Source organism: Aristolochia californica, unplaced genomic scaffold (genome assembly GCF_029961685.1).
Source record: "Aristolochia californica isolate CCGP_79_NKW_82.1479 unplaced genomic scaffold, dmAriCali1.0.hap1 SCAF_2, whole genome shotgun sequence".
Classification (NCBI taxonomy): domain Eukaryota; kingdom Viridiplantae; phylum Streptophyta; class Magnoliopsida; order Piperales; family Aristolochiaceae; genus Aristolochia; species Aristolochia californica.
In genome coordinates, this window is record NW_027181881.1 from 40,308,094 (window position 1) to 40,380,182 (window position 72,089).

The window sequence follows — 72,089 nt, forward strand, 5'->3', positions numbered from 1 at the left end:
TTTTTTTTACCAAAATTGACTTATTAATCGATGGTATGATCGATTAATATCTTTTCATTGGGTCTGACAACTTAAGTTGATCGATCAATTTATAGAGAATGATCGATTAGTCAAAATTCCTACTAGTAGTGCAAAACAAGTATTAACGATTAATGGTTTTGCTATGATCGATCATGCTTTGTCCCTGGTTAGAAATCTTCTGTATGATCAATTAATCTCTCGAGGTTGATCGATCAATCAGCATGATTTTGTTTTGCCCTATCATTGATCGATTAGTCCATTTGGAAAGATTGATTATGCTTTTATAGCACAGTTGCCAGATTTTGGTTGATCGATCATGCTTTACATTTTTTTCATGTGCACTTTTGGTTAATCGATCATTGGCATATGTTGATCGGTTAATCCAATGTCAGTTCGCTAATTGGAATTTTAAAACATGAACAAAAGTGACCCTAAATAACTCTAACATGTTTGAAATATGTATATGCTTCTATAAAACATATAAAAATACAAATATATCTTAAAACTCCAAAGGTTTCCATTGTACCTTAAGTTTGGAAGGTTTGGGGTTGCTTTCTTACATATACTAAGTTTTGTGATAGTTCATGACTTCCTAAACTCTAGTCTTCAATTCTTCGCTTCTTCTTTTTTATGGTACTTCTTCAAGAACACTTTGTCATTGTTGTGTAGCTCAAGATCTTTGAGAAGTTTTTGCTAGTTCATTGCTTAGACCTTTAACTTTTGTGTCTCTTGAAGGAAAAACATCTGAAATGGTAGAATTATCATTGTTAGACCAATTAAGTTTTATTATCATAATAAAAAAGGGAGTCAATGCTCAGTACTTTTGCAAAGTTTCTCATTGAAAGCTAAAGTATTATCAACATTGATTTTAATATCTAGTTAAAATACTTGATTTCCAATTTGTGAAAGTTTTGTCTTACATTTTCCTATAATTATAAGCTCTGAGTTTCACATCAATTATCCATTTTGAAAAACTTTCCTTATAACAAGTATTAGCAAGTCTGCAATTGCATTTGTTTTCAAATCTAAAATTAGTAGAGCTATTAAAATTGTTGGTAGATTCACCTTGGAATTGGGTGTAGCTATTTGTTATATGCTTCATTGTAATATTTGCCTAACAAGATACTTATTTGTGCTTTGAATATAAAAATAAATCACTCTTGTAAATAAACCATCCTTCTCAAGGGAAAAGGTTAAGAGAATAAGTGCAATCATGGAAGATAGTACCAAGGATTCTCCTTCTCAAAGGAACGTTTGAACTGGTGAGACTTCATTCACTGGGTGTATACCCTATTAATCAGGGGTAAGTTGCCTCATGCCCTTACTATTGTTGGTCCAACACCTTTAGTTAGCCGAAGGTAGGGTTTTGTATTTGATTAATTGAATAAAAGGTAGAAATGCCTTACAATTTATAGATTAACTAACTAAGCATCTTCTACTTTCTTTTCTATGCCAGATTAAGAAGTAGTCTCCCACTCACGTATGCTCTACTCTTGCCTCTAAGATCCATTGAATCAGACACTACTTAATTAAGCCCATACGTGGCTTTCTCTGGGGAGAGTGAATCCTCGAGCCTTACACTTGCTTGATTCTCCTACTACTTTAAGACTCAATCTTACTAGGCCATGCATGGATATTACTACCTTTATTCACCCAACCATCCACCATAACCCATGTGAACACTTTGGGGCTATGAAGTGGTCTCCCACTCACGTATGCTCTACTCTTGCCTCTAAGATCCATTGAATCAGACACTACTTAATTAAGCCCATACGTGGCTTTCTCTGGGGAGAGTGAATCCTCGAGCCTTACACTTGCTTGATTCTCCTACTACTTTAAGACTCAATCTTACTAGGCCATGCATGGATATTACTACCTTTATTCACCCAACCATCCACCATAACCCATGTGAACACTTTGGGGCTATGAAGTGGAGTTATATAACAAGCGCTCATCTTCCTCTCCTATTGTTTTACACTTGCCCATTCAAGTATGTCATGCGTTATTGACTACAAAAAGCGATTGCTCATGTGTAAGGTAATTCATCTTCTTCTCATAGCTTGTCTTATTTTCAGGGTCTTGGGTCTATAACCTTGGCTGATGGGACATTCTCCTCAATTACAAGTACTAACTGTCAATGTCTGTTCATCTCAATTTGCCCGACGTGTTACTTGTTTCTAGATCCCCAGTTAATCTTCTTTCACTAAGTGAGATTACTTAACAACTTCACTATTTTGTAACACTTTACCTAACATGTATTTTCTTAGACCTTCAGACAAAGAACCTTGAAGAATGATGGCCTCTATTACCTTGAAGAAAATCCACACATCAATGGCACCTTTGCCTTAGTCATCCTATTGTTTATAAGTTAAAAGTAGACGATGCCTTCTTTGAGATCCTTCATACAATTTGACTGTGAAGCTTGTCAATTGGGCAAGTCTCATTGATTCTCTCCTGCAAAGAATACTCTTAGTAAGTCTCAGTTATTTCAAGTAGTTCATTTAGATGTATTGGGACCCTGTCTTGTCCCCGAAATTTATGAAGTTTATTTTCTAGCTTGAGAGTGAAAAAATAGTTGTGCATTTTTTAAGATGTTTAAGGTTTCTTTATTTTCATATCATAAGCCCACAGAGGGAGTCATGATACGACTTTACTAATTTTTTAGTATAAGAAGGATGTTGTTTGCCTTCACATTCTGAAATGCATGCGCCCTTTTTCTCACATAATAAAAAAAAAAAAAAACAACAGAGGGTGTGCTCATTCCTTACAAGACCCTAAATGGTTCTTTTCAAAACTCTTCTCTTCCTCCATTCTCTCTTCTTTTTCTTCTCTGATTCTTTCTTCTAAAAACCCAATTGAACAGAGTACTCTCCATGCAAAACTCCCGGTTTAACCTACACAGCCAACTCTAAGCCAATGCTTAAGACATACAATCCCAAAATTAACTTAAAGCAGCACTCAAGTCATCTTCACACAGATGTACTTCTATAACATAATCTCCTTAACTACTGCAACAAAAATGCCGATGAGCACTTCAGCACTAAATACCAATGAACTAATAATAGAACAGCATATGTCTAGGAATATAAAGATGAAATACAAAATGTCTATCAAATATTTTTTTAAGGAAGAAAAGGATTTCAAAGTAGCAGATTACAAGATTTTGTGACTCATTCAAATGTTCAATTATTTACAAATTACAGTGTGAAGATTAATGAAAACAGATATTCTAAAAGAAAAAAACAGATGTTGGTAGAAAAATATTAAAACAAGAGAAGCATGTGCAAACCACAAAACACTGATCAAAGAAGCAAAGAGGTGATACGTTGAACAAGATCATCCTTTCTGCCGCCTACCTTAGCTTTCTTCCCAACAAGGAAGCTCTTCAGCTCTAAAACTGAAAGCAGTCCAAGCTGACCTTTTGAATAGTAATCAAAAACCTAATAAAAAGTAAAAAAATCATAAAATTAAATAATGTTGACTGTAGTTTCTGCACCCAGAAATGTGAAATAGTGTGACAAGTAGTTGAAGTCACCTTTGCTGTAATCTCCGAATGCTCAAATGGTTGCTTGGCCCGTTTCTTGGGCAGTTTCTCCATTGTATCTTCTCTACAACCAAGGGCTACTGGCCCACCGTTTCTCTTTTCTTTCTGCTTAGCACTTTTCCTAGAGCTGTGCCATTTTAACAATAAGTAAGCTATAGACTTTATAAACTGGCAACTGCTGTCTGGGTGTCCGCCAGTCCTACACCAGCATTTCAACAATCTTTCCATTGTTATCATCCCAATTTTGGATCAGCCCCAAACCGATTCCTCACCAATTACACAGAATTTTATCTCCCATGAATTATGTCGTATGCATGTAATTATTTAGAGGCAAAATCTCAAAATTGTATAATATTCCATGTAAAAGAAGTACACCTTGTCGTCTCTTGTTCACTTGAATGAATCGCCCCTGATATTACAACAAGAAGTATATATCATAATAATGACAAAAAGTTGAGGGTTAATCAAGCTAGGCAGCCGAAAAAGGGTTTCTCAATTATATAGACTAACCAAAACGTTATCACTTTTATAAAAATTAAAAATTAAAAAAAACTATATAGACTAACCTTTTCCTGGTACATTTAAACAAGACTCAAATCCCTCAGCCCCACTGACTTGCAATATTTCCTTGTTTGCATTTTCAGCATACTGGAAGTAAAGATTCCGAGGTAAGAGATTTTGAAAAATAGTTTCAAATTAAGCAGCATAGGAGACTTCAAACAGTTTGCAGAACCAAACTATTTTTGGTGGCAAGAGACAACTTGTCATAAAAAGCAAGTGAACATGATCTTTGTCACAACTTAAAATTCGTTTCATCAACATATGTCTTTCAAAAAACAAACTTTTAGACATGTTTGTAGTCCAAAAAAGACTTCTAGACATCTTGTCTCACACTTTGTCATGCATAATGCGTAACTCATATCTATTCATTTCATGCTAGGTCTTTATGATTTAATTGACCCGCTTGAGGGAGGTCATTCTATAAAGTAGCTTAAAACATAAAAGCTATTTCTATTCTTCATTATGTTTACTTCTGTATCTAGATACTTGTATTCTGGAGGAGAACTTTGGATGTTTCTATACCAATACAAAAAATGTCAAGAGATATGTAAGCCAAGAGTATACTTTTTACTTCAATACTTTTTACTTCAATTCTGCTGCTATTTAGACAATAGTGTTTTAAGTTGAGGTTTGATTAGTCAAACTGACTGTCAGTTAAGGATATTCTGGTCTTCTTTCTTTTTTTCTTTCTTTTTTTTTTTTAATGAAAAGGGATATTCTAGGCATGCTATGTAAATAGCTCGTGTAATAAGTACTAAGGAGGATCAGGGGTTGGCCTCTTAACCTAATCAATCCCTTAGATGTGAGATATAGATTCTGAGTTTGCTGCTCCTCTCTCTAAACTTCATCTCTCTTATTTCCCTTCACTTTGTCATTGTATCAGAGCATAAAATAGTCACTTGGTAAGATCCAAACTAGTATTTTCACTTTCTTCTCTTTTCTCATCCTGAATCAAGCCAGCTTTTTTGGTTTGCATTAAAGAATAATCCCATATGAATTAGTAAGTAAGAAGATCTTGGACTTATTAGTTGGAACATGTTAGAAAGCATAACTGGTAAAAAGAAGGAATTCCTCACCCACGTCTAGAGGAGGCAAAAGAGGTACATATAATGACTTTCATAAGGAAGGCATATGGGTGTGATTATGTAAGATGATGTATCTCCACTTATATCTTTTCTTTCATAAAGCTTATAGCCCTGAGGGCATTGTAGTCACTGTAAACATTTTCCCACAACTATAAATAAGAACCTCAAGGCATGGGGTAGAGCATCAAACCTCTCCTTGGACTTGGGCTCATCTTCCACACACTTGGACATGTGGGCCTTCCTTGGTCTTGTGGGTTTGGGCCCATCTTCCACACACTTGGATGTGTGAGCCTTCCTTGGTCATGTGGGCTTGGGCCCAAGTTCCAACACTCCCACTCAAACTAGGGGTGAGAAAACAACATGAACACCCAGCTTGCTACAAATGGTGTATAAAAACTTCCCCCATAAAATGACAGTCCCCCGTTTCTTCCAACACTCCCCCTCAAACTAGTGGTCCCTTTTTTTTAAGAGACCCAACTGGCATAATATAAGAGAGTAAAATCACTCTTAGCCATAAGACATCGCTTCATACTCTAGTCAAATGGTCATAATCAAAAATATTTTCCGTTCAATTTCACAAGCAAAAAAATAGCCCTACTGTGGGACACAAAGTCTACCTACTTTCTCAAAGTAGCTCAAAAAAACACCTCTTGGGTGAATAATAGACTTGACTCACGTTGGATGTTGGGCACACTCGTATCCTATATAGGTAGTGGAACTATAGGCATTGCTCAGAAGTGTACTAATAAGTTCCTCCATCACGACGTCCCAACACAAGGCACCGACTCTCAAATGGTAGGAGTAAAACTGCCAAATAAGGGGGGGTCAAGGGTAATCACCAGAACTTCTTCATCAGAATAACTAATGCTAACAACAATTAGCAACCAAGAAGTCCTCCTTCAATAATAATGTCTCAATCAAAGAGACACAATAGCAACAGCTAAAATAAGCTTGGGCCTTGAAAAATATGTGATTTTGAGAGAAAATAGAAGAGGTGCAACTTTGTTGCCTTGAAATCCCTTTTTTGTTAACGAGAATATCCCAGAAAAACACATTTGACAGACCAAGGTGACAACTTATCGACCGAAGTTCCAAACATATGAACAAAACATGACCACTCAAAACAAATGACGGCATACAATTAACCAAGTAGCACAAAGCTAAAACTGCATCTCCCCAAAAAGATTTACGAACATTCATATGCAGTAATAGTGTCATTGTAACCTCAAGGAAATGTCTACTTTTTACTTTCAACCACCTCATTTTGTTGTGGTGCATAAGGGCAGAATGTTTGATGGATAATACCATCAGAAACACAAAATAATGCAAATTTATGGTTAAGATATTCCAAACCATTGTTAGTACGAAGTACATGAACACAGACACCAAATTGAATTTTTATTTCATTGAAAAAATTGAGGAATACATCAAATACTTGGGACTTCTCCTGTAGGAGATACACCCAAGTGACTCTACTGAAATCATCAATGAACGACAAAAAATACTTAAAACCAAATGGGCTAGGAACCCGACATGGACGCATACATCAGAGTGGACTAATTCAAACAACTTGGAGCGACAATGCTTTCCCAACTGAAAGGATTCGCAATCAAATGAAACATCGACTGGCAGAAAAGGAAAAGACTAACGCAACTTAACTGGTGAGGGATGTCCCAAGCACAGATGACACAAGTAAGAAGAATTTATAGTAGTGAGAGCTACAACTCGAGAAACAGATACATCATCCAATATGTAGAGCCCTCCCTTCTCATGTCCTGAACCATTCGTCTGCAAGTCTTGGACAACACAAGAAGTAAGATAAAAGGTTACTGAACAGTTTAAGGATTTAGTTATATGCCTCACAAACAGGAGATTAATTGGAAATTTTGGTACAAATAAAACAAAACCTAAGGATATTTGTGGAGTAGTGTGAACTATACCCTCCCCCTGAATGGGAGAGGTGGATCCATCAACTAAAGTAACTCGACGATACGAATGAGATGGACTAATGGACTGAAATAAGGAGGGCATACCTAACAAGTGTGTAGAGGCTCCTAAATCAATGATCTAAGAGAGAGAATGAGACACATTCAGTGCCTTCATACTTATACTAGCCTTTTCTAGGTGCACCCTTCAAGTACTTCAAAATCCTTTGAGCAGCTTCTAAATGGACTTTTTGAGGATTTTCCATGAACTGGCTCACAACTCCCACAACAAAAGAGATATCCAGCCTGGTAATTGTAACATAGATCAGTTTACCTACTAACCGTCGGTATTGAGTTTTATCCTTGAATGTATAACCCTGGGTGTTATATAGATTATGATTAACTTCCATGGGGGTGTCTATGGGTTTAGCACCTAATAAACCATACTCCCGTAACATATCCAATATCTATTTTCTCTGACAAAAACAATACTTCGCTTGCTACAAGCGACTTCAATGCCAAGTACTTGAGAGAGCCCAAATCCTTTGTTTGAAAATGTGTGGCCAGATAATTTTTAACTTTTGTAATACCATCAAGATCATCACCAGATAACACAATGTCATCTACATAGACAACCAAAACCACCATACTAGTCTTTCTTTTAAGTAAGAACATAGAATGATCACAATGGCTCCTATAAAACCCAAACTGTAGTACCACACTACTAAACTTTTCAAACCAAGTTGTGGACTCTATTAAGTCCATAAATAGCCTTCTACAGCTTACACACCTTTCTGTCTCCCCCAGAACAATATACCCAAGAGGTTGCTCCGTATACACTTCCTCGTACAGATCATCATATAGAAAGGCATAGATTAGTACAAGCCCAAATAACACATACCAAATAGGCAATTATATAGCAACGGATAACCAGTACGTAGTTAAAGTCCTTAACAACAATAAGAACACATAAGATAATCTGAAGCAAGTCTATCCTTGAATAAGGAAGCTATGCACCAAGTTATAAGTTGAGGATAATCAAAGGTAATAATCAAGCCGGTAGCATATAGCAGATAGTAGGTTTGACAGTTAGTGAGTCAAGTCAAATAATAGACTGCTAATAATAAGTTAAACCAAGTGTTGTTTGATAATCAATAAATCAAACAATCACCAATGTACTCATCCTTCATACTTCTCCTTCTATTTTCCCCCTCAGTTGGGAGATAATGTCAATGATCCACACTTGTGTCAGAGTGGTTCCGTCCACTCTTGTTAGAGTTTGTGGTCTGAGTTAGGTACTTGGCTTTCCGCACCTTAAACGACTAGTCTTTTCGGGTTGTATTGGCTAGGTATCTGACTCAGAACTCCGAAGTTAAGTGAGCTTGGGCAAGAGTAATTATAGGATGGGTGACCTCCTGGGAAGGACTCTTGCCTAGGACTTTGACATGGTATCAGAGCTAGGCACGCCACGGCCCGCGTTCGTATCCCGTGAGAAGCGGCTCCAGAATGGGCGGGGTGGGTGTCAGAGTGGTTCCGTCCACTCTTGTTAGAGTTTGTGGTCTGAGTTAGGTACCTAGCCAATACAACCCGAAAAGACTAGTCGTTTAAGGTGCGGAAAGCCAAGTACCTAACTCAGACCACAAACTCTAACAAGAGTGGACGGAACCACTCTGACACCCACCCCGCCCATTCTGGAGCCGCTTCTCACGGGATACGAACGCGGGCCGTGGCGTGCCTAGCTCTAATACCATGTCAAAGTCCTAGGCAAGAGTCCTTCCCAGGAGGTCACCCATCCTATAATTACTCTTGCCCAAGCTCACTTAACTTCGGAGTTCTGAGTCAGATACCTAGCCAATACAACCCGAAAAGACTAGTCGTTTAAGGTGCGGAAAGCCAAGTACCTAACTCAGACCACAAACTCTAACAAGAGTGGACGGAACCACTCTGACAACTTGAAGTCACAAATATTTTGCAAGCTCAAGTGTTAATCCACCTCTTGTATGATCAAGTAAAAGAAGGCTAGTATCAACAACTCCCACCAATCTCTCATTGTTTGGGAAGGTTTCCCCCCTTGTAATCTTGCTCTTTTGAGCTTTTGATTTAATAAAATTCAGCATCATTTCAAAAAAAAAAAAAAAAAACTTCACTGACTCAAATATTGTAAACCAAGTAATTCAATCCAAGCAAAATATTTCAATTTTTTCTTGTCTCAATTTTTTAGGCAAGGATACCAAATCAAATTCTTTGTAATTTTTCAAATTACCAACAAAATTTAACAAAATTCGTGTCTGGAAAAATCTTCTAAATAAGGTAGTTTCCTCCTTCAAGTTGTGCCAACTTAGCAATCAAAGAAGACACATTTCCTTGTCCTTTTTTCCTTGAAATCTTTAGGCAAGCCAATCTTTGACAAATAAATCCAAGAAAGTTTCTGAAAATAAGATGATCTTCTAAAGATTCTTTCAAGATATTGTTAGTTAACAAACAGAAACATTCCAAAGGTAGATCATGAAATACTTTCCTGATATTGTTGGTCAATAACAGCAACTCAAAAAGTTAAGTAAAAAATTCAGCTTAAATCCGGATCTTCACATGCAACAGTATACCAACATGTTCTTTGATTCTTCCAAATCTCCTTAAATATAGATCAGATTAACATGAAATTTTCTCCTACTGAAACTAGACTTAAATACATTTCAACCAAGTATAACTTCTCTTCATAAAGTATACTTCTTTTGAGATAAATAATTTGATAGATTTCAGACTCTATAATCTAGCTGAACTGAGTACTCTTTCTTCTTTGGCCAACATGACCATTGACTCTTCCAAGATTGATATCTCCATCTAAAAAACTCAGAATGAGAATTAATTGAATAGGTAAGAAAATAGACTTACAGATATTTCTTTTGATATATAATTCTCCATATAAAGTTTCGTTCTTGATAGCATAAAAAAGCTCAAAAGTTGAAGTTTTCTGCTGTTGCACGAAACTTTTATGATGTTTTACCTTTCTTGCTTCAGATGTCGATTTTTCTTTCTAGAAAAATCCGATTTCAACGAATTTTTTTGAGTTAAAAACTAGACTCAAAAATCTTTCCAGCAGTATGTAATTTGCTATATGAAAAATACGGCAAAAGATTTAAACATCCCATGAAATATAGAAATTGAGAAATAAACCTTAAGGAAAAACGAGAAACTTCTCTTTTTCTTTTTCTTTTTCTTTTTCTTCTTCTTCCTCCCTTCTTCTCCATCTTCTTCTCCACTTTCTTCTCCTTTTACATCTTAGATCATTGCCCACTCTGATACCATGTTGAAACTTAGGATTCCATTATGTATAATTATAGTAGAAGAAGAGTTGTGGAAAGAAGGTTATAGGAGGAGAAGAGGAAGAATGACGAATTTGGAGAAAAGTGGAAGAAGAATATGGTAATGGACTATTTCCTAACCCTCCACCTGAAGCCCAATTTACAGATTAATAAGATTATAATATTACAATAATACACCTGAAACTTAAACTAATTACATCAATGTCATCTGTATGAGATTACTCTTTATTTACCATCCTGCCATCAATGTGTGGGCCTATAGGCCTTCTCCTTGGTCTAGTTGGTTTGGGTCCATCTTCCACACACTTGGACGTGTGGGCCTCCCTTGGTCTTGTGGACTTGGACCCATCTTCCACACACTTGGACATGTGGGTTTTCCTTGGTCGTGCGGGCTAGGGCCCATCTTCCAACACTCCCAATCAAGCTGGGGGTAAGAAAACATCATGAACGCCTAGCTTGCTGCAAATGGTGTATACGATCTTCTTGTATAAAATAGTAGTCCACCATATCTTCCAACAATATGAGTAGTCACTCCTAAGTCCAGAACCCAGGTAGATGAAGGACGCACATGTAGAGCTAACATACCTAAACTAGTTGAAGTGGTAGTTGGTGGTGAAGGTTGAAATATGAATGTTGTAACAAGGGTGGTAGTTGCCAATTGTGTCATGGCTTGAGCTAGCTATTGCATCTCATGAAGTGCCTGTTGGCACAACATTCACTATGGATCAAAGAGATGTTTCAGTATTCTCATGAACAAGGGAATTTGCCCATGCAGGCTTCCCAGATTTACTCCAACACTTGTCTGAAAAATGATTTGACAACCCACAAGAATACACTTCCTGTCAAATCTATTGTTATCTCTACCTCTGCCTCTACTAGTTCCACCACATCCTCTGACTGATTGCAAGTTGCCCAAGCTATGAAGGGCAAATACATCAACATGTTTAGCCTCCTTATTCCCTTTGGATATAACAGCATTTTTAGCTCGCATGATTCTGTTAATGGGATATCATATGAGGTCAATAACTCTGTTAACTGCATCAAATTCCTATCCCAAACCACGCAAGAAATTTGCCACATGTAGTTGTCACTATAGTTTTCTCAACTCCCTTTCATCAATAATGAAGGGGTGAAAAAAGCTTATCTCCTATAGAACTCCAAGCAGCTCACTATAATAATCTGTAACCGATCGTTCACCCCGCATGAGACTAAACAATTTAGCATACAACTCATATACACAGGATAAATTGCTCTCTTGAGCATACAAAGCTTCCAGACACAACCACATTTCTTTTAGTTGTTTCGCAATTTATAATTTGATTCCTTAATATGTTTTAATATTGTTGAGTAGCCAGGTGATTAGGGGTGGCATCGAACCGAGCCGAGCCCGAACCTGCCTATGTTCGAGCCGAGCTTGATTTAAATATTTCAAACTTGAGCTCGAGCCGAGCCTAGGCTCGAGCCTAAAATTGTTATCGAGCTCGAGCCTAATAATTTTAACCGAGCTCGAGCTTCAACATTCATTTAAAACTTTTCAAAAAATACATGTCTCGAGTTCGTGCTCCAACATACATTTAAAACTTTTCAAAAAATACATGTCAAATAAATTGTATATAAAATTATGCATACATTTTACATAAAATTGAGAATGACCTCTACTTAAAATTGGGCATAAAGGTGGTATCGAATCCAGCTGAGTTTGAACCGTGTTCAAGCCGAGCTTGATTTAAATATTTCGAACACGAGCTCGAGCCCACCCTAGCCTCGAACCTAAAATTGTAATCAAACTCGAACCTAATAATTTTAACCGAGTTCGAGCTTAACCTACATTTAATACTCTATATAAAATATATGTCAAATAAATTATATATAAAATTATGCATACATTTAAAAAAAAAATGATAGGGGAGACTCCAAATGTTGTCTAGCTTGTTTTATAATTTTTGAATCTGGCCATAAATTTACTATGGCCTCCTTAGTGCCCCTGGTTGAAAATTTATATTCTAGGAAAAACTTTTATGATACATATTTCCAAAAAAACTTTTAAATAAATCCTATTACTATTAGTGACTTATTAGAAAATTACAAGAAATATTTTTAAATTTTCTTAAGAAAGTTAAATGGACCTCTTATTGCCTCTTCTAGGGAAATAAATAAAAATTAATAATCAATCTAATATATTACTATACTTATCGATAAATTTTTAATCAAATAGAATGTCAAACACAAAATTGTAATGAAAATTGCCTCATGCTAAAAGTATTACAGCATCAACTGTCAAATACTTATTCAAAAATTTTCTATACGGTTTTCTAGCCCATCTTGGTAGGAAAATCTTACTTAGAAAATTATATGATTTTTTAATAAGAATTTTCAATTAGAAAAATGTTTACAAAAAACATGAGACACTAATAGTCTCTAGAAACTTATTTCTACTATAATGTATTTTCAATTTCTTCAAGAGCCATGAAGAAGGAGAGTTTAAGGGAAAAAAAATCACTTTATGATATCGCACGTGCGAAAGCATCTTCCCGAGCACAAGAGGGGGGGGAGGAATTATTTCTCCCCTAGTTCTGGTTTTCCGCCGAGACGACGCGGAGGGAAGGGGGTTACGGCGCTGGCCAGGACCTGTAGTTGGGGATGACGGCGGCGACGAAAACAGAAGCGAAGGCAAGGGAGGAAGAAATCGAACGGATGGCTATAGAGGCGGCCGACAATCAGCTGTCGACGGCAACAACAGCGGACAAGAGGGGCTCGGCAGTGATGAGGGGAGGAAGAATCCCCCCCCCCCCCCCCGGCCCCGGGTCCGACTCGGCCCGTTAACGAGCCGATCCCGGATCTCGAACTCGGCTCGAAATCCAAGGATACCGAATCGAACCGAGCCGCTCGCAAGCAGGCTCAGTTCAAAGCCACCGGTACAAGTGATGACCTGACTGTCATCTGCTTCCCAGTCATCATCCAAAGGAACCAATGGGTCTTCCCTAATGAATTTAGACTTTCTCCTAGCCTTGAGATAAATCAGAATGGATTTTGACCAACTGAGGTAATTCTTTCCATTCAACCTCTTAAAAGTAATCAAAATTGAATCTTTTCCCTCGAGGGGTTGATAACTTCACCAAAATCAGCCATAGATACCAAGAATAACAACTACAAACAATCACACTTTCTCACCAAGCAATTACATAGGCACTATGGGCCCCACTTTTCAAAATTAGAGTTTGCACAATTTGAACACCTATTCCTCCAAAATCCAATACACCCTCAAGATTGGTGGCAATACTTCAAAAATCTCACAAAGAATCTCAAAGATTGGGCTGATGTCAATCAATCCAATGGTGACACATGCAAAATGAGCCTAGTAATGGGATGTGCACTAGGCAAATGGGAAAAATCCCAAGTTAATAACCCCTTTAGTGCATTCAACAATCATCAAACTACTCTAAGGGCAGGCAGCAAGAACCATTGGCCCTAGGATAATGGTAGAGAAAGAGTACAAAATATCAGATTTTTATCAACCAGTCACAATCAAACCTTAATTTCTCCCTTGTGAGAGATCACAGGCTTCATCAGAGAACAGGATGGAGCTCCACTCGCTTGTAACCAGGTCTAACTGCTTTGATACCATATGAAATAAAGTAATTAAAAGGGTTGAGAGAGAGGAAGAGAAGGAGAAGAGAGAAAAGGAGAGAGGATTACTGCTGCAAAGGAGCAAGAACAGCACTTTTTAGGGTTCTAAATCGACCCCTAAGTCACTTATATAGCTTAAGTGAAAACAGGTATAAAGACTCATATATCCTCATACACTTAATTCCTTATAACTCCTATATTACACCTCCAAATTACACGAAACTCTAACTACATAAATACTCAATCATGCTGACCAAGTTAGGACTATATCTAGGAGATGTATACTATGTGAAATTACCAAACTACCCTTCACATTGTTTTCTAACAAATATCTTTTTCATTGAAAGGGGATTTAATAGAATGGATTATTGGTGCACTGTAGCAAGGATAGAAAATAAAATTACCAAGTTTGTATATGGGACTATTGAAAACAAATTATAATCTGTTCACACTAGACTTATTACTAAACCTTAGATAGGATTTGCAAAATCACATGCATGGTTACTTGTAATAAAGAAAAGAAAACTCAAAAGAACTTCATCGATTGTAAAAAAAAATACGATGCTATCCAAGGGTGAGCTATTTATAGCCCCAACGGAATTCTTAGATAGGTACTTACTAAAATTAGTTATTTATGAACTCTACTTACCTAATTGAAAAGTGAATACTTTTATAAACAATTAATCTTATTTAAGAATTTCCTAATGATAAAAGGCTAAGATAGAACTAGGAAACACCTAAAAAAATATATTTTTACAAAATAGAAAGTGAAATAAAGAATAAAATCATAGTAAAATTATTAGAAAATCCATTGAAAGGTAATATCGTCATTTTTCACTTACTATAATGTCCAGGAGCCACGTTATCTTCTTCTGTGTTTAATCTGGTCTCTAGTTCTATTTTCATGTGACTTGAACTAATATATAAGGAGATATAAGGGTTTAAGTGATCTTTAAGTTATAGGGGTAATTATGTAATTTGCATTAAAGTTTCTAATTAAAGGACTGAGGGTCGAGCTCAAACCCCAAGGAGAGTCTTTTCAGAATTCTCGTTTCTCACATATCTTTCTCCTCTTTTCACTCTCTCAATTTCTCTCTCTAAACTCACACTTTGCAAAAATCAATGAAAATAATTTAACAGGATCATCATCAAAGCCTTATCTCAACAAAAATTGAAAAATGAACTTGGAAGTCCAGGAAATAAGCCTCTCAAGCAACACATTCCTATGTTCAAATTTAACAATAATAGACACTACACTAATAAAGACAATAATAATGTCAAAAGAAACATAATTTAATCAGAAGAAAGATTCTGGCAGTGTCAACTTACATCTTTTCTCAATGTTCTAACAGAATCATCAATCTCTGTGATGCTGCTAAGTGTCAGGGAAGGTTCTGGGTTCAACCAGTTGTAAAGTGAGATTACCAAATATATTTGTTGTATTCATCATAGAAACTGAAAATCACATAATTTGCCATCTTTTACTCTGAAAAAGTTTAAGCTCATGAAGAATTTTTTTTGAACTTTCTACAACTGGAGTGAAGGCATCATCTGCTGAAGTATCTGCAGAAGCAATTGACAAGCATAAAAGTCAAAGGACTTATCTACAAAGGGTGGACAATTGGGAAGGCCAAGTTTCCAGTTTGATATTCAAACTCCCAAATGCAGTTGCCTTAGATTACTATTGTGTTTTCTTTTCATGACCTTGCTGTAATGAAAATAATACCATTTCCTTTTGGAAAAAGACTTACATCACCTATGACCAGTATGCTTCAAAAGGTAAAGCTTAAAAATAATCAGAATAAGAAATTAAATTAAATTATATTCTGCAAAGGAGTTCATGTAAATTCACATGAGCAAACCACCTGAACAAGTCTTTTGTTTTGAATGTACTTGATCCATGAATCTGGATCCTAGTCTAGCAGTCTTGGCTCTTAAAACACTCTCTTGAGCACATTTATCATTTAGACTGTACTTGCTAGACGATGCATTGCCATCTTCAATTAGAATATTGTTTGGCGTTCCTTTGAAAGAGATGGTTCCATAAGCAGGCTTTGGGGTGCGGAAATCTGGATGCAGAAATCAGCAAATCTCCAATTAAGGAAAATATTTTAGATTAGCAAAAAGCTTAACTTATGGGACCAATCAGGATACCTGGAGTAGATAACAGGTCTTCGAAGGAGAAAATTGTTTCACCCAGAGGCATTGACAAACAATGTGTTTTGCTATTAGACATAACATGGTTGTATTCTTTGCTTGAGGCATTTGTCCATTCACAAACATTTGAACTGGTACCAAGCCTAGAAACCTCCTGTACAGTCATGTCCAGCAATAAGAACCTTGTGGAATAGGTTATAAAAGGGGCTTCACAGAACTTAATACAATTCTTTAATAAACAAAGCGTGCATACCATACACCATATGGAAGAAAAGGGAGACAACTCACCTATTTTATAAAGCAACTCACGAAATAGCAGTAATAAATCATGAAATAGAGTAGTTTGCTGTCCCATTCTTGATGACAGAAGTCCTCATCTTGAAGTCATTTTGGCCAACAATCAATTGAAAAATTAATGTATGTACAGTAACACTCTTTAGCGGGATTATTAGAGAGTAGAAATTAAAAGTTGACCGAAGATGTTGACTATGAGCACCTTCACTGGCATAGTCAACAACTACAGCTTGTAATGGTTTGCAAGACCCTAGTTTGTATAATACAGATTCTGCATCCTTCTTCAACATGAACTGACAATTTGATGTAGATGTAATATCACTCAATGGGGAAAAAGCCATTTAACCATGGATGAAGGGGGTAGGGCCAAGATCGTTCCTACCTGTACCTGCTATTTTTGTTCTTTCTTCTTCCTCTTCTTCTTATCTCTTCCAACTTGTTCAATTCTTGATCTCCAACTCAACACACCCCCAGTTGGATAATTAAAATTGAACTTTGACAAGTTGTCAATGGGAAATCCAGGGCATGTTGATGTCAGAGGAGAAGGAAAGTGGGAGCAGGGGATAGTGCGTGACCATCACTATCCCGAGCTTACTCCATTCTTGCACTCTAGGGGTCAGATGGCATATACGACTCAATTGAGGCAGAAATCAGACAAGTGTTTACTGGTTTGAGGTTCTTCTCAAGAAATTGCAATCAACTGGGGGTGGGCATTAGGTTAGGTCAAACGGGGAATTTGACCCGACCTAAAAACCCCCAGGTTCAAGGTTTCTACTCACCCCGCAGGGTAGGGTAGGTTAGGGACAGGGTCGAGGAAAAGAACCTATGCAGGTTCGGGTTTCCTCAAACCCAAACCAAATGCCTCATATACCTTTTCAAAATTAAAATAGCACAAGTACTTAGAAATAAAAATATAGAATTCCCTTAATTCCTTGGGGTATTCTTGATTATTCTTTATTTCATGTACCATAATTAATTTTTATATACTCTTTTTTTATAAAGTTAAATGAATGGTGGGTCAAAGTAGGGATGGGCCAGGGTTAAGAGGACGGGGCAGGGACAAGATTGAGGGAAGGGTAAGAAAGCAAGCGTATGGCTGGATTTTCAACCCCGTCTGTGTTTCTTTCGGGTTCGGAGTTCCAAGTTTAGGTTCGGATTTTTAAGAACCCAACCCTCCAATCAACTAGTGATTATTGATGAGGACTCAACATTTATAAACTAGTGTTTGAAGGAATCGACCCCAACTTGGAGGCTCAAACTCTTTTATGATGAAATTGAATTTTTTAAGTTCTCTTCAAATTGTATGGAAACACTCTATTACAATCCTCCTTTGGCAAAAGACAAGTCATCTATTACAATCCTACTTTGCATGGAACAGATCTAAGGGGTAGCTCAAATAGTTGAGGACCTAATGGATGGCTATGGGGCAAGGTTTTTTGTAGGTTTTAGGGAAGGAAGGTAGGCTGCAATAGAGAGGGGCAAGAACTAGGGCTTGGTTTAGGTTGATGTAAAATGGAGGTTTCAAAGAATAATGTTCCGATATGTATTCTTCTCTCAAGTAGATACTTAGTCCAAACCATCTAAAAATTGAGCTACTTGAATCTAATTTTCTTTCTTACAAATGTCTTCGACACTCGCAGTAAATGGATGGAATGTGCTAATTTCCTGTAGTACCTCTCTCATCTCAATGAAGTAATCTTTCACTGGTCTACTACCATACTTCACATTAAAGTATCTCACATACAACTTATAGATTCTAGACAAATTACTTTCTTGAGACAAAATAGATGTTAACCTAATCCACATTGCCTTAGCAGTATTACAACTCAAAACATGGCACTAAATCGTGACTCCATACTGTTAACCTACCAAGTCATCACTAAATTGTCTTCAGCCACCCAATCCTCAGTAATAGGTATAGGGGGATCATCTGTTATGTATTTGGTCATCTTTCTGGCCCTCAAATACATCAAAACTGATTGTGACTAGTTGACATAATTCAATCGATTCAATTGGATCATAGTTATCTAAATACGCTAAGAGAATTTCACATCGAAGCCTACAGTAGTCCTCTAAACAGCAACTTGTTTGTTGGATTCAGCCATTAAACACCACAAACTACCACAATTTAGTGTGACAATGTGTCAACCAATCAAATGGAAACCTTTTCCCAAAAATTCTATGCTTACATAGTCAAGTGGGCCCCACAATTGAACCAATTAGGGCAATCCAACAGCAATCCCAATCAATTTTCGATGAATAACAATCAATCTCAGCAATCAAGACCAGGAATTGAAGAATAAACAACTCAATTGCATAAAATTTGGGTGACACATGCAAAATTGATGATGATGCAAACAAGGTCGAGGGAGACACAGGCAGTATTAAAGAAATTTCTCAAATTGGGATGATTAAATGACTCAAAACCACAATAATCTTTCAATTAGTAGTAGTCATGAGCCAAAAGGCTATGGAAGGCAAAACAAGGGAAAAAATGAAGTTTTTACCCTACTAGCCCAGAAATCTGGGAAGAGCCTTGAAGAGGGTGGCTGAAGATTGAGAGAAGAACCACAAAAATGAAAGAAATTTTCCCAAGAAGTGTTTAACCTTGCTCTGATACCATGAAAAATCTGATATTTGGGTGAAAAAGACAAGAAATAAGAGAAGAAGAGCTTGGAGAGTAGCAGTTGCTGCTACCTTAGAGTGTGTGCCTCAAAAAGAACACCCCCTTGTAATCAGGATTTTAAGAGATTTGTACATAAAAGACAAAAATACCCTTCAAAACATAAACTTATATATCTCCTAAAATACACCTCTAAAATGAATGAAAAATGAACCATAGGCATATGAAGACATTGCCTATCTAACAGACATCATATGAGATAAAAACATAATATATAAAATGACCAAAATACCCCTGAGTTGATATTTTAACATTTACAAAATTCTTAAAGCAAAGAGCTAAAAGTCCTTTTCACAAGTGAAAAATGCAGATACTGTCAAAAATTCATCCACTGTGAAATGTTTCCAACATGTTTAATAAAGTAGTATATAGATGAGATTAGTATGGAGCTTATGCAGCTTAAACCAAAAAAATAAAAATAAAAAAGAATGTGTGAATAACTTCCCATGTGAATACTTCACAGAAACCAATTTAGCAAAACAAATCGTATGAACTCCAGGAATTAGAAATCGTAAGCACATGTGAACATTAGGTACCTTAATCTTTAGGTGGCCAGCATCAAAGAAATCCCAATCTGCAATAAGAAAAAAGACATTGAAAATAGCCATCAGGTTCCATTTGAATATTCCTGAAAAGTTATTTATATGGAAAATAACAAAACAGAAAGGTAAAAATACAGTTCTTCTTAAAATACAACAATACGGAAACATGTTGCATGCACATCTTACCTTTAACTATCTTCACAAATAACTTCAGTGCACTGATGGCCTTTGACGCTCTAATTGATTGTGGAACGGGAGTCAACCCTGCTCCTCGGAGTACAAAAGCAGATGGGAACCTAGGAAGAGACAAGTTTAGTGACAAGAAAAGAGTCATCATAAAATTACCAAATACTGCTTGCATCTTCTGTCTGTTTCATATATTTTTGTTTGAAGGATGACTTTAGCTAGTTTCATAAAGAGAGGAAAGAAAAAGTCTCTAACATTAAATATGGTACACAAAGGGTAAGAAAGCAACCACTGAGTATGTATAAGGCCGCCATGCATAAACTGAATGTTTATGAAGTATTCATTTGGAAGTGTTAGACCATGCTGCAGTGTATATGAGTTTGTTGTCAAAACTCAAGCCTGTAGAACAGTATCGCATACTCCACAACAATAGCTTAAAGACATCACCTTGCAGGACCAAAGTCGTTGTACATGTTCAAAATCTTCACCAGCAGGGCAGAATTTGCTTACTCCTAACATACCAGGGAACAATATCCTTCATATTAGATAACCTAACAGATGCCAAAAGTTGACACTTTAGCTGGACTGTTCAAATAAAGATACTGGACAAATTACCAATAATACGCCCTTCAGATAGGGAAGGAAGAACCAAGCATGGTGCCATGTGCCATTTATCATCTATAATGACCTCCTCACCATCATGGAATTGTTGTCTCGTTGTGGAGCTAAGCATATCCAATATCTGACATAGACAATAGTTGTAACGAAAATAAATAAAAGCTAAAATCAACTAAGAATGTGACCTTTATTTAACTAGGGTGTACCTTGAATCTGCAAAACTGAACCACGTCAGGGGAAGCAAGGATGACAAAACCATCACTTACGTCTGTTTGAACTGTCTGCAATTTCCAAATCAACTTAAAACTTTGGATGTTCTTGATACTTTACATCTAGAATACATACGTGCAATAAATTCTTACCTTGTCAAAATGAATTGAATGTGAACAATGACACTGTAGAAGCAAATAAAACAGTAGTTTTCTTGTTCAAGGGTATTGCACAAAATCATCTCCATGAAAAAGACAAATTACAGGGAGAAAAAATTTAAACTATGTCCTGATAGAAGCCTTAATTACAACGGATTAAGCCAATACTACCTAGTTGTATCTATTTTTTCTTGCTTTCGTGTCAAAACAACCAATTACATAAGCCTTGTTTTACATTCTTTTAATATTCTGCAATGACATGAACAACTGCATAAATTACACAATACCACTGAATATGTGCACATATCAAATCATGAACAAAAAAAGCAACACAAAGATTTCAACAATGACTTAGTCTGAAAAGAAAAAGAAAAAAAAAATCGATCAAGCATAAGAGAACACATGACTAAAAGAAGACAACAACCTACCTCTTTTATTAATTCACATCTAAAGGTGACAAAAAGAAGCAAAGTCCCATAGTTGTCAAAACATTACAAATTACAACCTTAAAACTAGATAAGCAATTTCTCCAATTGATATTTCCATATTGCCTTCCAATACCATTTTCCTCATCAATATACGACTATGTTTCAAAAATTTAGATTAAATGCCATCTATTGACACTATAATACATGCACTCCAAAAGGATAACGAAAACCTGGAACAGCCTTAAGTGAAACGTCATTGGCAAAAGAAATATGCTAAAAGAACACTCCTCGAAGGAATGTGCTTAAAGGATAGAAGCTTTAATGAACCTTCTGAAAGGCATGTGCTGCTTAGAGAGTGGAAATGAAACTAATAAACTGATTTTTAAACACTCACTACAGAGAACAATAATTACCACATGAAGTGTTTCAAGGTGATTCTTCTCCTCGATGACAGCAAAACTGGAGTGAATTATGTAGCAATCACCAAGGCAGCTCCAGTTGCTTGTCTCAAGAAAAAGAGATCTAAGACCACAGTCTATAGCTTTAGCGTTCAAAGATCCCGATTTCACCTCTTCTTCTATTGATACCTTCAAGTTTTCAAATAGTAAAACTGTTTATCTCACCAGAAACTAACTAAGAAGTGAAAAATTGCTCAAGTCATCTCACATCGCGAACTGTTAAAGTTTCGGTGAGTTCCTTGAGTGCCTGTTCAGCAGATTTGGCTTGAGACCTCTGCAGGGAATAAACTTTCAGAAACTGAACCAAAACAGTAAAATGAGTTACAAACGAGTGACTAGATTTTTTATTTTATTTTAGGGTGGTAGGGGTGTACTTGATAGATGATGTAGATATCATCGGACTGCGAGAAGCAAGCAAGACGTAGCGACCGAGCGAGCTTCCAGCAAAGAGAGAGTAGAAAGAATGCGTTGAGACGCGGCTGAGAAAGATTAATTTTGAGAAGTGAAAACGAAGAACATGGAGGATCGACTCGGAGAAGAATCTTGTTTCTGAACATTTTTTAATCTGCTATTTTGGTTGTGTGAGACTGACTGTCTGGAATTCTTTTCGAACAGGGCGGGAAGATTTTTTAGTTTTTCGAAAATTACAAGAACCGGAACAATCGGGCTCCATCGGCTGAAGCGCTAAAAGCCGGCTAAAAGTATGCTATACGGCATCTTTGTATTATACCGTAGTAACAAATCAACCATTGGCACATCAAAAAAGATGTATCAAGTAATCGTGTGTTATGAAATACTCATTAGCCCTAATTTTTTACTAAAAATTCAAGGGGAGTTAGTGCACTTTGAATGTGTTGTGGAAAGTGAAAACGAATTATTTTTTTGTGTTAGTGTACATGTAAAAATATTTTAATAGATTTAACTTTTATAACTTTTAATTAATTTTTTATTAATAAATTAAAAGATAGATTTTAACTTGTGATAAATTAATAAATAAATAAATTTTTAATTAATATTATTAAATTAATTAAATATGTAAGAATAAATTAATTTAAAAATACCTATTTTATAATATCAAAATAGTTAATCAATTTGTTATTTTGCAATATCTAAATTCTCACTCCTAAACTAATAATTAAATACAATATTAACCATCATTAATTAAAATTAAATTAATATTTTATTATATAAAGTTAGTCTATTAACTCTTAAGATAGTTGCGATTAAATATTTTATAAATAAACTAATACAGATTTTAACTGGTGATAAAAAAATAATTAATTATATACAGATAAAAATAATTAAAGAAATGTTTACTTTTATAATATCAAAATAGTTAATCAAATATTTGCTAGGGGCTTCAAACTTGTAGAAATTTTAGTGTATATGAGGCGTGCAAATGACTATGAGACTTCTTCTTCTTCTCATGTACCTCCTTCATCTTGATGTCATCCATAGCATCAATCTAATTTTCTAGTTCAATATTCATCATTACGGATTGATCAATTATTCAGTGACAAATTGATTTCTTTTAGCTATTTCTTTTTCACCTTGAGTTGTACTGGTCATCAAATTCCTTTGGTGCTTATAGTAGCTTGAAGCCAAGAGACATGAGTTCACTACATGGTTAGCTTTGAAGAGAGAATATTAGCCAATTTAAGAAAAATAGAGAAAGACTAATGCAGCATTTAATACTTTTATGTCTGTTTTTTAAATGGTTGCTTAGTACGGAGAATATTAACCAAGCTAAGCAAAATATAGAAAGACTAATGTGGAATATCATACTTTTAAATCTGGTTTCATTACTATTTTATGTTTGCCTTCATTGAACTAAATTTCTCTCTTTCTTTGTTCAGTGGCTAAGAACTTTTGTTTTTGTTTCGATCAAGTATAAGCGATCAAATGCAGCATGTTTATGAGTAGATAGCACTAGCATCAAAATCACATGGTTACACTAGCTTATGAGTACTATATTTCCCTTCAGATAAACTTGGAAAATCTCAATGATCAAGAACTATTCCACATTATACACTTACCCTAAACCCTAAATTATACACTTACTTGCATGAGTGAGATGCTCATACTATTTTTTTTTTCTTGTTTCCATTTGGTTATTTCGAATAGATTGATTTTCCTAACCCCAATATATAGGTTCATGGAGGATTATAATACAACTACTTTCCTTTAAAAAAATGTACGAATATTATTTTCAGAATTCAATGAGTATTGGGTTGTAAACTTCATTGATAAGCATCATATTGTATTGTCTGAGGAAATTTTTAGTTAATCTATTATTGTAGGAGCCCAGCATGGTATTGGTAATAGTTTTTATTTAGAAACATTTTTAATTCACACAATTTCAACAAAACAAATCTAAAGCACTTTAAAGTACAATACTTCATTCCTTGTATCTCCAAATTTAATCCACAGTGGAAAGTTGCCATGGATGAAGAGATCCTAGCCATGCATAAAAATTAGGCCTAGGACTTGAGCTCTCTTCAAGCCACCAACAAGGTAGTCGGTTGTAATTAGGTATTTACCCTAAAGTATAATCCAAACGGCATTGTGGCAAGGTAAATAGCAAGGTTAGTTGCTAAGTGTTATACTAAATCTTATGGTATTGATTATGATGAGACATTCTCCCCAGTGGCACAAATGAAGTCAGTTTAAGTTCTTATCTCTCTTACGACTAATTTTAAATAGGCTGTATATCAGTTGGAAGTTAAGAATGTGTTTTTTAATGGTGACCTATTGAGGAGGTCTATATGAGTCAACACCTGATTATATGGTTGAGGGGGAGAAGGTTTGTCGATTAAAAAATGCCTTTTGTGGGCTCACACAATCTCTACAAGCTTGGTGATGAGTTCACCACGGTTGTCACTCACTTGGATTCAAGATGTGTGAGCGTGATCACTCTATATTCACCAAAAATACCACCTAAGGGAATATTCTCATGGATGTATATGTTGATAACATTGTTATTACGGGTAGTGACCATAGAGGTATTCAGCAAGTCAAAAAGGACTTGAACAAAGAGTTCCAAAGAAAAGACTTAAGAGTTTATCAAATACTTAATAGGTATAAAAGTCCTCCAATCCAGTTGTGACATAGTTTGTCACAAAAGAAATATGTTCTTGATCTGTTACAAGAAATAAGAATGCTCAAGTGTAAGCTAGTTGATACACCTATGGAGCTGAAAGTTAAACTTTGTGCTAAAACTCATAGTGATGTTGATGTTGGGTAGTTCCAACAATTAGTTGGAAATTTTATTTATCTGAAGGCAAAGAGACCAGATATATTTTATTTAGTAAGTGTTTTCAATCAATTCATGCATCGACTTCAACATTCTCATCAGATGGCACTGCATAGGATTCTCTAGTACTTAAAGAAAAACCCTGATCAATGGTTATTATTTAAAAGTCATGGACACACTGATATTGAGGTTTTTGCAGATGCAGATTGGGTAGGCACTTCGGATAATAGGAAATCCACCTCCAATTGTTGTAAAACTGTTGGAGGAAATTTATGGAGAAGCAAGAAATAGAATGTAGTGGCAATGTGAAGTGTAGAGACAAAGTACAAGTCTATAGCACATGTAGTAAGTGAGCTATTTAACTTAAATACTTCATGACAGATAACCCTTCACATCACAATCAACCCAATGTTTCATGAAAAAATGAAACATATCAACATAGATTGTCACTTTGTTCTGAGAAGAGCTACAAGCCGGCGTAATATCCATGCAATACATCCCGTCTAAGAATCAACTAGCAAACATCTTTATAAAGGTCATTGTTGCAAAACCTATCCCAAAGACATGTTCCAAGATAGGAATCTTTGATGTTTCCTCACCAACTTCAAGGGGAGTGTTCAAGAAGATAATGACATTATATTTAATTAAGTGAGTGAGTGACATAAGTTGTAATTATATAAAAGTTTAAGTTCTTTCTTTCATTCGCGTATTAGGGTTTCTAGCCTTCACATCTATAATTAAGAAGTAAGGGGGAGGACTCTATTTAAGTGCTCTCAATCTCTCCCTTTCTCATCTTACTTAGCCTCTACTCAGAGTTAGCGTTCTCTTTCTCTCTTCTCTTCTTCTTTTTTCATCTTCTTCTCTCAAAACCTAAACCTTCTAAGCATGCAACCCTATAATCTAACATGAAGCAGAGTACATGTCAATTGCCCTTTGTTGCACCTAAGTTCTTTGGATGTGACAAACCCTTTTGTAATTATAATAAAAGTTTGACTCTATCCCAATCTAGTTTGACTTATTTTTTAATTTAGTGTATCATAGTAGAACAAATCAAATAAAAATTAAGCATCTCTTTCGTAGGGATTATGTAAAAAAAAAAAGCCTAGTTGAAAGGAAATTTGTTACAACTTTGAAAAATGAACTAATATTTTCACAAAATCCTTCCCCTTTGATTTTTTTTCAAAAATTAGGAGCGAACTAGGGTTGATAGACATGCCATTTTAAAAAAATAAGCTTTAAGGGGTGAGCATGAGCATTCAATGTTGGAGAAGGTTCACAAAAAATTCAGAAAGTTGTCATTTAATGGGCATTTAAATTTTAGACATATTGTCAGAAATTTCCCAAACTTACAATTTTGCTAGCATTCAAATGATAAGCTAACCATTCAAATTCTATGAACAATTCAAATTTTTTTATTTTGTCCCACCATTTGAATACTAACCTACTATTTGAATGCCATAAAGAAACATAAATGAAAATTAATTGTGTGGCATTGTGGCATTCAACTATTAGCATTATAAAAGCCCTAAGTGAATGTGATAGGTCATTATTTACTTATCTTCTTTCTGACTGAGAAGTTTTTTTCTCAAAATCCTTCAAATCTTGTTGATTTTGCATCCCCAATACATGGGCAATTGGATGAGTATAAAAAATTAGTCCTCCAACCAAGAGATCTTGTCATACCAAGTCTATAAAATCTCCTTTCAAATTTCTTCAAACTAGGGAACCTCCCAATTAGTACCCATACTACCATCTCCAAATGCCAAAGGTTGGATTAGGATTTAAAAAAAGATCCAAAACTTCTAGAAAACCAATAAAAATTGCTAGGTAAGAATCTGAGAAACTATAGCCATCTTGATGCTTACTTTGAGTATTTATTTTGTATTTGAGATTGGGAAGAGGATATTTTTTGGGGAAATCCCATAAAAAAGAAGCTTATAGAATAGTTTAAAAAGAATTAAACCTTTAATTGACAAGCAAGAAATGATGGTTTTCTATGAGCCTGACACACATTGTAAATGACCTAGTTGTCCAGTGCTTCTACGCCCACATGTGGGAAAGTCATCCCAAACTTTCTTGAGAAAGAACAATCTCCACCCATGACCCTAGGAAAAGCATTGTCATTTCTCAAGTAATAAGCTAGTTGGGATAAAAAAAAAAAGAGGGAAATCCTTTATTTCAAGTAAACTCAAAGACAGTTCTCTTCATTTGATCACAAAATCACTAAAGCAAGTACCTTATGAGGCCAAGACATTTGAAATAGGAAAGTTGTTTCTAGTAGATTGAATGTTGGCCTTCATTATTAGATACACCACAAATGCAAAATATGTCAAGACTATGAGATTGATAGACAAAGTAATATCTACATTCCATTCAGAAAGAAATTAAATTGGATTTGGGTACTTATATACATGATGCCATGTACAACAGTAGAACAAGGAGGGATATATCACTTGTCCATGGGTAGCTCATTACTAACCTCTTCTTGGATAATAATATGTTGGGAGGTTTCAAATTAAGAAAAGTGAAATACTTCATCAATATGAAAGTGCTTCAAGGACTCTGCGGGAGAGAGGGTGAGACCATTGATAGTGAGGAGAGTGAAAAAAAGGAGTGAGAGAGAAGTTGATGTTCCTTACCCCTAGGCGTCTTTTGAGGAGAATAATTTATGTGAATTCCTGAAGATTTACATTGAGATGAGGGCCTTAAGATGTACCATGGAGCAATCTCTTACTTAGAGAATGGGCTCTTGAGAGGAAGGTGGATGCAAACACCATAAGATTGTTATGTATGAGGAAGAGCAGAGAGAGTAGGCATCATTAATAGATTGGATGATAATGATGCTAAGATGGAAGAAGAAAAGCAACTAAAGCAGAAGAAGAGGTAACCAAGAAAAAAGAAGCTAAGAGGGGAAGAGCACATGGATAGGACCTTATTGCTAGGGTTAAAGGACAATGTTGAGTTTGATCCAATCCTTTCAGGCAACTATCACTTCACCCTAGATGAGCAACAGAGCATCACCACTCAGCTCTAGTTGAGGTATCTTCTCTAGAGCATATGCAAAGTGATGATCACCAACATGATCAAGGAACCTAGAAGGCTCCAATAGTTGTTGATGATTAGCTTGGATAGAAGGCACTTACTCCTGGTGTGTCAGTTCATGTTGACAACTCTTTTGTTACTATCAAAAGTAACATCTCTTGTTGAGATTGAAAGGACCCCCTATACTCACACACGATATAATCACTTTAATTAGCGGGTTGGACCACAATCTTGTGCTATCATTGAATGTGGGCATTCCACACCCTTTTGATGAGATGTAGACTCTTACAATCTAGAGGAAACTTTTTTTTGCGCCTTTTAATGAGAAGACATATTTTTTGTTGTCTCTCCACTTTATGCAATTGTTGTCATGATGATATTGTTTTTTAATGACAATATGTTTTTCTTTTGATACGTTATATTCATAATACGCACAAATCAACAATGAAATGGGCATGATTTTGTTTCAATGTCAAGATCCATATATGTATTTTAGTGTTTGTTTGCATATTGGTTATGTCATAAGGTGGAGAATTGGAGATAAAAGAGAATTTAAAATGAGGAGTTGGTGAAATCTAAAGTTTTTATTAAGTTTGATAGAAGGATGAAAAATTGAGGGGGAGGAAATCTTCTGTTTTTTTCTAGAACTCATTGGTCTAAACTAAGGGGAAGTATAGAAGGGATTTATTTTCAAAATCAAAGATGCATATCATCATGCATCATTCCTTAGATTCTAGCTCTTTTTAGGAGTGTTTATCATCATCAAGAAGGAGGGGAATGATAAATAGATGTGGTCTCAAGATCCTCATTAGACCCAATTTTGAAACTTAAGTTAAATTTTATAAATTTTTAAGGAATTTATGGCTCAGAGTAACTAATCACTCAAATGCTCGGGTAATACTTGAGTGTAGAAGTTTAGAAAATCACTTATGTAATAAAGAGTTTGATCGATAGTTGAATGCCCAATAAACAACATTTGAATAACAAAGAAACAAAGAACTTTAAAAAATTACGTGGCGTACGAATTCTAGAGAGGCATCCAAATACTTAAGTAGTTGAATCCAGATCAACATCCAAATCCTCATCGAGTAGAATTTGATTTCCAAAAAACAAAGTTATGGAATTTTTTAAGGACTTGAATTCCGTACCAAAATATGAAAACTCAAATGAAAAAAAATGCTTAGTATATGAATACTTATCATTTGGCATCCAAATGCCAAAGAAACAAAGAGTTGGGGAATTTTTTCAGAAGTCAAATCCTACTCTAGAAGTTGATTGCTTATGAAAAAAACATTAACATCCTATTGAATTTTTGAAAAAAGGAAATAATTCATTGACTTGATTATACCTAAGTACAATAAGCTTCTATTTATAATAAAAAAAATAAGTAGAATCAGATTATAATTAAATTACCCATGTCCCAATTACTTCCAAAGTCAAACACTAAAAATAAAGTCTTAGAACAATTAAACAACTGAACATAAATAGAAAACTAACATAACTAAAACACTTATAATTGAGACTCTTCAATGAGATCTCCTTCCATGAGACTCCTCTTAGACTCCACCATATTAATTCTGGCTTTATGAGACTTGTTACGGTGAAAGCCATGTAAAACTTTTTCATACCTATTCTTTAAAACTTCCCCTTAAGCTAGAGTTTATAACTTCAGTGTGCAATAAATATGATTATTGAACTTTAATCTTGGTCTTTAATCTTTTTTTTGTTGAAAAATTCTTTATATATCCAAATTTTCATCTTTTCTTCTACCCCTTTCTTGAATATTTTGGTCACATAAAAATTAAAAAAATATGTGAAATAAAACACCTCTTTCTTGTATTTCTTCTTCTACTTCTCCCCTCAAATTGGGGACAAAAAAACACATAAAGACCCAACTTGGACAAAATACAATATGGAAGAAGAAAATCACTCCTAGTTGTACGACAACTAGAATATCTCCTTACATATAGATTAGATTGACATGAAAGTTACTCCTGAAACTAGACTTCGATATCTTTTATTCAAATATAATACTTTTTCATGAAATATACTTCTTTTGAGAGAAATAATTTGATAGCTTTCAGATTCTGTAATCTGGCCAAATTGAGTATTCTTTCTTCTTTGACCAGTATAACCATCGATCATGATCGGGCGACTAAGATAGTTGTTTCGCATGTTACGTACCAAATGGCTTTTCGTATTGGACTAGCCGTGTATATATATATATATATATATATATATATATATATATAATTGAATATGGAAATTATAGTATAAAGGTACAAACACCAAGAAAACAATGGGTACCAGGACAAGAAAGGAGAAAAAAGGTAGACTACGAACCTAAACTACTAGAGATGATAAATCAGAAAAGGATCACATTATTACTATGGGTTAACTAAGTCGACTCATAGAAACTGCTCTGATACCATGTTAAATTTCTAAAAAAAAAGAAATAATTCATTAGTTTGTTATAATTTGAGTACAATGAACTTCTATTTATAGTAGAGAAAATAAATAAAATCATATTACAATTAAACTACCCATATCCCAGTTACACCCAAAGTCAAATATTAAAAGATAATTCCTAGAACAATTGGACAATTAACCATAGATAGAGGACTAACATAACTAAAACACCTTTAAATAAGACTTTTTTGTGAGATCTCCTTCCATGAGACTCCTCTTAGACTCCACCATATTAATTCTAACTCTGTGAGACTTCTTGTTTGTGAGAGTCATGTATGACTCTTCCATTATTTAACACATCCAAATACCCAACCACCACCATTGCCTAAGACAAATAGAGGACATAAGCAAGTAATCAATAGTTTAATACCAGTGTAGTTGTTGAATTGTCGTTGGACAAAATTCACTTCAACTTTTAGGCTTTTATCAAGATATGCAGGGCTTCAAAAATTTTCAAGTGACCTTACACTTTGATCAAGAACTCAAGACAAACACTGTTAAGTATTCTTTTATAATTTTGAGCTATTTTTTGGTCAATTTTTGCTAAAGGACAAATTGTAATTTTTCTGGGTTAAATAGCTAGTTTTTTTAACATTAGATCTCTCTCGATTTAAAGGATATTTGCCCCATATTTCATTTTGTCGATTGCTATAGTGATTTTGTGCATTCATAAGCTTTCTAACTCAATTGGAATCAACATGTGCCATTCAAATTTCAATAAGGAAGTCTCATTTGATTTTTCAATTAAAGCTAAAGCTAAGTACATCTATTAAGTTCTTTTGAAATCTATCTTATGCTTGGCTTGATTTTACTAAACGTGTGCTTGAGTATTTTCAATTGTTCTGTTTTGTTCAACATTAACTTTTGGGCCATTGAATTGATTATTTGACTTCAAGTTGAGTTTTTTCTTTTAGCACCCTAATCTCTTGAGTTTTGTTAATTGGAGCTCCTATTGCATTGCTAGTATCACCTAGGTTAGGTGAATTCGATATTGGAATACTAGGTAATTGAGAACATAGCACCAGTGTCCTATTTCAAGTCCGTTCATGCATCTTTTACAGAGGAGGTGAAGTACATTAGTAAAGAGACCTGCACTTGGGCTAGGACACCTTCACATAGATAAAGAGGAGCACGAGAATGAAATCACATTCTCCTTAATTTCCAGTTATCCTAAGAAAGGAGAAAACACAGGAACTAGCTGTCTTGTCCTCGAATAATTCCAAAGCATGAAACAATGGAGGACAGGGAAGGGGGGGTGATAAAGGACGCAGGGTGAGTTTGGTGCGTGCGCTGTAGGGGGGGACGTCGTGCGGCATGTGAGCGCCATTATTGAAGCCTCACTTTTCCAACTTTCCTCCAGCTGGCTCTGCAGGGCATCTCCCCTGCCATTGCTTCCTGCCATACATACTTAGCTTCTCATCCTCCACTTTCCCTCTTCCTGCTTTTTCTTCTCTCCATTTTTGGCCTGGAGACAGCAAACACTCGACAGAGACGGAGACATTCTCGAACAAGTTTGGTTCTCCAGATTGACTGATTGGAGAGGAGTAAATCATCACCTTCACCTTGCTCAAATCATCCGATCATCTGTTCATTTCACCTCTCTGATGAGAGTCATGGCGTCGTCACTCATTCCTGTTTCTTTTGCCAAATTAATGTGGAATAAGGCATCCATGCATCTGCCCCAAACTGCCACGTACAGAAAATATTCATCGTAATCCATTAACGCCTCTTCGTCTTCACCAAATGGGAAAAAGTGAAATTACTTTTTAACAATTTGTAAAGGTAATTGACATTTGACAGACAGGTATATGCTCGATGCTGTAAAGCCAAAAAGGTTCTGTTCCAAATGTTCCTCGCGCGATGAGCCAAATGAAAAGGTAAGGGTAAAATATGAAAAATTCGCATTTGCTCTATGCGGCAGTCAAAATTTACGGTCGCATTGATCTACCCAGGAAAAGTTCGTCGTCACTACATGTGATCCGACCACCCCCACGTTCAAAGTATAAACTATAACCATTTTGAAATTAGTACCACACCTGTCCAGAGGCCGGACACAGCTCTCTCTGGCTTTTTACTGCTTTCATTGGTCTCTTCTCTTTCTTTCCCTGCGCCGGAGAGGGAGGAACTGAAGCTAGTGAGAGGAGAAGCCATGATATTCCCGCTTTCCCTACTCCGTTTCCTTGTCTTTTCTCATTTTCTGTTTCCTTCCGGAGCTCATGGAGTCCCCATATCCGATTACCTCAAGCTCCCTCTCGTCCACAAAGACCCGGTTCTTTCTGCCCGGAAGGCTTTAGCTTCAGATTTCCAGAGGCTGGCAGCGCTGCGTGCTCCCGTTATTTCCGGGGCATCCACCGGTTCCGGCCAGTACTTGGTTGATCTTCGCCTGGGAACACCGCCTCAGAGACTGCAGCTCGTCGCCGATACCGGCAGCGATCTTGTGTGGGTTCGCTGCACCGCATGCCGGGACTGCTCCAAACGCCCAGAAGGAAGCGCATTCCGGGCGAGGCATTCCCGAACGTTCGCGCCGTTCCATTGCTACAACCCCGCGTGCCAACAGGCGCCTGCGCCGCCCGAGTCTTTCGCCTGCAACCGCACTGTCCTCCACAGCACGTGTAGGTACCAGTACACCTACGCAGACGAGTCGTCGACGTCGGGGTTCTTCTCCCACGACACGGTGACCCTGAACGCCAGCTCCGGCAGCCATGTGGAGGTACGGCATCTGGATTTCGGATGCGGATTCAGCGTTTCAGGACCCAGTCTGAGCAGCGCTCGCGGCGTGCTGGGACTCGGCCGCGGACCCATCTCCTTCGCTTCCCAGGTCGGCAAATCCTTCGGAAACAAATTCTCATACTGTCTACTGGATTACACTATATCACCGCCGCCCACCAGCTATCTTCTCATAGGAGACGGGGCCCACCAGAGCTCCAAGCAACTGCGCTTTACTCCGTTACTCACCAACCCTCTGTCACCGACCTTTTATTACATTGGGATCGAAGCCGCCACCGTCGACGGCGTCCCGCTCAAGATCGACTCATCAGTGTGGGCCCTCGACAGCGCCGGTAACGGCGGCACCGTTGTCGATTCCGGGACCACGCTCACCTTCCTCCCGGAGCCAGCTTACCGTCGGATTCTATCGGCATTCAGGAGGCGGGTCAGTCTCCCCAGAACGGTCGCACCGGATCCCAACCTCGAGTTCTGCGTGAACGTCTCATCATCGTTCTCGGCGGCGAGGAGGAGACTGCCGCAGCTGTCGTTTCGGCTGGCGGGTGGGGCGGTGTTCTCGCCGCCGTCGAGTAACTACTTTATAGGCGCGGCAGAGGAGGTCCAGTGCCTGGCCTTGCAGCCTGTGAATTTGGGTTCCGGGTTTTCGATTATCGGGAATCTGATGCAGCAGGGATTCCTGTTCGTGTTCGATGGGGAGGAGTCGAGAGTAGGGTTTTCTCAGACGGGCTGCGCCCTGTCGTGATTAACCATGAGCCTATAATCACATAAAAAGTACACTATAAATCGATCATATTTCTTCTCTTTCGAGCGTGAGCTTATAATCTCAGATCGAAATGCTTGCGACGTGTAATGTGGAATCCAAAGTTGAAGTTTATGTCGTTTCTCAAGTTGTTGGCCGATTATTTTTAGTTGATTTAACATCTTACGTGAACAAAAAGAAAAGAAATGCATAGGAGATTTCGAAGCATACTCCTGGATTTTCTTTTCTTTTGTTAGTGTGGCTAAGATCACATTCTCCTCTTTTTACCATTTTATACATAAGCAAGGAAATAATTTCTTTTGTGTTTAATTATTTCACACATGGAAGAGAAAGTGGAAGTAAATTCCAAGGTGATCTACTTTCCTTGGAGAATGTATTTTTTTTTTTATGCTAGTGTGACCTATAGAAAATACAATAGAATGTAGAGTTTAGTGTTAGTGTAACATTATGACAAGTGTCTCATAGAATTCTTTGTTAAAATAGATTTAGAAAGGATAAAATAACTAAGAAAAGAGGGTGCTCATGCTATTATAAGTCTTTATAAATTATAAATATTTTAATTAGATGACATAAATATGGTATTGACTATAAGTAATTCATCATTGCTTAGTACGATAAGTAATAATAAGAGTCATAAAAATTTTAATCAATACAATTACAAATTATGAAATAATAATATAAGATTGATTTGATCAAACATCACCAATCAAATATATAATAAATTTGTTTAATTAAAATATGTCTTAATAAATTAAATTAAGATTAAAATAATTTTTTTAATCAAACATCAGACGCCAAACTTAGCTTTCGCATAGACGACGTTCATGGGTGGAGGAGGAATGGGGAAGGAGGGCGCTTGAGGGGAAGGGCCCCCACTATTGCCAAATTGAACTCCCGAAGAGGAGGGCTTTCTAGCATCCTCTGGGACTTAAGAAGATGGGGGTGGGAGACGCCCACCCTTGCCTGAAATTTCAGCGTGGAAATTGTTGGCTTGTTGGATTTCTAGAAAAGAGAAAAACACTTCACTGACTTAATGTAATTTTAATACATTGAGCCTCTATTTATAATATAGAAAATAAATATAATACAATTACAATTAAATTACCCTTGTCTCAATTACACCCAAAATTAAACACTAAAAGATAAGTCCTAAAATAATAAAACAACTGAACACAAATAAAATACTAACATAACTTAAAACACTTTTAACTGAGACTCTTCTGTGAGACATCCTCCTCTGAGACTCCACCAAATTAATTCTAGCATTGTGAGACTTCTTACGGTGGGAGTCATGTAAGACTCTTCCATATCTGTTCTTCAACACTCCCCCTCAAGTTGGAGTTTATAACTTCAACCAGCAATGAAAAAAATTATTGGTCTTCAATCTTCATTGGCTAAAAAATTTTCATAGGTGTTAAATCCTCATCATTTGGTCTCCCCCTTTCTTAAATACTTTGGTCACAAAAAAACTACCATAACATGTGGAATAAAATACCTTTTTCTTGTACTTTTTCTATTTCTCCCCTTCAAGTTGGGGAAAAAATGACATAAAGACCTAACTTGGACAAAACACTTTGTGGCAAAAGAAAACCACTCCTAGGCATACGATAAAGCTCCATACACTAGTCAAAATGTTCATAGTCTGCAACACACGGTCAATTTTAAAAGCGTAAAAATGACCCAATTTTAGGGCTTAACAAATAAACTACTCACTTTTTAAGGTAATTCAAACACAAATAACATCTTGGGTGAAGAATAAAAGACTTGACTGTTGGGTACACTCCTCTTTTTATTTAGTGGGTCAAGGCATTGCTCTGAAGTGATGAATAAACTGAAAAAATACTAGAGGAAAACAACTTTAATTAGAAGAGACGACTATGCAACACTTATACTGCCAAATGAATTCTAGAATGTGACCTTTTTTTTTAAACAAAGAGAGAATATAATGGTAGAACTTAATAAATTTGACCAAGTATAACATTTTTTAGTTGACGATACATAAAATACACAACCAAGCAACAAAAACACAAAACTTGAAAACAACATCGAAAAAGGAAATTTTTGCAAACCTTGAACAAGCACATCATGGAGTGATTAATTCTATAAAAATCTCTGATTGGAAGAGAAATTTGGTTAATAAACTAGGTTTCTAGGAGAAAAGGAGGTTCAATTCACACCAATGCATGGAGAGATGATAGGAAAGAAAATAGGAAAAAAAAGAGATTTTTTGTAGAACTGACCTTCTGTATTTCTGTTATCAATATCTCCACAATATAAATCAAAATCATAAACCGTTTGTTGCTTAAGAAACTAGAATCAAAGATATTTAATTTGATATAAAAAACTTCGTTCTTGAATCTTTTATGACCTCTAGTTTCTTCATTCTTTAGCTTGCTGGTTGCCGACTCTAATGCGAATATATCCTTACATATAGATCAAATTGACATGAAATTTTCTCTTTCTAAAACTAGACTTCGATACCTTTTATTCAAGTAAAATTTTATTCATAAACTATACTTATTTTTAGAGAAAGAATTTGATAGGTTTTGGAATATATAATCTAGCCGAACTGAGAACTCTTTCTTCTTTAGCTACCATTACCATTGACTCTTTCAATATTTATATCTACCTCTAGAAAAATAAAATTTGAAAATTAGTTTAATAGGTAAAAAATAGACTTATAGATCTATCATTTGACATATAATTCTCCATATAAAGTCTCATTTTGATAGAATAAATGCCTAAAAAATTGAAGCTTTCTAATGTTACTCGAACTTCTTTTGCAGTATGACCTTTGCTGTTTCAAATATCAAATTCTCTTTGTAGTAAACTCCAAGTTGGAAAGTATGCTCGAAGATCTTTCGTCAATATTATGGAGGTGTGAATGCCAAGAAAACAACGGTTACTGGGACAGGAAAGAAAGAAATAAAGATAGAATACGAACCTAAACTATTAGAGATGATGGATCAGAAAAGGATCACACTATCTTTGTTGGTTGATTGTGTCAACTCACAAAATTTGTTTTGATACCATGTCGAATTTCTAGAAAAGAGAAAAACTTCACCGACTTTATGTGTTTTTGAATATAATTAGAATTCAATTGAATTTAAACTTTCATTGTCCCAATTACACCCAAAGTTAAACACTAAAATATAAGTCCTAAAAGAATTAAACAAATAAACATAAATAGAAGACTAACGTAACTAAAATACCTTCAATTAAGACTCTTATGTGAGATCTCCTCCTATGAGACTCCTGTAAGACTCCACTATATTAATTATGGCTCTGTGAGACTTCTTGCTGTGAGAGTCATCTCTTATAAATATGCTTTTCAACAAATATAAAATATAAAAATGCACACACCACAAAATAAAGCAAAGATGTTTTGTTATTGATGTTCCCTTAGTGGTATTCACTGCCCAAGAATGCTTGTTTTGGAATTTTCACTAATTAATTCTATTAGCTGGAAATTACACAAAAGAGATTTTGACTCTCTTTTGAAGTCACATATACGCTCAAATATATGATTAAAACAATTTCCCCTAATATTTATTAGCTAGATTCTAGCTCTAACAAACTCTTTTATGTAGAATTGAAGGCTCTAGATCAAACTATGAAGTAAAAGATAAAAGTAGCAAAGAAAAAAAGCTTACGCCCTTAAATTTGATGGAGAGGCAACCTTCTCCTTAGAATTTCCAAGCCTCCAACTTTGAAGCACGAATGGGAGTGTATTTTGAGCTTGACGTAATGTGATGCTAGAAGAAATTTTAAGAGATGAGGGATTTTGCAATGCTTCTAGCTCTTTTTTAAGATTAGCTTTAAATGCAATAAGTTTTCAAATAAATGCTAAATAAATAAAACACATTTGGTGGGGTATTTATAACTTCCCAAAGCCAAACTAGCAATTATTTGACCATTTTCAAAAAGCTGGCAACTCAATGATTGACCAATATAAAGATATGATCAATCTATCATGTGTAACAACTATATTTTTGTGAGACTTTAAGTTAATTGATTGATCGATCAATGCAGGTCTATTTAATTAGAAAACATAAGTTGATTAATCAGTCCACCTTGACTAATTGATCACACATTGATGCTTTGGCTATGCAAAACTAAGTATGATCGATCAATGAATTGTGTAAGATCGATCATGCTTTATATGCCTCTTTGGCACACTTCTCTATGATTGATCAATACTGTAGGAATGGTCGATCATGCTCAATAATTTTCAATACCTGGACATGGATGATCAATCAGTGTAATGAGAATGATCTATCATGCTTTATAGCTCATTTTGGCCTAGTTATATTTGATGGATCAGTCATACTGATTGATTGATCATGCTTTATATTTTCAGTCAGGTTGCATTCTGGATGATCTATCATTGGTAGGTAATGATAAAAACTTTTTGAAGTGATTCTAACATGTTTAAAACTTTGACATGCATATGTAAGACATGTTATGAATGAAATATGTCCTAAAGCTCCAAAACATTCATTTGTAAGTAAATTTTGAAGATTTGAGGTTGCGCCCTTACATGGTTAGAGTTCTTGAGATTTTCTATACAACTTGGATTCTAAAGTTCTATTTTTCATTTCTTCAGTTATGGGGGCTTCTTCAAGATGACTTGACACATCAATAAAGCTCAAGGTCTTGAGATGCATATGTCGATTCTTTTAGAAAGTTCTTGATTTTGTATCTCTTGAATGAAAAACAACTTAAATGAGTAATTTACAAATTGTTAGCAATATTAAGTTTTGTTATCATTAAAATATGGATGAGAGTCAACTCTAGGTCAATAATCTCCCCCTTTTTTATGATGAAAAAACCTAGCATAGAGAAAGTAAAATTAGCATTGTCCATATGCATTAAGGAGAATAAAAATGATTGAATTCAATTTTAGAGTTAGCCCCCCTCAATCTATGCATATATTGATTTTAGCTTTTTAGTTTAAGACATAGTTCATTTTTCGTTCTTTCTCTCCCTTCTTGTCATAAGCAAAAAGATATACAAAGTGAAGCAAAAAGTGGGTCTAGGTCATTCATTTCATGAATAATCTATGTAGCAAAAAAATGAGTTGATTATATATAAATAAGCAAGAAAGTTATATAAATCAACTTTGGGTCAACCTAATACTTGGTTAGGCTGATCCTAGTACTTGGGTGGAGGAGGCGACACAAAATGGTTGAAGACGATATGAAGAAGGAACTGAAGCTCGAGTTGGCCCTCCTTTAGTTCTTGTTGCCCAACCCTAAACTCTTCTACAAATTTGTTGAAGAGAAGATATGGAAGCCTCTTACACGACTCTCACATTAAGCAATCTTACAGAACCAAAATTAATATAATGGAGTCTTATAAGAGTCTTAGTTTAAAGGTGTTTTAGTTATGTTAGTCTTCTATTTATGTTGAGTTATTTAATTATGCTTGGAGTTATCTTTAAGTGTTAGAGTTTGGGTGTAATTGGGGCAATGGTAGTTTAATTATAATTGGATTCTACTACTTTCCTCTATTATAAATAGGGACTCATGTACTCTGATTACATCAAGTCAATGAAGTATTTCTTTTTTTCATAAATTCAACAAAATTCCTCTAGCATCTAGAGTCGGTCGGATGAGGAGTAGATGGCGTCAATTCTCTTCCTTTTGAAAAATTTATATTGCTCTTCCTAAGACCGATCTGGGCTTGGCTGGTCTCCTGAGCCTCTTTATTAAACTAAGGTTTTACCAAAGGTGTCCTTGAGAACCCTACCTCTTTACTTGGCAAACCCGAATTTGCCAACCTTTGTTTCTCCGATGCTCATCTCCATCAGTGAAGTCAACCCCAAAGTGGTAGAGGATGGTGGTGATTTGTTGCCTAAATGGCAACATATATGTGCTCTCTTCATATGTGAAGTCAACTTCGAAGTGGCAGAGGATGGTGGTGATCTATTGCTTGAATGGCAACCCATCGGCTTGAGTGCTCCATGCCATGTCTAACATCCTATAACCCATGATGTACCTGAAGTCGATTATCACGTGTTGCGTGATCCCTCACAACCAAAAGATATCAGCCTTCGTCAATCAGGAAAATGTGCTCTTCCACGGATTGAGCATATGGGTCACAATTTACATGCAAAAATCATACTTCTATGATGAAATCCTTAATTTTGAACTGTAGGAACTTTCAATTGTTCGGCCAAATACCAAGGAGATGGCACATGGATGTTTGAGGATAGGCAAGTGGCATATCTTGTGGCTAACTCTCCTTGATATACAGCTTTAGTCCCTTGGTGGAGATTCCCAAATCTGATTGATATCTTCCGAATAGATGGCAACATGAGGCTTCTTCACATAAGAGGTGATCCAGAGGTTTCTTGGTGAAGTTTCTTTAATTTCCAAATTTGATTAGAAAACTTTCACCAATTTGGGATATATTGGGTGTTGGCACTCAAATAGATTCATATATGGCCTAAAGGCTTCCTCAAAACCCATTACTCTACTACAAAATCCAAGGTTGAGTTTTGTGGGCTCAACCATACTCTTGGAAACAAAAGACTTTAAAAAATTACTCCTATGGTTCTTTGTCAAGAAATGATCTCTCCAATTAGGTGTAATGATCCACAAAACTTTTCTTCCCTGAGAGGAGGATCCTTCCTCGTTGATTTTGGTGTAAAATATGAAAGGGGGTAACACAAGAAGAGTGGAAAACGTGAGCCTAAGTGTTTTTTTTCTTCATTTTTGAGGGTTTTGGACAGATAGAAAGTGGAGAATGCCGGGGGGGGGGGGGGGGGGGGTTGGCGCTTAAAACCCTTCATATTCTCGGTTCCTACCATGATCGATCGATCAGTGAAACTTGATTGATTGATGAATCATTTTATGTTGATTGATCATTGCCAATGCATTGATCGGTCATGCCATTTAAGTTGATCAATCATTATCAGACAATTATTGATCATGCCTTATGCAAAGTTAACAAAAATGATTTATGAGATTCTATTTCACTCTCATAACATGATCTTTATGAGAGTTTATGTTTAGGATGATATTTATCTAGCTATTTAGATGTAGGTGGGTTGCACTTGCCTACTTCTCCTCGACGCTTAAAGAACTGATCAATTCCTAATGTCTTTGTGAAAATATCCATTGCAATTTGTATATATGGTTTGGAAATCTCAATATGTCTTTGAGAAGTAAGAGATTCACAAATCGAGCTTGATACTCAAGGAAGGAGATTGGTTGAGACTCAATGGAGAGTCTCATAGCTCTAAGCACGTTAATATGATTTAAAATTTTTAACTTGGTCTCATTAAAATAAGATTTATCATTAACTCATGGACCAACGTGTTTTGTGAAGATCAATTCCATTTATCTATATTATTTACAATTGAGATCTTCATGACTCTAGAAAGGGTAAATGTCAAAGTCTATTTTAGCATTAGTAGGCAAGTTTTAATCGCGCTAAAAAATTTCAAAACACTCTTTAAGCTATTGCAGCCAACTAATAAGAATTGCTTATGTCAAAGTTTCTATACAAGCATAAGAATAAAATATATGAATCATGCATATAATTAACTTTTCTAAGTGAAAAGTTATCCTTAGCCATGAGAAGAGATTCTCAAAATCTTGATAGAGATCTAAAAGCATGAGTACATTTATTCCATAGAGGGCTACATAAGTAATAATGTCTAATATGCATTTACTCAAATATTATTCTTTTTAACTCACCCAACTTATTAGATCTTGCAGTATAAGTTAGGCCAATGGCAATATGAGCCTGATTTGCCTAAATCAAGAATTTTTTAATATACTTCATTAGGCAAAAAGACATTCAATGTATCCAAATATTTAAGATGTTACATTTGATTCTATTTTGGGCTATATAGACTCTAATGGTAGTAGGACCTAAATATTTTCTATATTTTTTTTCGAATTTGGGTCCTAATCCATTCTGATTATATTAGGCCTAATTAATTTGTATGGAGACACATAATTTGACTTTCTATTCTCCAACAAAATAATCTTTCCCTTAGGGGGGGTTAGTCCACAATGAACTTGAATTGAAGTAAAATGAATTGATTCAACTTCAACTCATCTTTGGGTGTTAGTATAGACGAGTTCAAGTGGCTGGAAAACAAATTCCAGTGTTAGTGCCCCTAAATGAAAAATGTGATATAAAAATGAGAATTAGTAACCTTTTATAATATACTAAATAGAACATATACCTAAACATATAATTAACCAAAATAAATGTGATTACTACACTTATAAGTGATTTAACGTGTAGTTCACAATATATTAATATCCTAATTAACTAAAAATATATTATATTACTTAATGATTATAGTTTATTATAAATTAATATAATAATTACGTGTGACTAGAATAAATTATATAAAATTAATAAAAAATTAAAAAATAACATAAGAGAATAGAATAAATAAACCTAATGGTTTAATTAATTATAGGAATTGGATAATTAAACCAATTAATGATTACAGTTTATTATAAATTAATATACTAATTACGTGTGACTAGAATAAATTATTTAAAATAAATAAAATTTTTAAAAATAACATAAACGAATATAATAAATAAATAAATTATTTTTTAATGACATAAGATATTTTTAACATTAAAACTCACTATTTGAATAAAAAATAAAAAATACATAATAAATAAATAAATATATTAATTTATCAATAACATAATATATTTATTTAAGTATTATTAATTAATAATATATTAACACAAAATGTAAATCCAATGGTTTAAAGTTTATTATAATTAAACTAATTTATGATTAAAGTTTATTGTAAATTAATATACTAATTACGTGTTATTAGAATAAAATTTTAAAAAGGAAAAAAAATAAAAAATAATAAGTCATCGTCATCGTCGTCGTCGTCGTCGTCGAAGAGCCCTGCCGCGAAAGAGACCTTCGATTTTGGATTTCCCAGGCGGCTCCGAGATCGTCGAAACCGCCGCAAGATTCTGTTAGGGCGTGAAGATTGACCTCACGGCAACAAATGTCCCTCCGTTGCTCTGCACTGACGAGGTTCCTGTCCCAATCCGTTCTCCGAAGCATCATAGACTTGGTAAGAACCCTAAAATCCCGCGAATCGCTGATGCCGATGGCAGAAACCCTAGGTATTGCACAGCGAGAGAGACGGGATGAATGAAGTTGGGGCGAACAGAGAAAGCAGAGAGCGAAAATGAGAGAAAGCAGAGAGAGCGAAGTTGAGAGGAAGAAATGGGGCAAAAAAAATCGTCAGGAGACGAAGGCCGAGGGAAAGGGAGAGGAGAATAGCGAATGAGGATAATTTTTTCCTTTCGAGTGGGAAGAAGAGGCAATGCGCGTCGTGCGAGGAAAGTGGATGATTCGCAAAAAAGGTAAGAATCAACTTTCTTCCGTTTTTGCCTGGGCAGATGAAATGGTGTAATCTCATTTCAATTCAAGTCTTTTTACACTAACGCCTTATTTGTGATGACCTAGGTAATGCGGGGGGAATTCATTCCACTTCATTGTGGACTAACTCCCCCTTAAACTGCAACCAATTCTTATTTTAGGGAGATTCCTAATGCATGCTTATAGTTTACACAACTGTGTCAAATATCACAATTTGCACAAGTAGCAAATCAATGATTGTCAATGTAGCTCATATCAATAAGGTGGTCAAATTCCAAGCTTTGATATAGTCATTGAAGTTCATTTTGTTATGGGCATAACTATACATTAAGTTTGAATTTATGGTTGTGGGTTCAATTTTCAAATATGCTCCAAGTCATTAATTCACATAGGCAACACTAAATGTAATAGATTTAACACTCTAAGCTTAAGGTTTCAGATTTATTTAATTTCTCAATCCTCAACTAGGTTGAAGCCAAATGCTAAACAAAAAATTTGTTGATGTAGAAGGCTTAATTTACTAAGATAGCTTAGTCCCTCACGAACAAATTTCAAGATTGGTTAATTAGGTATATGATAAAATTATCATTGTGTCGATCCTCAAAACCAAATTGCATAAGATGAACCTTAAAATTGACATGAACATCAAATTATAAATTCTTAATTACATAATTCATGTCCCACAAACTATTTAGGTGATTTTCATGGAGTGTGTAGTTTGGCTCGGACAGTTCACTCCTTGTTATGAAGACCAAGTGACCTTGGAAACCCAAATTTGCTTGGGTCTCACCGTGTCAACTTTGGAAGACAAATTTAGGCTTCCCTTGGGAATCCAAATTTGCTTCACTACATTTAGCTTTGATCTTCTAGTGGAACACTAGCGCCAGCTGAAAGGAGAAAGTAGAAGGGGCTAGGCGATGAGTTATGAGAAGAAGGTGATTATGGTATGGAGTGAGCTCATGAATGAGCTTCCTCCCCCTCTTTTTTATTATTTATATAAGTGGGGCAAATATGCCATAAAGTATCTGAAAATACTTTAGATTTACAAGTTATTAGTTCAATTAAGTTTTGTTATCATAAAAAACAATGTGGGAATCAACCTTCGGTCTACACGGATTACCATTAACAAGAGCACACTTCACTTTATGTTATCCTTTCAACTTTTTTTGTAACCTTCCATTAATAATTGACTACGACACCAATTGAACCAATTGAACCATCTACGTGAAGCACTAAAACTTCAGTCTAATAGTTCGAGTCCATTCTCATTTTATGGAATAGTGAGGCCACAATTAAAATTGCCAGGTGATTCAACAAGCAACCAATCACCATTGGAGGACATCGCCCTCCTACAGCAAATGATTCAGCTCTTCTTGGACCAGATTAAATGAAGTTAGAAAATCTTGCAGTAGCACCTGCATTAGACATGAGGACTCTTGTGATAAAGAAATTAAACGCAAAAGTAGCCATGTCTATTGCTTTTCATACTATACAGTATTTTCCATGGATGGAGAAAAGACATGGTCACATTCCCCTTAAATCATATTCACCAACAATGGTTACACAAAATGTCCAACTATCATAGTAATTAGCTCGTCCAGTATATTATATTTTGGGTGAATCCTTGGTGTTTCCTTTTAGATCCCTCGTACAGAACATCTCCCTTTTTGTTGACATGTAATCTCCAGTTTCCAGGTGAAGTGTTCATAGTTGTCCATCCACCCAAACTTCTGTGATGGAAAAAGCAAATACAGAAGAACTAAGAGTTTCTTCGAGCAATTATCCAGGCCATCACCAGTAATCCTTACAAGAGCATGACCCACCTTTAAAATGGTGGAAACGGTTGGCGTCCCTTATCACAATCTCCCGGCCAACACAATCAGATGCCAACTTCATGAAGTTATGACAATCCAGACAAATTCTGATGTTCTTCATTATCCTTATGGGAGCACCATTTGTAGTAGCTGAGTCACTCATCATCAACCCAAATCCCAAAGCCAATTTCTCACTGTGGTAATACAGCTGCTTCTCCTTGTGCTCCTCCTCAATCTCATGCAACACCAAACTAGTCTCAGGGACATAACCTCTTTCCTTCAATCGATTCACCAGTCTTTCTATCTCTTTAAACAGCACCTCCCTCCGCGGGTGTCTTATCCCACCAGAGGCAAACTCATGAATTCTGTTTTGAATCTCAATCCAACTCAAACCCGGTTCCTTCTTTGCTTCCCATTGCTTCATTTCCTTCCGTATAGAGCCTGCAGAAGAGAAATTACCCTTGGAGCAGTAGATGTTAGCCATTGTTACGTAACCAAGTGAATTGTGTGGCTGTAATTCAATTAGTTTTTTAGCAGCTCGTTGTGCACTGCTGATCTTTCCATGTTTCCTACTTGCAGCAAGCAATGCACTCCACACAACTGAATCAGGGTGTATTGGCATCTGGTTTATTAGATCCTCAGCCTCAGTTAGAAGGCCTGCACGGCCAAGAATGTCAACCATGCATGCATAGTGGTCACATTGAGGGGGGGTTCCATATTCTTCCAACATGCTATTGAAAATCTGACAGCCTTGACTTACGAGTCCAGCATGACTGCATGCTGTTAAGAGCCCAACAAAAGTGGTAGCATCTGGCTGGAGATCCATGTGGGAAAAGAGGAGCAAAGCCTCTTCACCTCTTCCATGCATGGCATATGCTTTGATCATTGAGTTCCATGAGACTATGTCTCTATCTTGCATATGAACGAACACACATTCTGCGAATTCGAAGGTGCCACAGCGTGAGTATGCATGAATTAGTGCATTGGAGAGAACAACATCATCCTGATACCCAGTTTTAAAGATCTGTCCATGAATAGCAGAAGTCTGCCGTGCAGTTGCTAGGCCAGCACATGCCTTGAGAACTATGGAAAAGGTGTATCGATCAGGATTGAATCCATCCTGGCGGAGACCATGTAGAAGGCGGATAGCCTCTTCTGGTCTATTCTCAGCGCAAGACATGATAATACCAGTCCAGGACACAAGATCACGCTGTTTAGCCTCCAAGAACACTTGATAACAATAATCAACATCACTCCCGAGCATGGAGTAGGCCTTCACAAGAGCAGTTGCAACCTCAACATCCTCGTTAAGCCCAGTCTTTGAGGCGAGTGAGTGCAATCGACTGCACTGCATGGAACTCCCAGGGCTAGAACAGGAGGACAATAGACTAACTAGTGTGGAACGATCAAAGCAAATACCTGCCCACCGCATCTCTACAAAAAGTTGAATCGAGCGGAGTCCATGACCCCGAAGCAAAAAACCTGAGATCATAGAATTCCACGTGATAACATTACGATAAGGCATGCGCTGAAACATCAGCCAATCATCTTCAACGTTGTGCTCGGTGGTGCTACAGCTCGAATACATTGTAATAAGAGCATTTCCTACGTGAACACACTTATCAAATGATGTTTTAATCGCAAGCAAGTGTACCTGCCGACCGCCAAGGAGATCACGAGAGAAGGCACGAGAGCTGAGAACACTTCCGAACGCAAATTCGTTGGGGAAGTGATGGGAGAGCATCCGTGCAAAGAGACGAAAGCACTCGTCGGGCTCTCCGTGCTGGTTATATCCAGAGATAAGGGCGGTCCAGGAGACGATATTCCTTTGAGCCATTTGATCGAACAATTGTCTGGCATGACTCAAGCAGCCACATTTGGCGTAGAAATTGATCATATGGTTGGTTAGATAAAGGTCGTGCAGGGGAAAGTGGGCGAGGAGGTGGCGATGGACCTCACGTCCGTCGTCGAGGCGGCGGAGACGGGCACAGGCGTGAAAGAGGGCTGCGTATGTTTGGGTATCTGGAGGTGATCGGAGGGCGTGGAAGAGGGAGAGGGCATCTTGGAGGTGGTCTTGTGCGCAGAGGCTAGCAACGGAAGTGGCTTGAGGGTCCAGAGATTGGACAGTGTGGACAAAGGTAGAGGTGGTGACCGTCCGACAAAATGCAAGCACCCATCTTGGTCCACCCATCGGGGGCTCTTCCTGGAAGCAGTTCTGACAGTCGTCTCTGTGGGCTCATCGTGCTTCATCGCTCTTGCCTCTTTTTCATATTCCAGAGAGGTTCACTGCTCTCCTGCCAGTTGCCAAGGCATTAATAGGTGGTGAACGCAAGTGATCATAGACAAAGACTAGAAAACTGTGTAATGAAATGGGTGAGTTTTCATTTGCTTATTTGCTTTGCTGCTGCTGATAGAGTAGACTGGAGCGATGTGTAAAGCTTTATTAGCTACTTGGAAGGAAAGAAATCACTCAACAAAATCTATCTTCGTTACAATACAAAAAATCTCTAGAGATAAGGCTTTAGCTTGGTTTTTACTTACGACAAACATGATCTACTCGAGTTTAAAACATTCAATGGAACTGTACAAATTCCAATTCTGTTTGGGTTTTAACTATTAAACTATAAGGGATTGGTTTTGTTTTCCAGCCAGCATGACTTCGGGTCAAAATTCAAAAAACGAGTATTCCTGCAGATTCTCTTTGATACTAGTATTAGGAACCAAAGGAGCTTTCTTCAAATTTAGAAAGAGCAATAATACAGAAAGAGGACTTATCTGCATAAGACTTTAAAATGAGAAATAATAATAAAAGAGGAGTTCTTTAAAGCAATTCACAATTTTTTTTCTCTAAAAGATAGAAATCGAAAAAGAAAATGATCTGGAATCCATATTAGAACTTCAGATGAACAAAGAGATGTGGAGCTCTGCTCGTCGGGGAGGCACAGTCGAGAAGACCAAACGAAAAATAATGTTTTCTGATTTTTTCTGTTTACAAGTTACAATAGAGGCTTTATACAATAGAGAGGTAAAACGATAAAAATACAAACATTACAGAATAATGAAATAATAAAATAATAAAATAATAAAATAATAAAATAATAAAATAATAAATGGTATTTACATTCTAATACTCCCCTTCAAGGTGGCTTGCAAATGTCCTTGACAGCCATCTTGGACAACAAAGAAAAAAGTTGAGTAGAAGGAGGAGGTTTAGTGAACATGTCGGCTAACTGGTATTGATATCGAATGAGAAGTAACTTGAGGACTCCCGAAGTAACTCGTTGACGAACAAAATAACAATCTATCTCAATATGTTTTGTACGCTCATGATAGGTGAATATGTATCGCAGTTTGATTGTCACAATATAACAACGCAGGAGATTCAACCTTGACTTGAAAATCTTGAAGAAGTTGTTGTAACCAAATAAGTTCACTGGCAGTGGAAGAAAGAGCTCTATATTCAGCCTTGGCGGAGGAGCGAGAGACAGTGGTCTGCTTTTTAGCCTTCCAAGAGACTAAAGAATCACCAATAAAGATGCAAAAACCTATAGTAGATCGGCGAGAATCAAGACATGATCCCCAATCAGCATCAGAAAAAACCTTCAAACGAACTGGAGCACAAGCATCAGAGTAAGCTCTCAGCTGCAAGGAAGAAGTAGAGGAAAACAACAACCCTTGACCAGGACTGTTCTTGAGATAAAGAAGCAGGTGATGCACTGCCTTGAGATGAGGAAGGCGGGGTTGAGCCACGAATTGAGTGAGCTTGTGAACGACAAAAGTAATATTGGGGTGAGCTAAAGTGATGTAAAGAAGTTTCCCAACAAGCCACCTATAGTGGGTTATATCAGGAAGTAGGTCACCTTCAGTGGCAGTTAAATGAAACTTTGGATCCATTGGAACAAAAGTTGGTTTACAAGCCAAGTAACTTGTGTCTTCCAGTAATTGTAAGGTGTAATGGCGTTGAGAAAGCACTATACCTTGCTTGGACTGAGCAATCTCAAGACCAAGGAAGTGCTTGAGACAACCAAGATCCTTTAGCTTAAACTGAGTATGCAGAAACTATTTGAGCTTAGCAATAGCATGAGATGAAGGACCAGTAAGGATGATATTGTCCACATAAACCAATACTACAACAAAAGAGGATCCATGACCTTTTGTGAAGAGAGAGTAATCAGATTTCGATTGAAGAAAACCAAAAGTGATTAAAAATTGAGAAAATTTGGAATACCATTGCCGCGAAGCTTGTTTGAGACCATAAAGGGACTTGTGAAACTTGCAAACTAGTTTTCTGTGAGAGGAAGAGGACTCCCCCTATCGAAGGTAGCCAAGAGGGAGATCCATATAGATTTCTTCAAAAAGATCACCGTTTAAAAAATCGTTGTTGACATCAAGCTGAGCTAGATGCCAACTATGGGAGGCAGCAAGAGCAAGAAGAACCTTCACAGTGAATAATTTGTCCACTAGAGAAAAAGTGTCAACAAAATCCAAACCTTCTTGTTGTGTATAGCCTTTAACTACCAAACAAGCCTTATATCGCTCAAGAGAACCATCGGATTGAAGCTTGATTTTATAAATCCATTTGCAACCAATGGTATGTTTATCAGGAGGCAGAGAAGTGACGGTCCATGTGTTGTTTGCTTCTAGAGCTTTCAACTCGTCACGCATAGCCAACCTCCATTTAGGGCACTTCACTGCTTGGTGATAGTATTGAGGTTCAACCTGAGAAGATATATTGAGCGCAAATTGTCTGTGCGAATTAGAAAGGGCATGGTAAGAAATGGAGTTAGAGATTGGATAAGACGTATGTGAAGCAGATGGAGAAGAAACAACAAGTAAATTGTAGTGATAATCCTGCAAGTAATGAGGTGGATGAGTCTTCCTAGTAGATTTTCGAAGAATAGCACCAGCAAAAGGGGAAGGAACAAGCGTTGGAATATCATGAGTTGGAAGATCATCAACTAGAACATCAGAAATAACTGGTGAATCATGAATAGGAGAAGAATCAAGTTCGGGAAGATAATGAGCTTGTATGGAGGAGTGGGGCAAAACCAAATCAGGAAAGGAATTAGTAACTTGATCCGAACTTGTAATAGTATGAAAAGGGAAAACTTCCTCAGGGAACACGACATCCCTTGAAAGAAAAACCTGTTTTGTCTCCACATCATAGAATTTATAACCTTTCACACAAGCTAGATAACCAAGAAACACACAAACCCGAGCACGAGGGTGGAACTTGGTGCGATGAGCAGCTAAAGTTGAAACAAAAGCTAAACAACCAAATACTCGAAACAAGGAATAATCAGGAGCTGTGTTGTATAACAAATGAAAAGGTGTGTTGTGTCGCATGAGAGGAGAAAGAGTTCTATTAATCAAGAAAGCCACAATAAGCATACACTTTGTCCAAAAAGAGACATAAATTCGGGATTGAAAAAACAATGATTGAGCCACATTCAAGGGGTGTTGATGTTTTCTTTCAACAACCGAGTTTTGCCGAGGCCTTTCAACACTTGAAAACTGGTGCAAAACTCCTTGATCTTGAAAAAATTCAACAAAAGATAACTCAGGAGCATTATCAGATTGAAAAACCTTGATTTTGGCATTAAACTACGTAAAAACCATATTAAAAAACTTATGTATCACAGAAACAACATCAGATTTAGTCTTCAATAGATAAATCCAAGTAAATATAGTACTATCATCAACAAGAGTTAAGAAAAAATGATGACCAGTATAAGAAACAGTTTGATATGATCCCCAAATATCACATTGCTCAAGATCAAAAGGAAATTTTGACAAATGATTATGGGATTCAAAAGATAGCCTACGTTGTTTAGCAAGAGGACAAATATAACAAGGATCTGATTTATATAATCTAGTTACATCACATTTCAACTGATCTTTCAAGGAATCAAGTCTCTTAAAAGAAATGTGTCATAGCCTATTATGCCAAACATGAGCAGAAACATTGTTAACAAAAGTATTAGAAACAGAATTCAAACTTTGAGCACTGAGGACATAGAGATCTTGGACTTTGTCACCCTTGCCAATTATCCTCTGGGTGGATAGATCCTGAATAACAAAATAATCAAGAAGGAAACTTATTGTAAGGCCAGAGTCAGTAACTAAAGCACTAACAGAGATCAAGTTGAATTTGAATTGAGGGACAAACAATACGTCTTTAAGCACAAGGTGAGAATGCAGTTTAACATCACCAGCAAAATGGACTAAAATTTTAGAATGATTGGGCAAAGTAACTGTAGTGTGAGGAACAACATGCAAGGAAACAAAAACATGAGCTTGAGAGCAAATATGTCGAGTAGCTCCTGAGTCTACAATCCAGAATTGAGGTGAAGAAATTAGAGGATTTAAAGACATAGAAAAATAAATACCTGCCAAACAGTTGGTTGTAGAAGATTCCGGAGCAGTGGTGACCTTTGCTGAGCTACTCAAATCTGTAGAAAGTATTGACATTAGCTGCTGATATTGATTTGAGTCCAGATTCTGAACAAAACTCCCAACAGAATAAGAACCTTGACTATCATCAGCAATTGAAACTTGATGAGCAGCAACATGAGAATTATGGTTGGTTTTGGATGTAGATCCAGGCGGATAGCCATGGAGCTTGTAGCAACAAGCTATAGTATGTCCAATATTCTTGCAATGAGTAAAATAATATTTGTCATTGTTCTGATTCCGGGGAGCACTGTAATTCTGATTCTGGAAAGCACTGTAATTCGGATTTCGGGGAACACTGTAAGTTGAATGAAATTTCTGAGAGGTTTGTGACCCAGGTTTAGTAACTTTTTTTTTCCCAGATTTAACCGCAAATGCCATTGTTAGTGGGAGTGTTTGAACCAGATGCATGAGTAGTATTCCTTTGTTGTTCCTCTTGAACAACCAGAGAAAAACCACGATTAATAGGAGGCATCAGATCCATGAGAAGCAACTGACCCTGAACTTGGGAGAAAAAAATCATCAAGGCCCATTAAGAAGGACATGATATACTCTATATGATGAAATTCAGTAAGGTTTTTAACGCCACCACAAGAGCATTTCCCACAAGAGCAATTAGGACGGTAATTACTCAGTTACTCCCAAATAGATTTCAGCTTTGTGAAATAAGTGCTAACGGAATCCTTGTCTTGACGCAAGTTCATCAATTCTCGTTTAAGCTAAAAAATGCGAGGGCTGTTTCTCTGTTGAAAACGATCCCGAAGTTCGAGCCAAATCTCTTGGGCAGAAGCAGGAAAAATAATATGCGCAGAAATTTCTTTGGAAACCGAATTTAAGATCCAAGAGATGACCATATTAGTATTCCGTATCCAGGAGTTGATCAAATTAGGATCAATACTTTGAGGTTCAGGAATGGAACCATCGACAAATCCTACTTTGTTCTTCACGGATAAGGCGATAACATCGCATGATTCCAACTAATGTAATTTTCACCGATAAGCGGTTGCGAGACAAGAACATGCCCTGGGCTGTCCGAATGGTGAATATAATAGGGATTCGATGGTTCTTCAAAGGCGGAACGAGTCAAACTGGTACGAACACCAGAATCGGAAGCACCCGTCGATGAATAAGTTTCCATGGAGTGATAAATAACCAACAATCGAGATTTCCAGTAATGTACGAACACCAGTGATCAACACCAGAAGTCCTGAATCTGGAAATGGGAGCACCGACCTAAGCTGACCACCAATGCAGCGTCGACCTCAAAAAAATTGGGACCAGATCCTCCACCAAATCGCTAAAAAGAAAATAAATTTTTACGCAACCTCAGAATCCAATAGCGAACTCAAAAAAATTTGAGCGAAAAATACGTGACCCTTTTCGGCGCCTTCTGAGATGTGTTATGTGGAAGAAGCTTCATTTCCCTTGATGAAGCCAAAAAAAAAATGTTGCTTGAGACTTCAAAGAAACCACCCAAAATCGGTGCCCAAAATCGCCAACCTCTCGGCGAATGGAACCCCAACAGAATGAAAAAAAAAGGAAAGAGGGGCGAACGAAATCTAACCTCTTTGCCAACGTAACCTCAACGGAGTGAGAAACCAATGAGAGCTACAAAAACCTCCGAAATTGACCCAAAAGGCACCGAAAATAATTGCCAAAAAAGGCGAGAGAGATGGAGAAGCATCCGTTGTCGGAAAAATGCACACCTTGCGCCGACAATGAAAAAATCAGAGAAGGAGGAGAAGCGTCTGCTCTAATACCATATTAGAACTTCAGATGAACAAAGAGCCATTGAGCTCTGCTCGTCAGGGAGGCACAACCGAGAAGACCCAGCGAAAAATAATGTTTTCTGATTTTTTCTGTTTACAAGTTACAACAAAGGCTTTATACAATAGAGAGGTAAAACAGTAAAAATACAAACATTTCAGAATAATGAAATAATAAAATAATAAAATAAGAAATGGTATTTACACTCTAATAATCCAAAAAAATAATTTCCGAGAACATACCATAGCGGGGGAAATTCACAAAATCTTTTTTTTTTCTAAAATATAGTGCAAATTGAAGGGTTTAGAACATAGTGACTAACTATCAACATTTCGAGAGAAGATAGAAATCAAATAGGAAAATGATCTGGAATCCAAAAAAAGGATTTGCCGGGTGGTTGGTGGTGTAAGATTTTGGAAGAAAATGATTTTGTTTTCTTTTAGGGAATAACATATGAATTTAGAATAAGCAACGATAATATAAAAATGAGTTCTTGAAATCTAATAACAATAGAGAGAGTGATATAGATAAAGATAAAGATAATGATAGAGATAAAGATAACAGGTGATTTAAACAGAGACACACTCAAATTGTAAGTGATTGAATTAAAGACATACTCAAATTGTAGAGTTGTTGTCTCTATTGTAATTCTATAAATAGTGCACACTTGATCAATGATAAATACAACAATATTATTCTACATTCTTATATTTTACATGGTATCAGAGCTCCCGATCGATTAATCAGAACCAGTCTACCATCGATGGAAATCCTTATGGGAAGTAGTCGCCATCACTATACAATTTTGTCGCCCCAACTACCTCTAGTGTTGCTGCTCTTCCTCTGGACGATGCGATTCCGTCCACCCCAGCAGCTGCCTTGCCATCGGACGATGAGATTCCGTCCGCCCCAACTGTTGCTCTTCCACCGGACTATGCGATTCTGACCGCCCTAGCCGCTGCCCTTCCATCGAAAGATGAGATTCCGTCAACCCAAACCGCCTCCAGTGCCGCTACTCTTCCTTCGAACAATGTGATTATGTCCGCCTTAGCCGCCTCCAATGCCACTCATCTTCCCAACCGCTGCTCTTCTTAGCCGCTACCAGTGTCATTGCTCTCTCTAAACCACTTTCGAGAACATGCTTCCTCTTTTTAAAGATTAAGATTAGACTCTCCTCTCAAAGCTCCATCTTGCGAGGGCATAGTAGAGATAAAGAAATAGATAATGATAGAGATAAAAATAAACAGTGATTGAATTAGAGACATTCAAATTGTAGAATTGTATTCACCACTCTCTCTGTTGTAATTCTATAAATAGTATACACTTGATCAATTGATAATTACGATAACATTATTCTACATTCCCATATTCTACAGAGAGTTCCATAACGAATTAAAATATCTATAAAAATATTATAAGAAGAAAATATAGCATAGAAGAAGCTAAGGCAATTACACTATGTAAAGCGAAACCTAAATCATTTTCCAAATCCTTTTTCCAAAAATATAGTGTTAGCAGGGATTTAGAATATTGAGGCTTACAATTAATATTAAACTTAAGAACAAAAAGGAGAAAGAGTAGGTTTGAACTAGGCTTAATATAGATGGCATCGAGTCGAGACGAGCTCGAACCTGAATATGTTCAAACTCGGTTTGATTTAAATACTTCCAAGTTGAGCTCGAGCCAAGCCCAGCTTCGAGCCTAAAATTGAAATCAAGCTCGAGCCCAATAATTTTAACCGAGTTTGAGTTCGAGCTCCAATCTACATTTAAAACTTTGCATAAAATACATGTACCAATTTGGGTATTGGATTCCTTGGGCCATTGAGGTTCATTCACTTGAAGTGCCAAGTTAAGGTCCATGCACCCCACTAACAGGAGAATTTTCTCCTTCCAATCAGTATAATTGTCTCCATTTAGAGGAATAATATAGGAGGAATAAAAAATTTGAATAGATAAAGTATGAATAATTGCAAAATAAACAACAAACTTACTAAAACATGCAATGAAGTCAAATATTGAATATTTACCCATGTAAATAAATTCAAATAAATAAATCAATATGTCATTATAATCTTTCCTGTGGGTTTAGATTATAACTCATAAGCAATTTATATCACTTTATGATGGGATCAAAATTTATCTATAAAGGAATTTTCAAGGCCTGAGGGCAACTAGTATTATTATTATTTTTTAAAATATTTCTATCCCTTCCCAATTAATCACTTAAATATAAAATTTACCCTATGAGGTTAAATTATTATATCTCCATGATTAACCATATTTTTTATGTCATTAACTTTATGTGACTAATCTTAATGTAACTAGACATTTTCATAATTAAGAATGTTGTAGCTATTACTCAATTATTCAAATATAAACAAAAATATGACACCTAAATAATTGACTAAAATTGATGCCAAATATTAATTCCTTATATTTAGGCCAACTAAAAATATGCATAAAAAATTAAGTATGCATAAAAATCTAAATAATTTTTTTGATAAGAGAAAAATTATTATAAATATGCATTTATACATTCATATATGCATGTAAAATTATTTAATTCATATGAATTAAATGAGAAATGTCATAAAAATAAATATACTGCTTTTTTAGTTTTTCAAATATCTATTAAATGTATCCAATGATAATACCCAAGGTGAGATGTCCTAGAGGTCATTTCCAAAAAAATTAAGTTGAGGTCGTGGGTTCAAATCCCACCCTCAACAATGAGAATTACTAAGTCAGTCCGGCCTTCACTTGGATGACTCGATTGCATGGTTTGGAATGGGCGAGTTGCATCCGACTTGGTTCGAACCAATTTGTCGTTTTAAAGAGACCACTTCTTTCATATGAATCATTTAATTTTTTATTATGTTTTTGTGTGCTGGAGGTCATCTTCAACCTCCAGCCATGTGAAAAGAGCAGCGCCCTAGGCCACCCTCCATCACCACCTTGACACCGGTGCACCCAACGCCATCCTTGATTATGTTCCAACATGAGCCAAGAAAGCACAACAGACGACTCATAGGGAAATCTGCGACCGTTGACATCATGACCGACGATCAACCAACACAGAGCTTGTTTCCATCGAGGATCGGCCATGCTGAGAAGCTGGATCGGTCGATAGGTTGACATCGATGAGCAATAGACTGATGCGGCAATCTGGCGTACACAACTCCTGGAAAAGCCGATTTGGTCCATAAAAAATTCAATGCCGGCGCATGCAATGTGTTGTTGGGGTGCCTGGTACGCAACCTCCATTGGTGCACTTGGCGCCTACCTCAGTATCTTCCTTGCTTTGGGTTGGCTGGCTCTGCAACCCAAATATCGTGGTTCAATTCAATATCTAATATGGTATTGGAGTAGATTGATTAATTGATCTTCTTTCAATTATTTTTTTGCTTCCTCTGCCTCATCGCCCGTAACGCCTTCTCTGAAAATCACTTCCTTGGTCGAACTTCAATTGAGCCGTAGGAACAAAGCTCTGATATCCCACAACAATCAACCATCCGCCTCCTCTCCCGATCCAGTAAGTGTGAGGTTGAAGACAATGTGCGCTTTCTTTGCAAATCGCTTCCTCGATCGATCGTCCGTGCACCTCTGACGACCCCCACTAAGCCACCGGAAGTGAGTTTCGATGTTCTACAACGGCCGCCCAAGTGCGTCTTCGCTCAGCTCCTCTATCAGCACGAGCTTGAAGATGAAGCCATAAGTGAGCTGCATGTGTGACTTTCACATATGCGAGAGATAGAAAAAAATCTGCTCATTGTTTCTCAATTCAACCTCATTGCCTATTTTACACACGTCGACTCAGTCAAATCAATCACTATGTCTGGTCATGCTGGCTGCACTCATCGCCTAACAACCATAGCCGACCAACTATGGCTATGAACTTAGGTGCCCTAACTTATACCAGTCGTCTTTGACCTCTTACATATCTAGGGTTTTGTTAGATTTGTGGTATCCAAGGGCACTTGACTAAGCAATGTCCATCATTTTAACTCGTACCAATCCAGCCCACCAACACAGGATTTCCACCTTCTCATACTTCAACAACACCATGACAACCACAAGCTAATTATGCTGCTAATGTCACCTCCAACAATCCAGCTTGATTACTTGATATTGGAGCATCTCACTATGTCACAAAATACTTCGAACAACTTATCTCTTTATACATCCTATACCAGCTCAGATGATGTTATGATTGGCAATGACACTAGTCTCTCTATCACCCACACCAGTTCTATATCTCTTCCAAATCTCTGTACTACATTTACTTCGAATGATGTCCTTTGCATACCAAACATGCAAACAAACCTCATTTCTATCTCTCAATTTTGTACTAATAATAATGTTTTAATTAAAATTTTTTGTTAAATTTATGGAAAAGAGAAATACTTCATTGACTTCATTAACTTATTATAATCAGAGTCTATGAACCTCAATTTATAAGAGAGGAAGGTAATAAAGTCCAATTACAATAAAACTACATTTGTCCCAATTACACCCAAACTCTAACACTTAAGGATAAACCTTAGCATAATTAAATAACTCAATATAAATAGAAGACAAACATAACTCAAACTAGAACCCTTCTATTACGGGACCATAAGATAAAGATGTCAGCTTGTGGTTATCTTTGAAAGTCCTTTTTGTTCTTCCAACCAGCTTGTGGTTATCTTTGTGAGTCTTGATCTTCCAACTGATGTGATAAGGATGGCAACTCGTGGTAATCATAGTGGGTCCTACTTCTTATGTGCTTGGGCCCTTCTTGTGGGTCTTCTTTAGTCATGTGGCCCATCTTTTCATACTCTTAGATATGTGAGCTGGAGCCCATCTTCCAATAATTTTCCATCTTCCTTTCATGTAAAGGATCTTTGCATGGGGGGAATCCATTTGACAGGCAACACTAGAGATGAAGTGTATGAGTGGACAACTTACAAATCTTTGTGTTCTCCAATGCTCGCCTTCTCTCAAGTCAAAACCATATTATCCAATTGGCATCATCGATTAGGTCATCTCGCTCTTCCCATTTTGACACATATTTTGTCTAGTTATTATTTAAACTTTTCTAATCCATTCCAAAATAATTTTCATGTCATGCATTTCTTTGCAATAAAAGTCATAAAATACCTTTCCCAACTTCATCTCTTACCTCTACACAACCACTTGAAATAATTTTTTCTGATTTATGGACTTCTCTAGTTTTGTCACAAGATGGTTTCAAATACTATGTCATTTTCGTTGATCATTATACTAAATACATCTAGTTTTATCCACTCTAATGAAAATCTAAAATTTAGGAAGTTTTTCACCGTTACAAAGGCATTGTGGAAAATTACTTCAAAATAAAAATTATCACATTCTATTCAAACAATGATGCAGAATATATGGGCCTCAAATATTACCTTTTCTTTAAATGGCATCTCTGACCTAATCACTCCACCCCATACACCTGAACACGATGACTACTCAAAAAGATGACATTGTCATATTATTGAAACTGGTCTCACCTTACATTCTCATGCCTCCCTCCAATTACCTTTGGGTCCCATGCCTTTGCCACTATTGTCTATTTAATAAATGTTGGAAGATGGGTCCATGCCCACACGACCAAGAAAGCTCACACATCCAAGTGTATTAGAAGATAGGCTCAAGCCCTTAAGACCAAGGAAGGCCGACACATCCAAGAGATGTGAAAGATGGGCTCAAGGCCAACAGACCAAGGAGAAGGCCCACAAACCCATACAATGATAGTAGGAAGGTAAATAAAGAGTCATCTCATAGAGATGGCATTGATGTAATTAATTTAAGTTCTAGGGGTATTATTATAATATTTTAAGTTGATTAATCTATAAATTGAGCAAGGGAGAGGGTTAGGACAATAAGTCTATAACCTTTTCTTTCTCCAATTTTCTCCCAATGGGTATCCTTCTCTTTTTCTCCATGAGTTAAATCCATGGAGTCCTGAAAATCAACAGGACCTTCAACTGACCGCAACCAAGGCCGTGGAAGAAATTATAGAGGAGGTTGAGGAAGAGGTGGAAGGAATGGTTTTGTCAAAACAGACGGCAGTGAATGCACCCATTGTGGGAAATATGGCCACACTTTAAATTAGTGTTTTAAAATCCATGGCATACTGAATTGGGTTAAGGATAATCAAATTTCAGCAAGTGATACAAAGGAGGACTAGTCTACCCCACTAGCAGATAAGAAAACCCTTATCGATGATGAGTATGACTTATTCCAGAAAATGAAAACTCTGATGGTCTCTCCTCCAAGTTCCTCCTCAACTGCTATTGCCACCACCTCTTCAGGTATGCTCTCTACTACTTCCTACTCTTCATCCTGGATAATTGACTCAAGGGCCTCCGAGCATTTCACTGGTAACAAAAATCTACTCCACTCAGTTTCTCTTTGTCTCTCGAATAAATTTGTTACCATAGTTGATGGCTCCCAAACTAAGAATTCACCTCTGTTACACCATCACTTCCGCTCACAAATATTCTTTTTGTTCCTACCTTTCTTTTGAATCTTTTATCTGTTAGTTAGCTAACACAACATTTCAATTGCTCAATTACCTTCTCATCCACTTCGTGTGTATTTCAAGATCTTATAACGAAGCAGGTGATTGGTGGAGGCCGTGAACAAGGGGGGCTCTTCTACCTGGACGTGCCTCAAATAAATGTCGTCTCAATTAAGGAAATTGAGACAAGTCTATGGCAAAATCGTTTGGGACATCCATCCGCACAATCTCTTCATCTTCTTTTTCCTACCTTTAAGGAAAGGTCAACTTTAAATTGTGAAGTGTGTCAACTGAGCAAACACCAGAGGTCCACATACTCACCTCATCCAGAACTTAAAAGTGTTGCTCCTTTTTCATTGATCCACACAGATGTATGGGGACCCTTGAGTGTCTCAAACATTTCTCGAGTCAAGTACTTTATTACCTTTATTGATGATTTTACTTGTACCACATGGCTATTTCTTTTTAAAGAGTGATCTGAAATACCATCCATATTTAAATCCTTTCATGCCATGATTGTCACTCAATTTGGTATGATAATGCCAAAGAATATACTTCTAGAGATCTTGGCTATTTTTGTCAAGAGAATGACATTATCCATCAAACATCTTGTGCCTACACCTCCAATAGAATGGTGTAGCATAACAGAAGAACTGTCACCTTCTCGAGATAACTCGTAGCTTATTGTATATCATGAAAGTAACATACTTTTATTGGTTGCATGCCATCCTTACTGTATCCTTTCTTATAAATAGGCTACCCTCTTCCGATTTCGGTCATAAATCCCCATATTCCTTATTGTTTCCACATGGTGATCCTTTTTCGCTTCCCTTGAAAGTCTTCAGTTGTACATGTTTTATTCATATTACCTCCCCATAACAAAGTAAACTTAATCCAAAATTTGTCAAGTGTATCTTCTTAGGATACTCTTGCACATAAAAATGTTATATTTGCTACAATCCCACTCTCAAAAGGTTACCTAAGGATGTAATTTTTTTTGAAGACTCTTCATACTACCCTAACAATGCTCCTCCAAGTCTCTCTTCTGTACCAGCCTCTCCTCGACTGGTTGTGCCCCGTGCTACAAAAAACTGTTTAACCCCCTAAAGCACTGGCTGGCACCACACCTACGGAGTTTGCGGATCCCATCGAGGTAAGTCCATCTTTTCATATTCCTTTTGGACCACAATATGATACTTGACTCATTGCCTTAAGAAAAGAACCCAAAACTTGCACTAGGCCCTCTACTTCTCACCCCATATCCAATTCTGTGTCTCACCATCGCTTCATGTTGTCAATTTCTTGCATCTATCCCCTCAATCTTTGTCCCATAGTCCTATCAGTAGGCTCTGAAACATCTAGGGTGGAAGGCGGCAATGGACGAAGAAATACAGACACTCTATGAAAACCAGACATGGGCTCTATTTCCTCTTCCCTTAGGAAAAAAACTTGTCGGCTAAAAATGGGTCCTTATAGTTAAACACAATCCGGATGGGTCAGTTGCTCGCCTTAAGGCCCGCCTCATTGCCAAAGGTTATACACAGTGTTATGGGATTGATTATGAAGCATTCTCTCCAGTGGCCAAAATGAACTCGGAATGTATTTTATTATCTCTTGCTGCTAATTCTTCTTGGTCGATCTATCAACTTGATGTGAAAAACGCTTTTCTCATTGGGGATATAAAGGAAGAATTTATATGCAACAACCACCTGGATTTGTGGTTGAGGGGAGTCAGTCTATCGATTGAAGAAATCCTTTTATGTTTTGAAACAATCTCCTCGTGCATGGTTTGATAAATTTAGCCAAACACTCATACGGGCCGGATTTTACAAATGTTCCATAGATCACTCCGTGTTTTTTAAAGACACACCTAAAGGAAAAGTGGTTTTGGCCGTATATTTTGATGATATTGTCTTAACTGGCAGCGATCTTGAGGACATTTAGGAAACCAAGGAAAAGATATGTGAAAAATTCAAGACAAGATCTTGGACTACTTAAATATTTATAGGTATTGAAGTGCTATAGTCCAAACATGAGATTATACTATCTCAAAGGAAGTATGTCTTTGATCTATTGGAGGAGACAAGAATGATGGGTTGTAGACCAGCAAAAATCCCTATGGACTCCAATACAAAATTATTTACAAGCATTGGAGAAGATATGAATATCGAAAAATATCAAAGACGTGTGGAGAAACTCATTTATCTTTGTGTAACAAGGTCGGATATATCATACGTAGTAAGTGTTGTGAGTCAATACATGCAAAAATCACAACTTACTCACTTGCAAGCACTAGAGAGAATATTGCGGTATTTGAAAGGAGCTACAAGAATATGACTTCTCTATAAGAACCATGGTCACTTCAACATAGAAGGGTTCTCAGGTGCAGACTAGGTCAAATCCCTGGATGATAGAAAATCCACTTTGGGATATTGTACAATGGTAGCAGGAAACTTGATAATATGGAAAAACAAGAAGTAGAATGTAGTTGCAAGGTCCAGTGCAGAAGCAAAGTACAGGGCCATGACACACATAGTTATAGTTAGTGAGCTTCTATTGGTCAGATCCCTTCTCACGGAACTGGGACTCTATAAAGAAGCCCCTCTGGATCTACATTGCGATAATTAGGCGGCAATACATATCACCTAAAATTCAGTCTTCCATGTGAGAACAAAGCACATTGAGGTAGACTACCATTTCATACGAGGGAAATTCCAAGCCGACATATTATCTCTCAAACATATCTCCACACAAGGGCAAGTTGCAGACATTCTCACTGTTATAATGTGGGACCCACCATGGTGCATGAGTTGGTGGGACCCACCATGAGGACATGGGATACAAAGAAGAGTCCTTACCTAGGCTAGCATGAGTTAAGAAGATAAGAAGCACAAAATAAAATGAGTTAGAAGACTTGAAGATCAACTGGGACCCACAAAGATACCACGAGTTGGTAATCTTATCAATATGAGCTTGAAGATCATGTGGGACCCACAAGGATAAGGCCACGAGCTGGCCTCCTCCCTTATATTCACGTTATTGAAGAAGAGTTCTAGTTCAACTCATATTAGACTTCTAGTAGATTGTGTTATCTATTCATGATAGACTTATCTTAGAGAGTTAGAGTTGGAATGTAATTAGGAGATTGAAAAGTTAATTGTATAAGGACTCTATCACTTCCTCTATTATAAATAGAGGTGTTGTAATTCGGAATTAATCAAATTACACATCTCCTTCTTGAGTAAATCTCTCTCTCACTCAATTGCTTGGCACACATCTCTCTTTTATTTTTTTTCTTCTCTCTACCCGATAGCTCTTCTTCCCTTTTCGTATTTTTTTCTCCTTTCTCTTGCTCAAAATATTGGAAAAAGAAATCCTAAATTCAGCACTCACCAAACCAGTCACTCATATGATCTTGTTCACCATCTGTAGCAACTTGGGTATTTATGATGTTTTCTCACTGCCAACTTGAGGGGGAGTCTTACAAGGTGGGGATCCACCATGACCACACGAGTTGGCATGATGAGTCACCACGTGAGGTGTCATGATGAGTCATCACACGAGCTGGAATATTTATCACATGAGTTGGAAGATTTGGCAATCTTCCTTGATTAATGTAATTGATTTATCTCACCTTGATTTATGTAGATTTGGATAAATATGATTGATGTAATTAGGGATATTAGGATCCTAACGTATCTTTGAAATTTATCTAAATATGTAATGGAAATAGTATAAATAGGGGTCTTGGTTGAAGGGTTCAATCAAGCTCTCCACTTCTCAACTTGTAGAAGAATCTCTCTCTAGCCTAAAGTCTTTTTCTCTCTTTTCTCTTCTCTCCTCTCCACCCAAGCTCTCTTTGCTCTTTTTCTTCTCCTCTCTCATCTTGCTCAAGCTTTCAATTATGGGGTCCTAAATTCGACAATGATGTTCTCTCACCCTTAACTTGATGGGAGTGTTGGAAGATGGGCCAAAACCGATACGACCACGGAAGGCCTACGCATCCAAGAGATGTGGAAGATGGGCTCAAGGTCCACAGACCAAGGGGAAGGTGCATACAATGATGTCAGGATGGTAAATAAAGAGTCATCTCATAGAGATATCATTAATGTAATTAATTTAAATTTCAAGGGTGGTATTATAATATTGTAGTTCTATCAATCAGGGGGAGGGTTAGGACATAAGTCCATAACCTCTTTTCTCTAATGTTTTCTCTCAATGGGTGTCTCTCACTTTTTCTCCATGAGCTAAATCCATGGAGTCCTGAAAATCAACAATAAACAAGATGCCAACCCCTACGCTAAATCTATCATCTCCCTATGAGTTAATTTTCCACCAAATGCGAAATTATTCTACACTAAAGATTTTTGGCTATTTATGCTATCCTTGGCTTCGCCCATACACATCTCACAAACTTGATCAAAGGTCTAAACCATGTGTATTTCTTAGTTACTCTTTATCTCAAAGTGCGTAATTGTGTTTTAACCCATCTACATAAAAAATATTTGTTTCTCATCTTGTCAAGTTTGTAAAGTTAGTCTTCTCGTACACCTTCCTCAATAATCACTTATCACGTCTCACCTCTACCATAGATACCTAGATTCCCCCTGTGTTTACTATTCCATCAACTTTGTCACGACAATTGACTTCTAACACTCCACCTCAAGGATGCCATCAAGATATGTCTCCTTCTAATGATAATTCACAAACCTTTCAGTTACCAACACATCACACATATACTGAATAACAACCACGACCCATCCAACCATTACAAATGCTAGCCATCCATCCATCGAAACCCAATATACCACCCAACAACTCACCCAACATTGCATGATCACTAGGGCCAAAAACAATATCTGTTAACCCATTCAAAAATTCAACCTTCACACCCACCTACCATCCCAACCCGACATTGAACCTACCTCTATGACTCAAGCTCTCAAAGATCATAACTGGCGTTAAGCTATGTCTAAAGAATATGATGCTCTTGCTCATAATGGGATATGAGAGTTAGTTCCTCTTGATGGTATAACTAATCTTGTGGGTTGTAAGTGAAATTTTCAAATTAAAAAACACTCTAATGGGTCCATTGACACGTTTAAAGCTCGTCTTGTGGCCAAAGGATTTCATCAACGACCAAGTATGGATTACCATGGGACCTTTAGCTCGGTTGTTAAGCCCACCATAGTGAGACTTGTACTTAGTATCGTAGTTAACAATTGTTGGTCCATTCGTCAACTCGATATCAACAATATCTTTCTTTAAGGCTGACTCTAAGAAAATATTTATATGGCACAACCTCTATGCTTTGTTGATTCAAAACATCCAACCTATGTTTGCAAATTTCATAAAGCTATCTATGGTCTCAAGTAGGCTCCACGAGTTTGGTATCATGAACGACGTTAATTTCTTGTGGCGTCAGGATTCAAGAATTCCCACTCTAATACTCTCCTATTTACTTTCAATACTAGCAATTATGTCCTATTTCTATTGGTGTATATCGATGACATCATTATTATTGGTAATAGTGATGACCATATTTCTCAATTTGTTGATTGCCTTGCTCATTGTTTCTCTCTGAAAGATCTCATTTCTTTCTCTTACTTCCTTGGAGTTGAGGTTACTCCGCATTGCAATGAGGTATTACTCTCTCAACGCAGATACATCCAAGACCTGCCCAAAAAGTTTCATATGGAAGATGCTAAACCTATTCTCACCCTATTTCCGACAAACTCTTCATCACTCACATTGGCCTTAGGCTCTCCACTTTCTGATCCATCTCAATTTTGTGAAATAGGTGCAACCTGCATATCTCTTTCTCACTCGGCCTAATATTTCCTTTGCTTTCAATATGATGTCATAGTTTATGCATCAACCGACTGACAAACACTGGGTACTTGTCAAATAATTTTAAGGTATTTATATCACACATTGGATAAAGGGCATCTTCTACAGCGTACGTCTCATGTTGTAAACTTGTAGTGACTTTGCAATCTTCTCCTATAGTCTGTTGTGATAATATTGGTGTCACTCAGTTAAGCTTCAAACCTAGTTTCTCTCCAGAATGAAACATGTACTAGTTGATTATCCCTTGCTCCGTGATCAAGTTCAATCTAGTCTACTTCGTATTGCTCATATTGCTTCTATTGACCAACTTGCTGATGTTCTTACAAAGCCATGCCACGGTCACAATTTTAGTTGCTAAGAGACAAGATTGACCTATCTAATCGTGACCTGTCTTGAGGGGGCATGATAGGGGATTAATAAAGTCTTTGATTTATCTTCCCTTCTTCCAAATAAGCTCTCTGTTGTATTTATCACTTTGTTGTAATTATCTCTTCTGTTAAGCTTATAATTTTCAGTTAAGCTTATCATTGTAAACTGTATAAATATCACTTTCATTCAATACAAATATCATGGTTCAATTCAATATCTAACAATTGTATCATCTGTTTGATGGCTTTGGGTTTGCTACCATCTCCTAGAGCTTGGAGGTGATAACTGGACAGGAGGTGGAAGGATTTGGGGTTGATGCTAGCGAAGGGTAGAGTAGGGTAAGAGAAGCGGAGGGGATAGTGGAAGACAGATCAACTGTAGAAATTTGTAGAGCTGGTGGGTCAAAACACCTACTAAGGCATCGAGGTGATGCAAGCTAGGATAATGATTTAGGACGGTGGGTAAAGGAATCCGACTTGGGATGTTTTAGTGCAAGCGATATATTGGGTTCGACATTCTAGTTTGCGGTCAAGGGTCTAAAAACTCATTATTTGTCTGAGGTGGGTGGTTCCGTCCACCACTGATGGGTTAGGTACTTGGCTTTTCGTACTTAACAAACCGATCTTTTGGGTTATATTGGCTAGGGGTTTGCCATGGTATCAGAGATGGGCACCACGTTCCGCTTTCGAATCCCGAGTGAAGCTATAGGGAATGGGAACGGTGGGTGTCAGAGCTGGGTGGTTCCGTCCACCACTGATAGGTTAGGTACTTGGCTTTCTGCACTTAACAGACCGGTTTTTTGTTTTGTATTGGCTAGGCGTTTGACATTATTACCTTGTGAACTTTATCTAAAATTCTTTATTATTACCCATTATTATTCTTTATTTAAATAAAATAATTTTTTTATATAAATTAAGGTTTAATTTTATAATTTTAAATAAATAACAAATTAAAACACTAACCAAAGTTGGGATTAGTTGGGGATATAAAAACGGGTGGAGACAAAGTCGAGATGGGGTTTGAGAACAGATATCAGTTCAGGATTGTAGTGTAGACAAAGATTATTTAGGATTATTTTTGTCATCATGCTTTAAGTCAAGATTCAGGATCGAGTTCAAAATTTCAAAAATCCGATCCATACCGGCCTTACTCTATTCCTTGATGGTTTGAAAAATAAGTTTTATATTAAGTTTATGGAGTGAAGATAAAAATAATAAACCATAAATTGTATAATAGTTATAATAACTTATATGTATCAATTAAATGATCTCTTAATTTATGCTCAAATTAAATGAGGTTCCCCATTGAATCTAATCCATACCACACAAGGTGGCGAGAGCACAGGGCACAACGGAGGTAGGGCCCAGGGGCAAACTGTAAAAAAAAGAAAATTTGGAAACGTGAATATGTGGCATGCCAGTATGCCATGTAGGAGCTGTTATGAAAAGTGCACTTACCATTATACTTTTTCTAAATTTCTTTTATTTGTTTACTAATTTCTAATTCGTGAGTACTTAGGTGGGGTTAGTGCACTTTGTAAGTGCTGGGGGAAAGTGGGAGGGAAAGTGAAGTACTTTCCCCAGTGAAAGTGAGAGGGAAAGTGAAGTAGTTAGTATGCACAATGGAAAATATAGTGTAAAGTACTTATTTGTGTTAGTGTGCACAATGTAAAGTGCAGTGTAAAATACTTGTTTGTATTAGTGTGCACAATGTAAAGTGCAGTGTAAAGTACTTCTTTGTGTTAGTGAGCACAATGGAAAATACGGTGTAAAGTGTAGCTAGATTATTTATTAAATAAAATATTTTGATATATCTGACTTTCAGAGAATTAAATTAATATTAGTTAATAAATAAAATATATTAAATATAACAATTAAACAAATGCTTACTTTTATATTATTGAAACTGTAATCAAAATGTAATTTAGTAATATCTAAATGTGAAATAATTATATAAAAAGGATATTATAAATAGTTATTAACTTAATATATATTAGTAATATCAAAATAATATTAATTTGTTAACATAATTTATAAAAAGTAAAATATTTACACAAATACTTACTTTTATAATAACCAAAAACCTATTGAAATTATTATATTAAAAGTGTTTAAATTTTCAATCTTATACTAACGTATATATGTAGTTATATTTTTTTAAATTCATTACCCAACATACTCAGCAATTCCAGTCATTCTAAAATCTGAATCTGTGATACTCACACAAGTACTTATTCTAATACCTAACATGCTCACCTTTTGCATACATCACAAACAACACAAATTTTCACAAGCACTTGAGCTAACACCTATGCTCACCCTTTGTGCACCTCATAGACAACACAATTCACCACAACCCAGGCCAGCCATTAATGCCACTACCCATATTAACCTAATTATGGTGAAATGTTCTTGAAATAATTTCTGGTGGCAAACCCCTCTTCTATATGTAAAACTACGTTACAATTCATTGCAGAATAAGGTTATTGTGAGCATCACATTGGAGACTACATCGATTTTCGCAATCAAAACCTATATGATAAAATCAAGAGGTATTATGTTAATAACAAAAGCAATACTTACATTACTCAAACCAAGTGATCTAAAAAAGTTGATTGATGGCCGAAGTAATTAGCCATTCCCACACCAGTGAGAGAGCTTGCAGAGGTAGAGGAACGATTCCGAAAATGGAGCCAAAAATTAAAATGAGAAGCAGACGAACCATTCAGAAACAATAAGAAGAATAACTATCGATTTCCAGGAAGAAGGGTTTACCCTAGTTTCTTTCGAATCGAGCCGGAGAGGTTGTAGAGAGGGGAGAGAAGTCACCGAAAGTTGTCGGTGCTAGGGACGGCGAGAGGAAGAGAGTCAGCGAGCACCGGTGAGAGGTTGCAGAAGGGGCGATTGAAGTCGCCGAAGGTCACGAGTGAGAGAGGAGCCGAAATTTTTTTCTCCAAAAACATTTCATTTGATAGCCCTCCCAATAGCCCGATGTAATTGATGGAGGGCAAGTGAATTCAGAGTTCGACCCCTCTGAATTAACTTTCCCTCATTATGCCTAAAACAGGGAAAAATTTACATTTGTAATTTAATTTCCCTCCCAACTTAATAGGGCACTGACGTGTTTTAGCACATTTTACATAATCGCACTAACAGGGCCTTAATAGTAGCACGCTAAACCAATCAAATCGGAAAATAAATAAATAAATAAAAAATTTCTGCCGATCTTTTTGGCTTGTCGTTATCCCTCTCCTAACAGAATCAAAGAAGGGCGATTAATCTCGCATTTGATCGCCACCAGTCTCGCACATTCTGGTTTGAACAATCCGATTCCGTTCGATAAAACCAATAGTTTTTGAACTATCTTGCTCATCTCCTCTCTATTTGTAAGATCATTACATTCCTTTCTTCCCTCTTAGTTCGCAGAGAAGCATCAAGCAGAGTTCAGGAAGTTATGGCTGAGAATCGAAAACCAGAAATTTTTGAGCTCAGCAATGGAAGTATGACTGTAAAGCTCACCAATTTCGGTGCCATCATGATCTCCGTACTCGTGCCAGATTCGAATGGTTTCAATTCGTCTTTTCCTCTTGTTACAACTTCCTTTTCCTTTACTGCTTCTTTATTAATGTACTCATTCGTATTGTGTGTTTGATCTTTTCCGATAATATCAGGAAAACTCGCTGATGTTGTTCTAGGATTCGATTCCCTTGAACCATACCTGGTGAACTCTCATACTTTGATTTGAGTTTTCTCAATTACAGAATTTTCTTGATGTTTAGATTTTAAAGAAAAGCAAGTATCTTGAATGTACGGTTTCGACTCTACATTGCGAGAAAAAACGAAGAGATTTTTGTAGAGAGACCAGAGGCGCTTCATTTTCTTGAATTATCATCGTTTTCTACTGCATATTCCAATGCTGCTCTTGTCAGGTGTTTCTGCTATTATTCGCATACCGACATATTCCGCTATCACACCTAATTTCCGTGACAAGCGCACGGATTGGGATTTGCCCTTGCTTCTAATTTCTATGTCCATTATTTGGTGACTTACGTCTTATTTTTCAGTTGTTTGAATGTTTAGTACTCTTCAATTATTAACTTGCGCTCCCTTCCTTCACGATTTTTCCCTGCCCTACGATGCTGGCCCCCTCCCCCCTGCCCAAGTGTGGTCTGCCTTCCTACCCTTTCCTAAACTTTCTGGCTCCACCTCGATGTTGAACTATGAAAATGCATCAGTTTCTCAAAGTTCTCTCTCTGTTAAGTTTTTCTTAACTGAGTTCAGGTAGTGTTCTGCATGGTTGCAGAGAAAGTTTGGATTTTTATTATTGGGAAAAAATATTCTATTTTACTTTAAACTTTTCACTCCTTAGGATATATGTGGAAGTAACAAGATTTGGTTGAATTGATTATTATTATTCTTTTAATTAATTTGAAATGCTTTTTCTTTGGTTATCTATACCCCCTCTTCTAGAATGTTGTGAGTTTGTCAATAACTTTGGCTGAATTGACATACTGATTTGAAAAAATTCCTTTTATGTTTTTACTCTCTGATTTTGTGATTGGATGATCCCTTGGAAAATGTAGGTATTGTTGAAGAGTCTGAAACTAAAATAAATTAAGTATATCAGGAAGTGCATCCCTATATTTTTAGCTGGGTTTGCCCTTGAATGAACTCTAACTTCTTGACATTAAAATTTAGATAAAAGTTATTTCTAATTAAAAATTTTAGACTGACATTTTTAAAACCTAGAAATGATATCCATTTTTGGTTTTTATAAAGAAGGTACTGCATCTTTTGGACAAACGTTTTGCACTTGTCATTTCGTAGTTTACTTTTAACAGTTTTTATAAGCATTGATATCATCTACTAGCTAAGCCATATGGAGACAGATCTTAGGCCTCAATTTCTTGCCACAAAAATAAGAATACTATTGTTAAGAACAACAAGTAAAACCACTAAAAATGGTTTTATATATTCTCTAATATCAATAAAGCCTTGAGTTGAGTCCTTTTTTCAATGCCCATATCTGGCATGCCTTGGTGCCTGTCAACATGAGTTCTTTGTGGATCATGCACACTTCATAAGCTGAAGGTGACCGATATTGGAGTAGAAAATGAAGCCTTCTGTAACTTTTTAAAGTTATTTAATTCATGTTTATCAACTTTGCTCCATTTGTTTTCTTTGCTAATTGTGTTTTGATTTATTTGAGCAGCAAGCCAAGTCTCCTTATTTTGGTTGCATTGTTGGTCGAGTGGCTAATCGTATAAAAAACGGGAAGTTTACTCTTGAAGGTGTAGAGTATTCTCTACCAATAAACAAGCCTCCCAACAGTCTCCATGGTATGAGACAACTGTCATGGGTTTTTGTTTCCTGTTGTATTGTGATTGGAGAGAAAAAAAAAAAAAGTCCAAATGGAGATTTGAACCACTTTACACTTTTAAGACATAATTATGTGGTTGTTGTTATTAAAGTAAGAATCTCTATCCGGAGCTCTTATATACTCAATTTTACTTCTATCCAGGTGGGCACAAGGGATATGATAAAGTAGTTTGGGATGTGATAGATAGGGCAGCTGGTGAGACCCCATCAATTACCTTCAAATATTTCAGTCACGATGGGGAGGAAGGTAAATTTCTTATTTTCCTTCAACGAAAGATTTGGTGGGCAACATATTCTCTCTTCCACTTATTCTTCAACTTGTAAAATCAGGTTACCCTGGAGATGTTACTGTCACAGCCAAGTACAGTCTTACTTCACGTACTACACTAAGACTTGATATGGAAGCGGTGCCGGAGAAGAAAGCCACTATTGTCAATTTAGCTCAGCATACTTATTGGAACTTAGCCGG

General features: G+C 36.6%; 4 protein-coding genes across 5 annotated transcripts in view; 2 read left to right on the plus strand and 2 right to left on the minus strand.

Annotated features, from left to right (window-relative positions):
• Positions 1-3,145: 3,145 nt before the first annotated feature.
• LOC137955064 (uncharacterized) lies at positions 3,146-32,735 on the minus strand. The gene is made up of 19 exons (XM_068801936.1): positions 32,621-32,735; positions 32,182-32,318; positions 22,029-22,094; positions 21,776-21,949; positions 20,929-20,961; positions 20,773-20,847; positions 20,564-20,690; positions 20,396-20,460; positions 20,238-20,311; positions 19,949-20,058; positions 19,757-19,794; positions 16,241-16,397; positions 15,952-16,155; positions 15,572-15,649; positions 15,416-15,480; positions 4,132-4,213; positions 3,941-3,974; positions 3,557-3,692; positions 3,146-3,461 (listed from the first exon to the last, which is right to left on the minus strand). The coding sequence occupies exons 1-19, from the start codon at positions 32,733-32,735 to the stop codon at positions 3,324-3,326; spliced, it is 1,908 nt and encodes a 635-aa protein (XP_068658037.1). The 3' UTR covers positions 3,146-3,323.
• On the plus strand, positions 32,596-34,108 carry LOC137956296 (aspartyl protease family protein 2). The gene has a single exon (XM_068803734.1). The coding sequence runs from the start codon at positions 32,734-32,736 to the stop codon at positions 34,048-34,050; it is 1,317 nt and encodes a 438-aa protein (XP_068659835.1). The 5' UTR covers positions 32,596-32,733; the 3' UTR covers positions 34,051-34,108.
• A 10,855-nt stretch (positions 34,109-44,963) lies between these two features.
• Positions 44,964-47,772, minus strand: LOC137956700 (pentatricopeptide repeat-containing protein At1g71420). Its single transcript, XM_068804292.1, has one exon. The coding sequence runs from the start codon at positions 47,458-47,460 to the stop codon at positions 45,247-45,249; it is 2,214 nt and encodes a 737-aa protein (XP_068660393.1). The 5' UTR covers positions 47,461-47,772; the 3' UTR covers positions 44,964-45,246.
• Positions 47,773-69,492: 21,720 nt separating this feature from the next.
• Positions 69,493-72,089, plus strand: part of LOC137955920 (uncharacterized) — a 3,653-nt gene continuing 1,056 nt past the window's right edge. The window contains exons 1-6 of one of the 2 annotated variants that reach the window (XM_068803147.1): positions 69,507-69,556; positions 69,661-69,807; positions 69,913-69,962; positions 71,454-71,580; positions 71,763-71,867; positions 71,951-72,089. The exon at positions 71,951-72,089 is cut by the window's right edge and continues 619 nt beyond it. In XM_068803147.1, coding sequence (XP_068659248.1) covers positions 69,696-69,807; positions 69,913-69,962; positions 71,454-71,580; positions 71,763-71,867; positions 71,951-72,089 — 533 coding nt within the window. In that variant the 5' untranslated portion in view covers positions 69,507-69,556; positions 69,661-69,695. Of the gene's footprint in view, positions 69,808-69,912; positions 69,963-71,453; positions 71,581-71,762; positions 71,868-71,950 lie in introns of both variants that reach the window. The other variant, XM_068803148.1, reaches the window with a different exon arrangement.

Bases quoted from the DNA above. Each gene is read 5' to 3' on its own strand.
- LOC137956296 (XM_068803734.1), top strand. From the start codon at position 32,734: ATGATATTCCCGCTTTCCCTACTCCGTTTCCTTGTCTTTTCTCATTTT.
- LOC137955064 (XM_068801936.1), bottom strand. From the start codon at position 32,735: ATGGCTTCTCCTCTCACTAGCTTCAGTTCCTCCCTCTCCGGCGCAGGG. The intron at 16,398-19,756 runs GTACCTAATGTT...ATGACTGTACAG, and splicing joins CTGGCCACCTAAAGATTAAG to GAGGTTTCTAGGCTTGGTAC. The intron at 3,462-3,556 runs GTGACTTCAACT...ACTTTTTATTAG, and splicing joins ATTCGGAGATTACAGCAAAG to GTTTTTGATTACTATTCAAA.
- LOC137956700 (XM_068804292.1), bottom strand. From the start codon at position 47,460: ATGGGTGGACCAAGATGGGTGCTTGCATTTTGTCGGACGGTCACCACC.